This window comes from Schistocerca piceifrons, chromosome 3 (assembly GCF_021461385.2).
Source record: "Schistocerca piceifrons isolate TAMUIC-IGC-003096 chromosome 3, iqSchPice1.1, whole genome shotgun sequence".
NCBI lineage: Eukaryota > Metazoa > Arthropoda > Insecta > Orthoptera > Acrididae > Schistocerca > Schistocerca piceifrons.
The window spans coordinates 112,676,209-112,748,297 of record NC_060140.1 but is presented as its reverse complement, the minus strand read 5'-3'; the positions used below and the strand labels follow the sequence as shown (position 1 = coordinate 112,748,297).

The window sequence follows — 72,089 nt, the reverse complement described above, 5'->3', positions numbered from 1 at the left end:
CGACAGTGGAATAAAACTTCTGTATTTGTATTTGTAATGAGAGTGTCTTTTAATTGTGCCTGTCTGCAAATTGATGTGCCTTCTTTAGGTAAGTAGCAATCTGTCTTTATTGTGACATTGCTGCCTGGATGTTCCATTGTTTGATTGTCCAACTATGTTACAGCACCTGAATGATGGTGATGGTGATGATGATGATTATGATTATTTGTATTTAAGGACATTAAATGGCATGGTCATCAGTGCCCTTGCATTACATAAAAAAGAGACGAGTGAGACAAAAATCTATAAAGAAGGACAATAAATTTTAAAACCAAGATCTGCCAACAAACAAGAATTTAACATTTTGAGATTCATAAAAGTCTCATGATAAAATGCCAATAAAACACAGCAGAATAACAAGAGAAGATCAAGGATAACATACAAGTACAGATACATTTAAAATAGCCCAGAGTATTGTGGTTGGGTGATAATTTAGAAATAACGGGTGACCAAGCCGCACTGCAATACATTAAAATCTCACACACAATATTTTGGGGAGTCCTGATTACACACCTTGAAACGTTAACCACATTCACTTCATTATCAGTTAAAACAGAGGGCAGGCAGGCCCTGTGGGAGACCCAAGTCTGCTCTAAGGTCATCATATAACACGAACTGATTAAAATATGTCGTATCAACAGCTGCGTTCCACAGTGTTGACAAATTAGTGGCTCCTTCCAATGTAAGACAAAGCCACATATCAACAGGCAATGTCCCTCTCCAAGGCAAGTAAGGGCTACTCCTTCTGCTCATTATAGTTGGAAAGAGGTAAGCCATGGGCACACTGAAAGGTTCCACTGCCTGCAGTTTATTGCTTCTCACTTCCAACCACTTAGCCTTCTACCAATGCATGGTCTTCCAGGTCACATATGTGGTAGCAGCCTGAAGGGGGATGGAACATTGAGCAAGAGGTGTAAGGCAAGATGGCATATACTAGGGTAAGATGACAGTGAGTAAGTGACATGTGCTAGTTCGGCTCACAAATGTACCTGAATGCTAGTAAGCAATCAGGCTGTTCTATATACTCGAGATTTGAGTGTTGAGTGCCTATAGCACATAAAAATTCATTTTGAGTACATGTTATGTGAATCTGCTCTTAAAATGGAAAACCATCGAACAACATGCAGCACTGTCAAAAGCCAGGATATCGGGAATGCTGGGTTTGTACCAGCACTGGGAATTGCGTCCGCATCGCATGGCATGTCACTGCACTTGTTGAGGTCGGTGTTAGTGCTGCTCTACAGACACAGGACATGTTTGGGCTTGTTGTCCCGACTGTCACAGCAGCAGTGACAGGCAAAACACAACAAACTCTGGAGGTGAAAGTGAGCGAGATCTGTGCTCTGAACAAATTATTAAAAGAAACTGAGGATAGAGCATGATTGCTTGAAAAGAAATTGGTTCAGAAGTCTGACGGATGTGGAAAATATCAGAGATGCAATAATCTCAGACTATTTGGGATTCCAATAACAGAGAGAATACAGGTGAATTAGTGACCAATCTTGTCTGCAAGAGACTAGCCTGCAGGTGACACTGTATGACATTTACAGAAGTCATAGAGTAGGATATCACGATCTACAAAATCTAGACGAATAATAGTGAAGTTCGCGTCTTACAAGAAAAGATCTGAAATCTTCAGAGTGAAGAAGAAACTCGCGAAATTAGGTCTGACAATACAAGAGGGTCTCACTTCTGATGATGAGAACGGTGAAGACCAAAAATGAAAAAAGATAGTTTGCAATGCAAATTAACTCAAAAGCCTGTGCTTTAAGAACGAAGACAGGTCGACTTTTGCTGCCGCTACTTTGTTTGTTTATATTGTTATTGTAAATTATAGTTAAAATATGCGTAAGTGCTACAATGACCGTAGCATCTACATCTATTCAGACAGCCCTGAAATCATTGGCAGCTCCTGTAACAAGATCTAAGATTGTTGCAGATTGCCACAGGGCTCTGGTGGAGCTAGGGGGAAGCAATAGGGTGTACCTAGTGTGGGTCCCTGACCACTCAGGTATCTGTGGCAGTGAACAAGCCGATAGAATGGCTAGGATGGGGGCAACAACTCCATTTATTGGACCGGAACCTGTCTTGACAATCACCAAGGCTATGATCAAATTAGAACTATGGAACTGGCTTAGGAAACAGCATGTAGGATATTGGACCAAGGTCCATAAACAAAAACATGGTACGGTAATGATGCCCAAGCCGTGTTTTAAAAGAAGCTCTGTAATCCTGGGATTGAACAGGAAAGAGATCAAACTCATGACTGGAATGATGACTGGCCATGGGAACTTCAAAAAACACCTACAAACAATGGGTATAATGGAAGAGGACCCTAAATGTAGGATCTGTGATGAGAATGAAGAAACTGCATCACACCTAATCTTTGAATGCATGGCATTGGAGAGTAAAAGATACAGAATCTTCTGGACAACTAGACCTGAAGAAATTGTGTCTAACAGAAAACTGGTAGAGGGACTCCTTGCACTATTTAAGGGCACTGGTTGGCTTTACTAGATATACAGGGAGCAACACCGCACAATAAATATAGTTTCGGTGCGGGCAGTGGGGGGTTAGACCTAAGCCGTTTTAGCTGTCCTGTTAAAATCAATCAACCAACCATATCTTAACTAATGTGTTAATTGTTAATTTTACTTCATTACCAATTCCCATTTTTATTGTTTCTTATTTACTTTGTCAATTACTGTACCAACTAAAGTCTTACTTCCATTTCTATTTGGCAATTTATTTTCATATTATCATTGTTACTCATAATTAGAACCATCAACAGTACAACGTTTTTATTCTGTTTATCTTGCTTTCAATACTATTGTACATAGCTCTTTCTAGAAAGTTATTTTCCTGTCACCAGCTGGCTGTTTAAGGAGTGCCACAAACCCTGCTGACCTCGGCCACACTATCTCCCTCATCCCAGAAGACACCTGCCGCTTTCACTTACAGGAACCTGCACTCCCCCACCACAGCACATTTTGTTATGCTTCGCTTCCCCGTCAGTGCTGACCAAGAGTTGCAAGTATCCGTCAGTGGCCACAAGCTATGCACCTGAATGCACCAAGCTCCATATAGCACATGCAAGTGTCCAGTATCTGCCAGCTCACCTTGATGAGTTCTGTCATATATTTCAAGGCACAGACATCCACGCTATACTTCTGTCAGAGATCTGACTCAAACAAAGTATTCCTACAAGTTCAGTAAATCTAGACAGCTACATCTTTTTAAAACAAGACAGATGTAACTGATGATGGGGTGGAGTAGGGATGTACATATGCTCTGACTTGTCACCTAGTGTGCTACCACACCCAACTGTAATGAAGATAAGTAAGTGGAATATATGTTGACAGATTTAAATCTTTTAAAAGAAAACGCCTAATATGTGTCCTCTACAAACCACCTACAGTAGGTGGGTTTGCCTGCTCCTTCAAGTCTCGAATCAACGAACGAGCATATAATTATAGCTGGTGGCACTAACATAAATTTTCTATACAACAGCCCTTCCAGCGTGAAGTCTAAGTGGACGCTTTCTTATTCAAACATGTCACTACTTCAGCTCACTCCAACTCATCACACAAACAATGGTCACACTCTCATAGACATTTTTTTCAGCAATATCCCCAAGTAGAGTAATTCATATCTCAGATATCTGCAACTGGCACGTGACATAGTCTTCATGATGGACTTGCTAGAAGGACTCAGAAAGAAATCACTACTCAGACATAAATGAAAATTTTCATGGATTTACTAACAAATTACTGAATTGTACGACAAATATGCTCTCCAAAAGACTGGAAAAGTAAGAAGGGAACCTGTCCCTTGGCTAATTGAAGAACCGAAACAGTTCATGAATAGCCAAGATGCTGCTCATCGGGCATACAAATTGTGCCCTATTCCTGAAAATCATATTGCTTATAAGCAAAACCAGAACAGTTAGTCAAGCTATGAGAAATCATACACTTAGGCGTGCCCATACATTAACCAACAACGTAAACAGACCAGCTGTCATATAGAAAAACCTGTGTTGTCTCGGTATAAGCAAAGTAAAAGCTGCAGCTGATCCCACTGCCCTGAAACAGTACTTCACATTCCCTACAACCAAAATTGAACTGCAAATGAAACAGAGACTCATTGATTACATCATGGGGCTAAACAACTGCAGCCATAAAAAATCTACCTGAATCATGTTACTTGCAATACTGCCAAAAAAGCCATCCATGCGTATCAGATCAGCATCTACAGGGCCAATTGTATCACAGTCCAAATGATGAAGCTTATTACTGACCCATTAATGCCCACAGATACCTTCAACCACTCCTTAACCACAACTGCTTTCCCTGAGACCTGGAAAGAGGGACTAGTTAAGTCACTACATAAAAATGACACTTCCACAGCACCCTTTGATTATCAACCTATTCACATTCTTCCTGTACCATCCAAGGCCTTAGAATATATAGCCACGACCACCTAGCAAACTACCTGATTACAAACAACTTCCTCCACATATACCAATCATGTTTCTGTAGACATTGCAGCATATCTGCCTTAATAAATGTAACACATGACCTGAAGCTTAGCACAGATGCACAAGAGGTGACTATCATGTGCTTCTTAGACTTCAGCAAAACCTTTGATACTGTCGACTTCAACATTTTACTTTCCAAACTTACTGACCTAAGCCTCACAAAATGCAGTGTAATGGTTCCGCTCATACCCAATGTCTTGTCAGCAATGCGTCCTGTGCGGCAATATAAAATTACAATGGAGGCAGGCAGTATAAGGTGTCCCCCAGGGTCAGTATTAGGTCCTATACTATTTTCATGGTATGCCCATAATGTGTCATACATTTTGTCCTACTGCAAATTCCACATGTACACTGATGACCTCCAGTTGTATCTAAGTGCAAAATCAATAAACCTGTAAGACAGCTATCGAGACTCTCAGTGATGACGAGTGGGCATTATCAAAATAGGCACAGGATGTAGGATTAAAGCCCAACCCATTCAAAAAACCCAAGGGTCAACTACACTCATTAATCCAAAATATCAGGGATCCCTTACCACCTTTAACCATAAATGGAACAAATATCACCTTCTCTTCTTCAGCAAAGAGTTCAGGAGTAATAATAGATGACAATCTAAATTTGACTGAGCATGTAATGTGCAAGTAAGCATCAGCACCTCTCCATGCCATTCAAAAATATAAAAAGCTCTTCCCTATTGACCTGAAAAAGAAACTTATTCAAACACTTATACTTCCCATTATTGATTACAGCAATGTTATCCTGCAAGACATTTCGCAGGAAAGCTCACGATACCTGTAATTGATTATGAATGCCTGTGTTCATTATATCTGTGATGTTCAATTCTTTGATCATATTTCACCAACACATGCACAGCTTACATGGCTGCATACAGATATGTGCAGAGACTTAGATACCCTCTGTCTTCTCTACTGTCTAATCAATGTACACTGTCCCTCATATCTCTCCTAGACCTTAACGCCATTGCTTGAACAACATAGCACAAACGTTCATTCCCATCAGAGCAAAATCCTTTCTGTCACACTTCATCATTCAGCCACTCTCTCAAAGTCCTTCTCAATAGCAGGAACCCAACTGGAATAACCTCCCACATTATATTAGAGAAATAAATTAACATCTCCACCTTCAAAAGACAGTAAATGACATATCTGATACAGCAACAATAACGATTACCATTGTCTCTATAAGAACTCGTTACCCCTGTACATCCTCCTTTCCAACCAGATCTACATTTTCCAGTATTCTTAGTTGGTGTAGTCTCCTTAAATTTCATTTTCCCAGAGCTTGCAATATTAGAAAACATCTAATTTGTACACCTATAGATCTTTTTATATCAGCCACTATTATTGCTATTCATTCATTTATTTCATATAGGCCATCTTTGGACCATGTTATTTTAACTGTCTTGCTTTACGTGTTCTGATGTTTGCCCAGTGCTCCCACATTTGTTCTCGGTGTTGCTCCTTCCTTTCCTGGGCCCAAGCCTTTCCTGGTTTTAGTTTTGACTTTTCCTGGAAACCCTGACAGGTCTCAGTTTCTCCTGAGTGGGATATGCTCCAAGATGTCATTATGGGTGATCCCCACTTCCTTAAGATATTTCTCCACATCTGTGAACGAGGCCCATTTTGTTTTCTTCTCCTGAAAGTAGGTGATCATGCGACTGATGAGTCTTCCCCAGCTCATTCAGGTCATATGTCCATAAAATATAATCCTTCTTTTATGGATGGTATCTGTTATCTTCTCTATGTGGGAATACAGTTCATGATTATGGCATCATCTACATTCCCCATTCTCTTTGATGGGACTAAGCTCTTTCTCAAAATCTTCCTTTCCTTGGCCTCCAGTTTTTCGATTAGGCATTTTCTGTTCATAACTAGGCATTCAGAAGCGTACAAGACCTCCGGCCAGATAACACTGCAGTAATGGCTTAACTTTACATTGAATGATACTGATCTTTTGTTATAGATGTTTTTGGTTAAATGGAATGCCATTTCCATTTGGTTCATGTGTGATATGGTTGCTGTTATCCATTCTCTGAGATATTTAAACTTTTCAACTCGCTTAATTTTGCCTTGACCCACTACAAGCTCCCTTCGTTATAAACTCTGTTTTCTCAAATGAAATTTGGAGACCAGTCTCCTGTCCTTGCACGTTAAGCTCATTAATCTGTCTCTCAGCTGTTTCCATGGAATCAGAAAAAACTGCAAGATAATCTGCAAAAGTGAGACAATCGACTGCAAGATCTTGTTTCTTGTAACCCAGCCTGACACCATATTTAATTCCTTGGTTTTCCAGTTCTTTGCGCCACTCATGAATCACCTTCTCGAGGGCACAGTTGAAGAGCAGAGGTGAGAGCCCATCTCCTTGCCTCACTCCAGTCTTTATTTCAAAAGCTTCTGATGTTTCTCCTCTAAATTTCACTTTTGAGGTTGTGTTGGTTAGTGTTTGCTGGATTATCGCTTCGGTCTTCTTGTCTAGGCCAAGTTCTTCTAGAATTCTGATCAGGGTTTTACGATCAATCGAGTTGTATGCCTTTTTGAAATCCACAAAGGTCACAACAAAATTTTTATTCCTGAGCTTCAGGTACGAAAGGATGGATTTGAGGTTCATTATCTGTTCGACACATGATCGCCCCTTCCTGAAATCTCCTTGATACTCAACCAGCTGTGGGTCTAGCTGTTCTTCTGTCCTAGTTTGCAGAACTTTCAACAGAATCTTATAGGTTGTTGATACGAGAGAGATACCACAATAGTTATTTACATCTGTTTTGTCTCCTTTCTTATGAAGAGGATGAATTAGAGCAGAATTCCAGCCAAGTGGGAGTCTTTCAGTTTCCCAAATCTGGCTAATTTCTGTTTATCTACTGCCTTATCCCTGCATACTTCGAAAGGTCAGCAGCTATAGAATCTTCCCCTGGTGCTTTGTTGTTTTTAAGCGAGTGAATAATTAGCTTGATTTTCTCTTTCGTGGGTGGTGATGAATTTGGGTGTGCTTCTACATAGTCAGTAAGGGGAAATGTGGAGTTTGGAGGTTCACAATTCAGAAGAGCTGTTAAGTAATTCGCTAATATCTGGCAGTTGTCTTTATCACTGTGAGCTAGTGTCCTGTTTGGAGCTTTGAAGTGTAGGCTTGGAGGATTGTCCTTGGTGAGATTATCACTGTTCCACCAAGCATGCTTCTTCGGTTTCAGAAGCGGAACAGTTTCCTTTGCTGTTCTGACCAGGGCTTGTTGCAATTCTTCCCAGCACTCTGGATCTAAGGATTCAAGTTTATGAGTAAATTCTCGATTGGACATCAGCTTTTCCGTGTCAAATCTATCTTCTTTGCCTGTGTTAAGATAGTGATCTGAATCCAGATTGGCATTCCTCAGAACTTTAACATTCTGGATCTCTTGTTGTGTTTTTCGAGTGATGGCAATGTAATTAATTTGATATTCTCCAAGATTCAGACTTGGGAATGACCAAGTTTTATGTTTCCATGAAATAATATTGTCATTATTACTACTGCTACCATTATTAGTGGATACAGCAGCAGTACCAGTACCAGTAGAAGTAATGCCAGTATTAACTATATTCATTCAGTCAGTATTATTTACTCACATTGACCATAAAGACATTCAAATGACACTATTTTTCACATTAAAATTGTTATTTCTTAGATAACTATGATTCAGAAAGTTAAGTGTGAAATCCTGGTCTGATGTAAGAGAGGGCCAGTTGGCCCTAATCAGATCAGGTTACATAAATAAATAAATGAGGAAGCCTCCTTGGCAGCCACATCAGTTGAGTTCATTTCCCCGGGTTCCTATGTGCCCAAAGGAAACCAGCAGAAAAGTATTTCCTTTTCCTGTTTTAGTAAGAGAAGGAAAGCACAGTGGACTTTTGCACCAGCTGACCACTGGCAAGAAGGGCACTTTGGAAGCAGGACAGATGGGGAAATTTCTTGGCACTATGGCATATCATCTGCCCCAATGCCCTTAGGGTCCTCACATGGATCCCAAATGGCCTCGCTGCCTGAGATGGTTATGGAACAGACGCTTCAGTGGCACCTGGGCGACAGAGATGGATGCTGAGAATTTTGGAATGGAATAGACAGAGACCGATACGCTTGATGTGCCACGAGGAGATGATGTCAAATAGACAGTGGAACCTCACCAGCCTCTGCACACAAGCTAGAAACTGGACTTGTGTGACAAGACCGTTGGCAGCCTAATCCCATCGTGGTGCACTGCATCCAGTATTTTGATGTATGAGGTACGGAATCTGTATTCAAGCTGGGGCAGCACAAAGGCTTTATAAACTGGAGCAGATGTGACATATGCTTCCCAAAATCTTGATTTAGCCTTGGGGCATCATAATTACAGGTCCTTAAGGTCTGGCGGCCACATTAACCTCAAAACTGAGACCCAGATATTTCACCTTTTCCTTAAAAATGAGAATTGTATCTCTCAGTTTTAAAACAGATAAATTGAAAGGAGAGCAGGAGCAATTAAAATAAATGTAAAGTTTTGTCCATTGAAAATTTGAAGCCTATGACATCTGCCTATATCCCTGCAAATAACTGATCATCAAATGCAATTGCCGCACAGCTGCTGTGTCACCGGACGATGCACACAAGATGGAGAAGTCATCAACTTACTAGTGACAGACTTTCGAAAATCTACACTATAGTTGAGACAGTGTAAGATGATCCCTTACAGTTCGTAGTGCTATTGCCAAATTTCAATTGTGAGGCACTAATGGCTGCAGGTGCAAATAGTAGTCATCTACAAAGCTGTGACAACAATGACGGATTGCCAAACAGACATTTCCAAAATCTCTTTATGTTTTTGGTTGGTTTCTGTGTCCAACCCATGGCAACTGTCAAGGATCAACTTACACTGACTCAATTATAGGTGCTGGTTGAACATATGCAACAGTGCCCTCCCTAAGCAGCTAGTGAGGCTACTGGAGTTAGCATGATCCTCTGCTGGTTTTGAAACTGGAATTAAAATAGCTTTCTTCCATGAGTTGGGAAATATTTTTGTCAACCAATTTTCTTTAAAAGACCAGAGGAGGACCTTTTTTGACTGCTGGTTCAACTGCTTTAACATGGAGTGCATTATCAGGCCAGGTCATGAGCTACAGAGAATGCAGAATAAAAGTCCCAAAGAAAGAAAGGAAGGCCAGTTGCATTCCACCATGATGGGTGAGCAGAAATCAAAATTTGTGCTCTCCTGTGTCCCCTAAAAAGAACGGAAAGCTGGATCTTGGTCAGATTCAACTGTGATGTCTGTGTAAGATTCAGCCAGTGTCTCAGTGATGTCTCCCAGCAACATTAAGAAGCACCCTTGATCTCATACAGCTGTAAATGGTGGTCATAAGCTCTGCCCGGAAATTCTCTTAATCGCTTCCTGCATCTGACTTGCTGGTGCGAAGAGTTTAGGAAACAGAAATCTTGCCAAGACCTCTTCTTACTTTCAAATTATTCTCCTTGCCACCTGAGAAGTTGCAAGATTCTCATCTGTAGGATGATGACAACACTCATCATTCCACTGAGGGAAAGGCTGTCCCCGAGTGTTCCTGATGACTTGCGGATGGACATGCAAGTGGGATGGTGAATCATGGTTGTCATGTGTCCTGGTCACATTCACTTTGCTGAAAAACAGCTAACTGGCTGTACAGCATCCAAGCAGTCTCTCTCAAAAGCCAGCTCGGATACCTCCTTTTGTGATCTGATCCTTCTGACAGATGGTGTAGCGGTTGCTGCCATGATCGTCATCGGCTTCCCACTGGGCAGTGTCCGTAACAGCAGATGAGCAGTGGGTGAGATCAACAGGTGCAGATGAACCTGTAGGGGTGCTGAAATGAGTTACTTGATCCATGTTCATAAGTGCTAAGCCCCTGGGACAAGTAGTGTTGGATCCCCATTATGCATTAAAATCTCCTAGAATGGGGCAATTAAGCAATAACTTCTTCGAGTATCTCACTCTCAACAGGCTCATAGAGCATTCCACGACATTAATAACTCTTAGTGTTGAAGTTAAGTGCACAAGTGAGGATTGGAATGTGTCCTTGACAAACACTGCTACCATAGCGTGTCAACAGTGAGGTCATCTTTCTGTTGAAGTGGTAGCTTCCAAGTACAGGTGAATTCAGTAGCTTTAAAACAGGTCTCTTGGGGAGATAGGCAGACAGCTCTGTACTGTACTAAGAGTCTCAGTTCTTACAAATGGACCCAGTATCCATTCATATTCCATTTCGGTGTTGTCGTTTTAATTTTCTTCTATCTTTGCGACAGGGGTGAGATACTTGTTAAATGAGGAGGGTGGAGGGTTGTCTGGATCTTGTGTTGCGACATTTAACTCCATGATGTCTCCTTCATCAGTCAAGAATGATACTTCATGATACATGGCACCAGGCACAAGTTTTGAGCCAAATCCTGCAATGCTTTCTCTGCCCATTTTCTCTTAAAGATTCATGCAGAAACAGGAAGTTGATAGGCACTCAGCTCTTGCAGTGCCTCCTCTATGCTCACTGTTATAAGTGTTTCCTTCTCCTTGTGTCACAGCTGCCTGCACTGCTATATCTTTCCTCTGTTTGGCTTAGCAGGTACATGAGCAAGTACAAGTGCTGGTGTTGGGTAATGGTTCACTGCACCCATCTTGTGTCAAAGCATCTACTTTGGGGACAGGTTTCTTCACCCAGAAAGCTGTTTACTGAATTTTACTCTTCAGTGAATATGTGGCAGTTTTGGCTCCAGAGTGTATGTCTGCCAGAGGAAGTAATGAGTACTGCTGGAGACAGACAGTCAGTACCAGATTTACGAGGTGCTTTTCCACGTTTCCTGGAAACTGCTTCACCAGGGTGTATACGTGGACAAGGAAAAAAATTCCCGGATTTTTCCAGTTAAAAATACACTTTCTCCCGGGTGAAAATACACTTTTCCGTGTTAAGTGACAGTATACTCTTCCTCGGAACTGTAAAACTCATCAATCCTTTGAATGTTTATGGTTTTATATACCAACGTAGAATTTCCCGGCACTTTAGAAAATGAAACTCAGGGCGAAAAACACATTTTGAAAGACCTTTGATGTGCAGCAACATGTACGCTGCATATTTTCGTATTACGAAGGTATAAATTTGAATTCCACCAAAGCATTGAAATCAAGATTGTGATACGCATTTGTAAACGGCATAGCTCATTCATGTGATCTCGCTAGCTGATGACAGCAATAGGACACGTGACGTAGTCAGCCAATAGCAAGATCACTAGTAAGTATCGCGAATACACAAATAAGAAAAGTTAATGGTTTAAATTAATACACATAGCATTCATATATAATATTGGTCTTGAAGATTAATAAGTTGGAAGAGAAGCTAAGCTTCCACATATAATGAGTTGATTTTTAAATGAGAGTCAAACACTTTGTGATGTAAGAAATTCATCGTACATTCTCACACATAGTTCATCTTGTCTGCAGCTCGTGGTAGCGTTCTCGCTTCCCGAGCACAGGGTCCTGGGTTTGATTCCCGGCGGGGTCATGGATTTTTCCTGCCTCGAGATGACTGGGTGTTGTTGTGTCGTCCTCAACATCATCATTCATCCCCATTACGGTCGGAGGAAGGCAATGGCAAACCATCTCCACTAGGACCTTGCCTAGTAAGGCGGTGAGGGGTCTCCTGCGTCGCTCCCCTACGCTCTGTTAAGAAGTATGGGACTCATCATCATCATCATCATCAGTTCATCTTGCGTAAAAGGAAATCTGCTTTGAATCTAACGCTTTTCAAACCACCATTTGCAATATTTTTCCGCGACCTGTTAGAAATAGGTTCGTTTCAGCAGTTGCAAGAAAGCGCCAGATATCTGGCGTCACCGTGCTTGTGCAGCTACGACGACGCAGGAAGCCTGTATGTTCATACGCGTAAAACATTACAAGATCTTACATTATGTCATAAAAGAAACAAGATATCAAAGGATACTTAAAGAGCGGCGGGATTTTGCGAACCATACTAAAATGCATAATTCGGCTTAAAATGCACATCCGTATGTAAATTTTCTTGGAGTACCAGTACTCATGTTGAAACTAGCCAATAGTGTGAAATTAAACACTTTGTTTCAAATAAATTGGCTGCCTCAGTAGAAAGGATTAATAAAAGCCAAATCTCTTTAGCAAACAGGCAAAAATAACTTCATTGCTCTGTAAGGTGATTACTGCTTGACTGTCAAAGGTGGAAATAAAATCTGAAACTATTAACATATTTTAGCCTGCCGTAATTATGCGAACGTACTTTAATTCATTTGATAGCGCCCAGCCACAAAAATCCGTTTTGTTATCATTTAACGTGAGAGAAATAAATGAAGAGGAAACAACAAAATCACTGAACGTAAACACAGGTCACGTGGAGACGACCCACCTCCCCACCACAACTTGGACAGCTCTGTCCGTGAGCCCCGGATCTACGATATTTCCGAAGAGGGGCAATATTAAGTAGTGGTGCCCAGCCACACTTCCGCAACCACAAGTGGGAGGAGGTACTACTCATACGCGACTCAACTGCGCATGCGGAAGAGCCCGCCCGCAACTGCTCAAACGAATCTAATTTAAACAGTTGTCACATCACGCTCATCGGAGGAAATTTGTTGTTATAAAGAATTGCACAGTTTTCCTAAAGCCTTTGACACACTTTACTGTTGGCAGACGCTTGTATGAGCACTGTTTTGTTGTTTTATACGGCGCATTTCCTTTGCAACTTAAGTTTTATTTTCGTTTTTTTTTTCTCCCGTTCATCTTTTGTTGTTTTCAATATTATTCTGCAGTAGCGGGATACAATAATATCCTTTGTTATAGTTGGTTTTTACCAGTCAAAATCATAAAAATTTAACTGAAAACTAAAACAATGAAAAAATCCCAGAATTCTAAACAATTCCTGGGTTTTTCCCAGTTTTCTCCCGGATGAAAAAATTCCCGGATCTCCCAGTCATCCCGGGTCATATACACCCTGTTCACCTCCAGAACTCAGTATTGTGCAGCCAAATCACTGGCATTAGCAACATCTCATAGGCTTGGGTATGTAAGGTCTAATAGTAGATGGAGGAACCCTAACACAGTGTACTCAGGTAGCTGTGGAGAATTAAAAGCCATAATGAGGTGGCAGTCTTCCCTATCTCTCTCTCTCTCCATCATTCCTGCATGTTCTTTTTACATCGACTATGCCCTGCAATACCCATTCTTGTTTCAGTTCTGAAACATTCATGTAAATAACATCGGGGCACATGACCACATCTTTGCTTGAGTTGGGCATCTCAACGTGTGTATCAGTCACCCAATTATTTGGGCTTTCTTAGAAGTTCCACTTGCTTTGACCTTTTAGTTTCAGCCAGCAAAAAATGATTTCCCAATCTTTTAACAGATTTTGAGATACCAGCAAGCCCTTCTAAACTTTTGTGTGTACAGAAAAGGGACACTTTTTCAAATGTCCTCTCCTTCTTCTTGATCACTAGGAAAATATTCCGATTTATACTTCTTTAGCCCTGTTACAAAATACAATCTGATTTTCAGGAGCAGTAGCCTCTCTCACTCCTTTGATAAGTGGGTGCGATATCTCCCAGATGGTACATCCATCCAGGAGGTATCTAGTTGATTCGTCATGGTGTTCCCACAAGCAGCTAGGGAAATAAAGGCCCACCTAGGACAACTGCACATCTCAACAGTGTGCAACCTCTTGAGACTTACTTTTTAACACAGGGTTTTAAGATTGAGGGCTTTTTTTAAGTACGGGTTTTACCATCCTTGCTATTCAGGCAGTTAACCAAATATCTACATTCCACTGCTGCACTGCATGGTGGTCACTAAAGCGTACTCAGCGTGTACAGTTATAGAAGACTGATGACACTTACCAGTCCCCTCAGTAAAACTGAGTTCCATAAAGCACCCACCATTTGGCATCACTGGGAGAGGGAGATGGGGAGGGGAGGTGGGGTGGGAGGCACGTATGGCTTATAGAATGCTGTGAATGCAGGCAGCATGGCTCCCCACAGCGTCTGGAAGAAACAGCAACTTCATTAAGCTGAACACGGTGGTAGGATTGACAAAAATGGTGTTACTAATGAACTCACAGATAAAGATTAGACTGTGACTGATGGTGTCTCGGCAACACTTTCATGACTTCTTTCGTTGGTTTGTCAGATAAATTTTGGAGACTTATCAGTGCAGTGTATCTCTAGTCATGGAAGATGTTTACAATTGCACACAACGCAATTTCCAGATATGACTATATACATTTTGCAAGCATAGACAGTATTTCGTATCTGTTTCAGAACTGAAGATTACTTCAAGAGTAAGAATAAAATTGTATGACAGACAGCAGATGGCTTAACACATTAATTCAAAACTACAGTCATTAATCAAAGGTATGAGTTTTACTATGCTGTACTGTGGCAGTTATGATGTGAATTAGTATTGTATTCTCTGTTTTCAGCTAAAGAAGCCATCTCATTTTTACCTAGGTGGACAGAAAATCTATACATTGTATTATTGCACAAACTGTTCTATCATAAACTGAGTGAGTTTCTGATTAATAAGAATACTTGCAAAAGGTGATTAAGTGAGAATCTCGGTGGAACAAATTGGAAACTTTTGGGTAAGAGTTAATTAGTGGCTGACATGAACACAAATGTCAATAAGCCATATAGTGATAATTTACTGTAAATGCAGTGTACAGATTATATTTCTATGATTTATTTCCCAGCAACAAACTTATTCATAATGAAAAATCATTACTAATTAGTATGTAATTAATCAGATCATGGATTTACAAATAAAATGTGATTTTTTCCTTCGCATTGTGACTTAATTTTCAATATCAAATTAATTAGAAAGAGTAATTACATATCAGCACAAAAATCAAAAGCAAGAGAATGGAGTTTGATCAATTGCTGAAACAGTTTATTTAGGGATGTACTAGACACAGCACAAGGTATATTATTCACTTTGTTTTTATTGCATCCCCAATCTACACAAAGAATACTTAAATGAGGTACATACAATACTGCAACTTCTTATATTTGGGGGCTGTGCATCTGCAAATTAATAAAAGTAGTAATACATACACACAAAATCTGCTTGTTTTTATGTTTTTTTTCAGTAGTATAAAGTGAAACAATCTAGAAAAATATCTGTGTAAAGCTGTTTAAGGCACTAAACTTCTTGCTTTAGAAAATTCAGTTCATAAAACAAAACATTAGGCTACAAATTCAAGATTTTTTTATCACTTAACTGAAGCATCAATTGTCTTATCTATCATTAGTTATCTTGTTTTCCACAAAGAGATTCATTCTGGGATACAAAACATTACAAATTTAAGAATTTTTTCAGCATTTAACAGAAGGTTCAATTAGCTGAATTTCAACAAGACATTTTACGTAAATAAAGAGATTCATTCTGTAAAACAAAATGTTACAAATTCCAGAATTGTTCAGCACATAACTGAAGCATAAATTATCTGACATTCAACTATATATTTTATTCTCACAACATTTAAAGGTATGGACTTATCTTCAATTACAACAAATAATTCTGATTCTGAATATGCAACAACAGAATTGTTGCAGTTCAAATCTTCACTAGTTAGATCTCTTGCAATTTGCAAGGCGTGATCCTTTGTTATTGGCATATTTTCACTGGAATTTGTATATTCCCAAGGTATAACTAGATCTCTGAGCACAGGAGACTGGGCTCTCTCTGATTTAATACTATCAACCTTATGGCAAGTAACAAGACAGGCCTCTTTTAACATGCTGAAGACTTCTCCTACTAAGTTTACTGCTTTTAGTGCAACTGAACAGAAGTATTCAAATCTCACCCCCGATATTTTATATTTTTGGTCAAATTCAACCTGAGAAAAATTTGGTCCCAATAAATGTTTTTCCTCCTGTAGCTGCTCTAGATACAAATTTTCCATATCTTTCACTACTTCCTTCACAAACATGTAAATCATGTTTAGAACTTCACAAATACTTCTGCCAAGTGGGTATTTCAGATCACTAAAAATCTTCACTCCAAGATCAAGTAGAAGAGGTATGTTAAATTCACCAAGTCCTCGTAAAAGTGTTAATATTTGCCCTCGAAGGTTGAAACCAGCATCTGCAACAGGAACTTGTGGCTTTCCAGATGCTGCTGTCAAGTTCTCATAATGGTTTCCAAACCCAATTTGTGGAAAGCTGTTAGACATGTGTGTTACAAAGTTCCTTGTGGCATTCAAAATGAGGTCTCTGAAGTACGCAACACACTCCCTGATTCCAGACTCATCAATGATGTATGAAGCTCTGTTACAACCTGATTTGAACACAACTACATTATTTAAAAATGACTCCCCAAATTCTTCAATGTATTTTACTGAGCGGATTACCTTGCCGCTTTCAGAAAGTTCAGATTTCTTGCCAACAATTTTTCCAGCAAGATCTGAAAACACTTTTCTGTACTTAGTACTTCTCACACTTGTCACAAATTTCTCCAATCTTCCTTGACGGGCTTCTCTAATTAGATTAAATGCAGTTTTCGTAGTTAGAACTGAATGACCAAAAAATATAACTGATGAGATTAACTGTGCTACATCACTTGGCCGGATGTCATTTTTCTTTCTTTTCTCATCCAAATTTAATATTTCATTGGCTACATTAATTCCACTAACAGTGCAAGAAGTAACACTTAGTGCAGCAACACACACTCTTCCTTCCATATTCAATGCATTCCCACTTTGTGCAATTTTTGGGATTATTCTCGAAGCCCCACATGATAAAATACCAACAGCATTCCCCACAATAGACAGCCAACAGTTTCGTGATGCACTGTTGGTTAACCCTATAGTTTCTTTGTGTTTCTTCCTATCAATGATCTCCTTTGTGCTTCTACCAATTCCATATGCACTACAAACAGCATTAGTGAGAACTGATGTTACTAAAATAGGTGCACTTACTGGGAAAGACATTGCTGCACAGGCTAACCCAAAGTTGCCAGCTGCCACAAATGTAGTTGCAAGATCAAGACCGTTGCATATTTTTGATGATAGTTTCCTTGCAGGAGTCTTTCCAAATTCTACCTCTACCTGGTGGTTTACATTTAAGTGGTATACGCCACCCTTAGGATAGCAATATGAACAGCTTGGAAGCTTGTTATTTTGTAAATAATCTTTCCAACTTTCATAAATACGACCATTGCGGTCAATGAAATGAACTGTAATATCATTGTCATTACAGTATCTAGGCACTCTGAAAACTGGCTCTGTTACCACTTCAGTGTGGTTTCCGGTCTTCTCCACAGCCAAACAGACAAAAATTATAGACATCCAAGTTTCAGAGTTTTCCTCTAAGAAATTGTGATTGTCTTGTTCAATGAGTATTTTGCAAATCTCTTTTATTTTTTCAAGTTTACACGAATCATATTCCCCAGAATTGTCCCCTGATGGTGGTCCAAAAAGAGCATAACCTACTTTCTGACGCATGTAATAGCGCTCTGTAATTTTGTATGACTCCCAGTCTGAATCTCCCAGGGTTTCGCAGAATGTCTGCTGCAGTGAGATAGCAACTTCCTCCCATGTTTCTGCAACACTTCTGTTGGGTTCACGGGCCATATCCACAGCGCACCTCTTGTGATTCATTGTGTACGTTCTGAAAACAAGAAGAAATTTTATTTTGTAAGCATTCTAAGCCAAAAACTTCAGTTATAAAATTAATCTTGACTGTTTGCTTAAAATGTTCCTCTCTTTATCAGACACCTAAACTAATTTTCATTTTCATCATCTTAATACCAACTACTTTTCAATTACTGCCTGTTGAAATTAGTTGCTTCAGTAATGAAACAGCTATTGAAAATACCACAAAAAAGCATGCTGTATCATGCAACCCATATTTTCTAACAAAGATGGAAAGAAGTATCTTTATTTACCATGACACAAGAGACAACAGCAGAAACATAATATGACAAGTAAAGGGTGAAACAAACGAATGGAAAATTTTGGAATGTGATATGGCAACACTGCGAGGTAGTTGGTGCCAAATGACACATGGAATGCTGCTCACATTGTCTTGCCACTTAGTAAATAGTAAACATGGGGCAATGGAATGATATGCACTGTGCCTTTGCAGTAAAAGCCTATTAAGAAAAAAGAGTGGAAGGCTTTCATCAAGAAATTTGGTATCAATTCAACATCGGATGGCACGATCATGTTCCCTGAGAGCATGCGATCAACACCTGGGTCCGAAATTTTGAAGCAATGGGTTCTGCAATGAAGAAGCAATCCACAAAGAGACTTCGAACCAATCATATGGGAAAAATTATCAAGACTGTGCGAACTATTTTCATAAGAAACCAATAGTGCTACGTTCAACATCACACAGAGTCTCTACAGTTGCATTGTTTGAGTGTTCAATGATTATTGAAAGTGGATTTAAAGTACCATGCAGATTGTTCAGCAACTTCAACCTAACAATCTACTAACCGAACGAAAGCGCTGGCAGGTCGATAGACACACAAACAAACACAAACATACACACAAAATTCAAGCTTTCGCAACAAACTGTTGCCTCGTCAGGAAAGAGGGAAGGAGAGGGGAAGCTTGAATTTTGTGTGTATGTTTGTGTTTGTTTGTGTGTCTATCGACCTGCCAGCGCTTTCGTTCGGTAAGTCACCTCATCCTTGTTTATATATAATTTTTCCCACGTGGAATGTTTCCCTCTATTATATTAACAATCTACTAATATATATAAAAACAAAGATGAGGTGACTTACCGAACGAAAGCGCTGGCAGGTCGATAGACACACAAACAAACAAACACAAACATACACACAAAATTCTAGCTTTCGCAACCAACGGTTGCATCATCTTTCCTGATGAGGCAACCGTTGGTTGCGAAAGCTAGAATTTTGTGTGTATGTTTGTGTGTCTATCGACCTGCCAGCGCTTTCGTTCGGTAAGTCACCTCATCTTTGTTTTTATATATATTTTTTCCCACGTGGAATGTTTCCCTCTATTATATAACAATCTACTAATGTGTAGATGAAACGCTAAATGCATGTTAGCAAAAGTGCACAATGACAATGATGTCATTAACAACTGTAGATGCTGGACAAAGCTCACTTCCAACTTCGTGACTTTATCAACAGACATAATTTTCACTACCAGTCTCAGCAAAATCCACATCAGCTACACGAGTGTCCACTGTACAACAGCAAGGTTACTGTACAGTGCACCATGTCATAAAGTGGTGTTATAGGCCCCTACTTTTTTTGAAGATGATAATGGGAGCTCAATCACTGTAGCATCTGTTTGGTATGTTGCCATAATGGTAAGTTTTGTTGCACATTAACTGTCCCATTTTCCTGCCAACAGTTGGTTTCAACATGGAGGAGAATGGCACATACAACACAGATATCAATGGGAGCTGTGTGACGACTGTTTGGCAACTGTGTAATTTCAAGGCATGGTGACACTGAGTGAACCCCAAGATTGCCTGACCTGGCAGTGTGTGATCTCTCATCCCACAGCAACCTCACCACAGATGCAATAAAAGAAATAACAGATATGCTCAGACTGACAACTGAACAAAACTACTTTCAGTTTGAGAAAGAATATTATCTACGAAGTGATGGACTGCCCATGGGATCCCCAATATCAGGAACACTAGCAAATATTTTCATCAGTCACCTAGAAAATCAGATATTTGGAAAGATAACCACTAATGAAAGTTTCAAAATAATGTACTGGTACAGATATGTGGTTGACATTACTTGTCTGGTAGATGAGCCAAGTGAAAAAATAGATGAACTCCATTCAGAAATAAACAAAGCTCATCAGAACATAAAATTCACACTTGAAAAAGAAAATCAAATAAATTTTCTTGACATTACAATAAAAAAAGAAACTGGCAAACATACATTTAACATCTTTAGAAAACCAACAGCCACAGACACAATAATACATTCCACATCCAACCACCCCCACAGCCAGAAACTTGCAGCACTAAGACACTTTTTACATAGATTATACAGAATCCCACTCAGCAAGAGAAACTACGAACAAGAAATGAGTACAATCATACAAATAGCTAGGAACAACGGGTATGACACACATGTGGTACACAGGCTCAACCAAAAAATAAGAACACAAATACAAAACAAACACAACATTTCAAGAATACAAAAGAACTCACAAGCTGAAAACTTACAAACACACTCAACAAACACACACAATGACAACAACACACAGAAAAGAACCAGATGGTACACCATGTCCTACACACATAAACTAACATGTAGAGTTGCAAACATCCTAAAGAGACAGGGCTTCAAAATAGCATATAAGCCTGGGCAAACCCTCCAATCACACCTAAGCCAGCCAGTTACCAAGAGGGACAAATTCCAACAATCAGGAATACATAAACTTGAATGTCAAAGTTGTGATGCAGTATACATAGGCATGACATGCAGGAATTTTGAAACAAGATACAAAGAACATATCAGATGTTGAAAGTATGAAACAAACCATTCCACATTTGCAAAGCATTTAAAACACCATAACCATCATCCTAAAAACATGGAACAAGAAATGAAAATAATGAGAATAAGCAACCATGACAAACATCTTATACAAACGCAAAAAAACTTCCACATCCAGAAAGCCATAGCAGAAAACAAACATGTGATAAATGAACAAACACACATCAGCACAGGCTCCCTACTACACTTAATAAAGGGAATGATAACATAAAACAAAAAACTCTTCCCCACACCATCTGGACACACACACACACACACACACACACACACACACACGCACACACACACACACACCACAAAAAATAAATAAAAAAATAAATTTATACCACTCCAAACCACACACACACACACACACACACACACAAATGCACACACGAACAGACCTCAGATACTTCAATAATTACACTCGAAAGTTTGGCAATAACATTCGATCTTTGGCAAAAACATTTGACAGTTGGCAACAGAAACCAAAACATTGCATTGAAACAAGCGTTCACTTCATAGTGTTGTGGAATGTGGGAAAAAAACACAAATTGGCATTGATAGGAAGAACAACAACATCAAAAATGCAACAGGAGCGTAATATGTAAGAAATTGTCCACACAACCTGTAAGTACAGTTCAAAACATTACTACTTAATAGGAAATACCAACCACCAGAACTGTTTATAACCTATAGGCACAGTGACAAAAATGTAAATTAATGAGCCAACATATGTACATATTCCAGGCCACTGATGATGCCTTGCAGAAAATAAAGGCGAAACACGTATGGTACTAAAATTGTGTTTTATTCAGTTGCTGTCAGACGGTCCATAAGTAAAAATTATCAATATACCGTAATATTACACGCAATTGAGGCAGACAGGACTACAAAAGTTGAAAACATCAGCTGTTTCCGATTTTTCTACGATGAAACTGACAAGTTGCTTCTCAATTCATTCCAATTTTTCATCGTTCCTACCTCTTACACTAATCCATATTAATATTGAAAATGCAAATGACTAAACTGCTGAACCAATCCTGATGAAATTTGGTTAGGCGATAGCTTGAACCCTGAGGAAGAACATAGGCTAATTTGAAAAATTGTATTGTTTTTAGTATTATTAACATTTTTAAATGTACTATAATTAAGCGTGATGCAGACACATGCTGGTGCGACTTAGTGTTTATAGATTATTCTCCAATGTTGTGTGCACGGTTTATGATAATGACTTGCTATGCCCCCCTGGCAGAGCTGGAGAGTTTTTGTGGAGATACAACAAAATCCAACAGTAAGACTCAGAACCATGTTTAAAACTATTACATTATGCTTCAAAAATGTAGCACACAGAGCAAAGAGAGCTTGAGCTGCGATGGTTACTAAAACACAACAGAAGTCGGAGCAATCTCACATCCGTGTACACCTTCCGGGTTACAGGACTGGAGTAGGTGGAGGTGGTGGTGGGAGGGTGCATTGGACAGGTTTTACACCGGGGGCGGTTACAAGGGTAGGAGCCAGAGGGTAGGGAAGGTGGTTTGGGGATTTCATAGGGATGAACCAAGAGATTACGAAGGTTAGGTGGACGACGGAAAGACACACTTAGTGGAGTGGGGAGGATTTCATGAAGGATTGATCTCATTTCGGCGCAGGATTTGAGGAAGTCATATCCCTGCTGGAGAGCCACATTCAGAGTCTGAGCCAGTCCCGGGACTGGCAGAGCCACGTGTGAAAGCACCCACGTGATTTACCAACTGACCTGCCTACACTGTGACACTTTCTATGTGGGAATGACCAGCAACAAACTGTCCATTCGCATGAATGGACACAGGCAGACAGTGTTTGTTGGTAATGAGGATCACCCTGTGGCTAAACATGCCTTGGTGCACGGCCAACACATCTTGGCACAGTGTTACACCGTCCGGGTTATCTGGATACTTCCCACTAACACTTACCTATCCGAACTCCGGAGATGGGAACTTGCCCTTCAATATATCCTCTCTTCCCGTTATCTGCCAGCCCTCAATCTCCACTACTTTCAAGTTGCCGCCACTCATACCTCACCTGTCATTCAACATCATCTTTGCCTCTGCACTTCCGCCTCGACTGACATCTCTGCCCAAACTCTTTGCCTTTAAACATGTCTGCTTGTGTCTGTATATGTGTGGATGGATATGTGTGTGTGTGTGCGAGTGTATACCTGTCCTTTTTTCCCCCTATGGTAAGTCTTTCCGCTCCCGGGATTGGAATGACTCCTTACCCTCTCCCTTAAAACCCACATCCTTTCATCTTTCCCTCTCCTTCCCTCTTTCCTGACGAAGCAACTGTGGGTTGCGAAAGCTTGAAATTTTGTGTGTTTATTTTATTGTGCCTGTCTACCAGCGCTTTCCCGTTTGGTAAGTCATGGAATCTTTGTTTTTAATATATTTTTCCCATGTGGAATGTTTCTTTCTATTTTATTTATATCATTACATATCCAGATATTTACAAATTACTACCATACTTCCTCACCCTCACTCAGCATAACAAAACTACCGATATGCGAGTGCAGCCACAAGTTTCAGCTAGTCATAATATCCATTGTTCTTGACATATTCCTTACCATTCTAACTTTAAGAAATGAGTAAATGTATTAATAGTTATGATGACATATTTTTAATTCCATGCCAAATCAAAAATCTTCAATTAACATTAAGAGATTCTTAAGAGTGTAGTTTTCCTAATAAAAAAAATTAAAAAATATTTACTGAGACAGTAATATTTTAAGATCTGCTTAATTGTAATTGATGTTGGTCAGTTCAGCTGTGAACTAAGTAAGACAGTGGCGATGTTTCATCGTTTGTCTTGCAGTGTTGACAACTCACAGGCATGTGTAACTCAATCTGATCAGCTGCTGTGGTATAAATTTTGACACGGAAGTAACTTGGAGTCATGAATACGCATTACAAAGACAGGCATCTTGAAATGCAATACTTATTTGTAGCAAGGAATATTAAAATAATTCAGGCTGTTGTAATACAATGAAGTGAGTTGAAGAAATCTGGCTTTTTAAATCATTTAGCAAACTTTTGTGATGGTTTCACATATCCACTATGCATTTAAACATTAAGTACAAGTACTATTCTTATTCAAACTCATTCACAGACATAGTAAAACCAACAACACTTCACCATGCAACTATACTGTCGCAATTAGAAGATCTCCCACTCAAACGAGGCACCACAAACATGCATAGTAATTCCACTGAAATGTAATTTGTGACGTTTGATGTGGCACCACTGCATCTTGCAAAATCGTTTGGCACAACAGTGTGTTTCCACACATTGCTGTGGCTTGAGCTCAGTGTTCACTGTTTCGTGACAATGGACAATGTACTGCTATCCTGTCAAAGAGCACGTGTTTCTTATGAAACAATACTGGATTACTGGTTCCATTAAGATGTGTCAGTGAATGTTTGTTGAGCAGTTTGGTGACCAGTATGTTGCATACAAAAGTTAGTGAACAAGATCAAAAGCAGTGGAATGGTGTCGTATTTTCACGGCAAGGGACAGCCACCAATATTGGAAGAAAAAGTGACTGACGTGAAACGATGATTGTTGGCCTCTCCTGCAGTCTGTTTGACGCTTATCTCAGGAACGTGGAATGTCACGGGGCACATGTCACAGAGCTGCGAAGAAAGCTGGCACCTATTCAGACATCTTCACAGTTGTTCAGGAACAGAATGTCAATGACGAAGATTCTGCCATTGGTTTAAGCAATTTATTGCTCAAAGGCCAGGAATATTACAGTACACATTGTTCAGTGACGAGGTGTGGTTCCACCTCTCTGGCTACGCAAATCCTCAGAATACAATGTAACGAAAATCCACATTCACTGGTTGAGCAGCACAAGCATTCACAAAAGAATGGCGTGTTTTGAGCACCATGTCATCGGACCAATATTTTTCAAGGCTACTGTGACAAGTGCAGTTTTTATCGAAATGTTTCAGGAATTTGTGAACGATGAAGAACTTACCCTCAGCTGGTAACAACAGGATGGTGCCTTGAGTGACCATGGCTGAGGTTGAATCATTTTTCCCTGGCAGAGAGATTTCAAAAAGACTGTGGCTGTGATTTAACACCACCTGACTTTTTCCTATAGGGTGGCCTAAAAGGCAAGGTCTACAGGAACAAACCACACAATTTGGAAGATTTACAAGAAAATCCAGGTAGTGACGTCAGAGGTTCTGGCAGCAACATACGAGAATCCACAGTGTAGTGTTCAGCTGTGTTTACAAGTCAAGGGCTGTCACTTCCAGAACCTTTTGTTATTCACCTTTATTTCCCCATGAACATGAAACATTTTCTGGTTTTAATGCAAAGCCTTTAATTGTAATTTAAGCAAATGTTTATTTGTGGGGCCTCTTTTGAGTGGGACACCATGTATTATGTTAGTTTGCTGAAGTTGGCAGCAATCTGAAACAGAACAGTTTGCACGAAGTGTTCTAAATTGTGCCCCATCAGTACTCAGGGACCGGCAGCCAACTTATCCCCATACTATGGGAGAAATTATTGTCACCTGAATTTTACTGGGACGTGACATCAAAATGACCCTTCTTCAATAAAACTCACCATGAGCACAAAACCCAATAGCAGTCAACAAACGAAAATCTTTGGTCACGCAAAATTGGACTTTTGTTTTCATATCACAACTTACGTGCTATGACAGAATGCTGTTTCAAGCCAATGATGACTTATCCCAAACACGTCACCCTTGGTATGATTTGCTATAATTAAATGTCACTTAATGACACATCAGTGGTAAAAGCCTTAAGAAGATTGTAAGATGAATGATAGAAGTTGTACGAGTTCAGCATAGTACAATGGATAGAGGCATGGAGTACAGTGGCAGAAAAAATATGTTCACGCCCAGCTATATTTTAATATTTCTTCATATTTGTAAAAGATTCTGGGACTTTCTTATTAATTTACTAAAAGTACATTCTGCAATATTCAATGTTATTTACATGTAAGAGCACACTCACTCGGGAGTGAGTTTGTTTGATTTGGTGACTTCAGTCTGATAAAATATGAAAGATTAAATTGCTGTGAGTGAAATGAGCAGCAATAAAATTTGTATTCTTGCCTGTTACAAATATCTGACTGCTTTTTTCTAAATAAGTTGTGATTTCCTAGGGTCGACTCAAGCACCATACTTCTGTAAAACTGGTATGACCATGAAACTTGATAGCAATCAAAAAATGAGGTGGTCAAGTACACATCATTTTGATGTGAAACTCATTTCTCCTCTTACTACTGCTGGTCTGTTGGCGACTCACAATATAGCAATTTATGTAGGTTGCCAAAAATAAGATTGTTTCATATGGGACCAAAGTGCCATCCCATAATGTTAGTACAGGCTCTTGATCGAAAAAGTCTTACTACCACAGCATTAGTGGTTTTGTACGGCAAAGCATCATAGTCATCAAGGAAGCGACTGTTTATGATATTACTCTATCAGATCATTATTACTGTGATCCAAAGCAATGACTTTTCTGCTTAATTTTTGCAGGATACGATATGTTTGACAACTTCTTAAGCTGTACGACACTGAGTGCTTTGTGACAGGAGTAGCACACAATTCAAAGATGTAGCCAAAGGGTGTGATGGGACCAGACCCCTCGTATAACCTAACTGAAATTACACACGACCTAATTGCCATATAGTGAAACTGAAAGATATTTTGATTTTCAGTCATATGACGAAAATGGGAACACACTATCACAAGTCACCAATGCTGAAGATAGAATTAAACTATTTATACATCCAGAGCAAAATCAGCTATCATCAATCCCTACTTTAGTCAAGACCAATTGTTAGCCTTGCTTGAGTTCAGTAGTTGTTTTGTCAATCAGTTCATTTTTTACTTGCAGTTGAATTTAATGTAGTGCTACCATTTATTGCTTCTGTGCTGAGTGGTATTTTGATAGTTTCTAATTCTGGATAAGTTTGTAACAAGAAACAAGTCAAAAACTGATTCTGATTTGCCCACTAGCATTACAATAAGTTACAAAAATGTAAATGCTATTATAATAGCCTAATTACCTATCTATAGTAGTCTCATGTTAGCTCTGGACTCATTATTTGGAGGGTGGTAGAACTTTGGAACTGTAATATTTCTGTATTTCACAAGGTAACGGTGCAATAAATATCATTACAAACAACATTAAATTAAAATCAGTGCATAAAAATACACTTTGACTTGTCTGTGTTGCACAAAAATCATGTTGATCAACAAAAATATTGACCAAATGGTGATTGTTAACATTTCTTTAAAAAATTTGCTCAATATTCTATTATTAAGAGCACATATCGCAAAATGTCGTCCAATCTGGTCACCAGGACAGTGCTCAATTATAAAAAGCATTTCCGATATGAAATGATAGGGAGGGGTTTGTGGAGAGTGAAAGGAGTATGTGATGACAGCATACTCTATGGTTCGTTCATTTTTAAAAGATTTTTTCAGCAGGTTGCTTGAATACATCCAAAATCTGTTTACGGTCTTTTAATACTATAATCACTGAAGCCAGCAATTCTGCACACAATTAAATCATAGAATATGCATGCATTCATGCACTACCAAAGGACCAAACATTCACAATAAAAGGAAAAAACATTCTCTGTCAGAATTCAGTCTTTTGTTGTGATGTATTTTATTTTAAAACAAAGTATAACAACCTATTTTTCAAAATTCTCCACTGACTTGGGGAGCCGAGCTAGCAATCCCTGGACTTGGGAGGTGAGGTGGTTTGAATCGACCCACCAGTGACCTTGAAAATGGTTTTTAGTGGTTTCCCATCTTAAATTTAGGCAAATGCCAGTGTTCGCTCTTACTATAGGTCACAGCCAATTCCTTCCAAATACCTTTCTTTCCCAACAGATACCAATTTCCTTAAAGATGCAGCCCCTTGCTTAAAGGAAAAGAGCTACATCAAAGGTGAGCTAAGCACCTCTTCTGAGACTCGTGGTACTAAAAACTGTTATGATAAATAAATAATAACCCAGACTCTTCATTTATGCTCATGTACCTGGCTGCTAGGACAGTCTTTAATGCAGAAAATGATCTTTCTCACATTGCACGAAGTAACAGATGCACACTTAAGGGGAGTTGGAATGCCGGAAAATGGAAAAAATTCACATTTTCAGTTTTTAACCTTATAACTTAATTTGAAATTTTCTGCTTAAAATGGTGCAAAATTTGTTAAGAAATTCCAATTGGAAGTATTTTTATTTAATTTTTCAAAATTACATGTGCGCCCAGCAAAGTTACCCATCTTGTGATTTGTACACATTTAAATCTTCGCATTTCCGAAAACATTACATATAGAAGGCTGTGGATTTCACTCTTCAGTTGTAGAATCTTTGATCCTTCCATAGGTACCATTGTTTTTACGACTAGCTGTGTTTATTGTTCAGTTTTTGATCTGTGAGTGTTTGTTTTGAGCCTCGAGTTTAGTTTGTCGCTCATTTGGAGTTTGTTATCTGTCTTGTTTTGACTTTCAGTGGTGAGTGCGTAGTTTCTACGATGCCTAGGAGTGCATCATTATTTAAAAAGCGAAAGTTTCGCGGTAATAGATTTACAAATAACGTTTGTTCAAGTGATTCTGCTTCAGCACCTGTTGATGCTGGTGAAAGTTCTGACGTTTGTACAGCTGAGATGTGTGAAGGAGACACGCCCACCAGTGCATCAAAAAAGAAGTTATCAAACTGTGCAAGTGAAATTACAGATGAAGCTTCTAATGAACAATATGTTTTAGTCGACTTTCCTGTTTTTACTGAGTTTATGAAGAAATGTTTGTGTTGTAATCTTTGTGGAGGTTCTTTTGATATGAACATAACAAAATCTATAGGACTTTCCTGCAAAATTGCTATAGTTTGTGCCAGTTGTGAAAATGAGACCTGTTTTTGGAGCTCTAAAACATGCAGTAGCAATTTGTTTGAGAGTAATATCAGGCTAATGTATGCAATGAGAGCAATTGGTAAAGGACATACTGCTGCTCAAACATTTTGTGCCATAATGAATCTTCCACCTCCACCTGCTAAAATTGACAATTACACTGAAGTGATAGGAGATGCTGTTCAGTCTGTAGCAGATTTATCAATGAAAGCTGCTGCCAGTGAAGCAAAATATATAAATGAAGGAAACCCAGATATCCCTGTTGCTTTTGATGGAACCTGGCAGAAAAGGGGTCACACATCCAAAAATGCTGTTGCTACTGTTACTAGTGTGGACAGCGGTAAAGTTTTGGACTATGAAGTGCTCACTAAACATTGTTACCATTGTGCATCTGGTAAGATAGAAGCAGCTCACATATGTAGCAAGAATTATGAAGGTACGAGTGGAGGCATGGAGGCTGCCGCTGCTGTGAAAATGTTTAGCAGATCAGAAAAAGAACGGGGAGTATTTTACACAAAATTCCTTGGAGATGGGGACTCCAAGGCATACAAAAGTGTTACAGAATCCATGCCATATGTCAATAAGACAATAACTAAACTAGAATGTGTCGGTCATGTTCAGAAACGAATGGGCACTCGTCTAAGGAAACTGAAACAGAATCTGAAGGACAAAATTTTGTCAGATGGTAAAACCATTAGAGGTCGCCTGTCAGATAAAATTATAAATGAATTACAACAATACTATGGTATGGCAATAAGAAATAATGCAAATAATTTGCAGGAAATGAGACAAGCTGTATGGGCCACATATTTACATCGATCATCAACTGATGATAATCCTCAACATTTTGCTTGTCCAGATGGTCCTCAGTCATGGTGCAATTATAGAAAATCTCAAGCTACTGGGGATCCTTATCACCATAAAAATTATATTCCATTGGCTGTTATGGAAGTAATTAAACCAATATATAGAGACTTGGGGCATCCTGATCTTCTGCGAAAATGTCTTCATGGTTGTACCCAGAATCAAAACGAGTCGTTCAACAACCTCATTTGGACTCGTGTACCTAAGAATGTATTTGTTGGGATAAAAACATTGAAATGGGGAGTCAGTGATGCTGTTATTTCATTCAATGATGGTCATATGGGTAGGCTAAAGGTCATGGCAAGGCTCGGCATTGCTCCTGGTATCAACACCATCAGAGGTCTTCAGCTTCTGGACAGCGTGCGAGTAAGGAAGGCTCAGTATGCAGCTGAATTTAATACAAAAAAAGCAAGGGCAGCAAGGAGAAGAAAGCTTCTAGGTGAAGAAGAAGAACTAGAAGATGACCCTGATTACTCTGCTGGACACTTTTGATAATAGAATAAAAGGTATTTGTGAATTTTCATAATAAATTACTTTAATCGCATTTTCTGGCATTTGACATTTTTAGTGTTACATGTACCTTTATCTCATAAACCACTCAACCAACAACATTCAAATTTTCAGAAATGCTGCAAAACAGTTCAAAGAGGCCACTGAACTAGAATCATGACAAGAACTGGCTTATTCTCTGAACTAGGGAAGTTTATGTTATACTTTTTCCAATAAAAAATGGCTTAATGGTAAAAAATTCATAAATACTATACCAACAAAAAGAAAACATTGGTTCTAGTTCAGTGGGCTCACAATATATGCTGAAAACCTCTGCCAGAATTTCAAAGTTCTGAAGATAATAGTTCCAAAGAAAAAGGTACACAAAGTTAGCAAATTTAACATTGGCGAGATAGGGCATTCCAACTCCCCTTAAGAGAGGAAATGTTGGAAAGTGTAAGATGGATTTATTCCAGATACTTTGCATTTACGCCACCGAAAACTGTTCTAGCTTCTCTGTCAAACAAAGTAATTTACGTACATTTATTCCAAAAGCCCTCTCGATAATAATCATGGAGTCCCGAAAAATTGGCCATTCTTGATCACTTTCTTAACTCAAACACAGACTAAAAGAAGAGTGTAAAATGATCTTGCAAGGTGAAGGGGGATTGGAGCATGACTACTTCTTAGCGGTTTGCCAAAATACAGCAATTCCGCCGGCCGGGGTGGCCAAGCGGTTCTAGGCGCTACAGTCTGGAACCGCGCGACCGCTACGGTCGCAGGTTCGAATCCTGCCTCGGATATGGATGTTTGTGATGTCCATAGGTTAGTTAGGTTTAAGTAGTTCTAAGTTCTAGGGGACTGATGACTTCAGAAGTTAAGTCCCATAGTGCTCAGAGCCATTTGAACCATTTTTGAACAGCAATTCCAAGTAACGAGTTTATATCTCTGCTTGATGAAAACTTCTGAGATCATTATTGAATAAAATGTTTTTTCGTTCTTTATGGAAATTTTCAGGATAAATGAATAGCGTTACGTCTTTTTACGGTCCTTTTTAACAAATTGGACTCCGTCCTCCGCTGACAAAATCTTACCTATGTCCTTGCACAATTATCTGCAATATGTGCACCACATGAACAGTGTAACAACACAGCCTGCCTCATCCCATCTATTGGCTTATCAAAGGGTTTCATAAATTTCTTGTGTATTGATGATAGACGGCTGCCAGCATCTTAAACATGAGTAGACTTAATCATTCTGTGGTGGCAACCGATGTTTTGTACTTTTATGCATGTTACACAATCCAAAATATCCAACCTTTCCTTTTTGTCTACTAACACAATACGTGTGTTAAACATTCATAAATTTGTAATTTTCGTATAATGATACAATATGTCCTGTATCTGAAATTTTTCTTCCTCTTTCCTATAAAAAAAATATATTTTAGATGCCGTGCAGTTAGTGATTGTCAGTAATTCTGAAGCAAGGAACAACACACTAGGGCAAGTTTTGTGTCTTGTATTCATAATTGTTTCTTGGCACATTCCCTGTGTCAAGCAAACTCCTCATCTACAGTCAGATTATGAAATATGAGCCTTCCGTTACACTTCACAGTCCTATGAACAGGTCACACAGAGCTCAGTAACAACTTACAGAGGCTAACTGCCGTGTTCTTTAGTTTTAGTAAACAAATTGCAGTTCCTTGATTTTGTCTTCCTAACAAGTGTTTAAATACCAATTCTTTGTATAAAATTCACTTCATTTTGCTGGGATTAATTGTTTAGAAGACAAAATATATTCAATTATGATAGGCTTTTGTGTGAATAAGGCGATTTTCTTTCTTTGAGTGCATCAATTCCATCCTAAATCTGATGGACAAAAAACAGGAAACAATAGGAGTCTTTATTGACTTGTCAAAAGCTTTTGACATGGTGGACCATAAAATTCTGCTATCAAAGCTAGAAAGATATGGTATTCGAGGTCTGTCCAACAAGTGGATCAGTTCCTTCCTGACAAATCGTATGCAGGCACTGTGCGTCAAGCACACAAATATTGAACTAAAAACAGTATCTAATCACTTATCCGACTATTAACAAATTAAATGTGGTGTACCCCAAGGATCCGTATTGGGACCCCTTCTGTTTCTTCTGTACATAAATGATCTAAGCTTAAATACTGATGCACACAAAACAATCATATTTGCAGATGACACCACGATTCTACTAAAAGGAGACGACGATGAACAGTTACAGCAGACAGTAAACACGGTCACGAAACAACTTAGCAGCTGGGCACAGAGTAATCAGCTTGTAATAAACAGTAAGAAAACCATTGCTCTAAAATTCCACAATGTTCCTAACAAGGACATGTTTATCCCATCAGTCTCTATCAATGACGAACCAGTTGGTAACAGTACTGAAACCAAATTCTTAGAACTTTGGCTGCAGAGTAACATCAGATGGAATAAGCATATTGAATATCTCAATGCAGAACTGAGCAAAACATGTTATCTTCTTTGTTCATTAAAATCATGCTGTAGTGAGAAAACAGTATTGAATGCATATCATGCGTACTTTCATTCTCCTCTTAGATATGGTGTCACCTTCTGGGGAAACTCTAAAACAGCTAATATCACTTTTAAACTACAAAAAAGGGCCATTAGAATCTTGTTTGGGTACAAGCCTAGAGACTCTTGTAAACCCCTGTTTAAGAAATCTGCTATTCGTCCATTACCGTGTGTATACATTATGGAAACCCTTTTGTTCTTTAAATTAAATGTAATAGGCAAGGGCCGGAGACTACAAAAAACTGTGATATACATGAGCACTTTACCAGACAAAACAGAAACTTACATGTGACTCAAATCAGCACATCACTATGCCAAGAAGGTACGTTTCACATGGGAGTTAAGCTTCATAACAAACTTCCTGAAAACATAAAAGCTATCACTGAGGTCAATACATTTGGAAAATCTCTAAAGTCATATTTACAGCATCACTGCTTTTACTCCATTGAAGAATATTTAAATTTATGAAATGTGTTATATAAATACTTGCTTGTAAAGTGTATTATTGTAACCTTAAATATGTATGCCTTGAAATGACTTTCAGCCTGTATATTTATAACTTGACTTGTCCAATGTGTTATGCATAAGCTGCTATGTAGACAACAGGACCAATAAAATACAATCTACAATGCACATTACTAAATTTGCCAATGATGATCCTAATTCCGAATGAATTCTCTCCTGTACTGGCAGAGTTGTCACTGAAATGATGGATTCCCAATGGTGACACAAAATAAATAAATAAATAAAATAAAAAATAATAATAAATAAATAAATCTGGAACATTTCTTGATCAATGATCCCTGGCTTTTCGCCAAACCCATAAGGCAAATACCAATAAAACAATAAAGTTTGTCAATGACAATGAAAAATTCACTTATTCTTGCATATACATCTTTGTGTACGAACAAAAATAAATAAATAAAATAATAAATAAAAAAAATCACAACTGGTTTCTCTTACCATAAAAACCATTGAGTACTGTATCAGAATTTTCATGAAAGTGATTGTCATTGTGTGACATGTATATGGAACTTGAATCCTAAAACCCTTGTGTAAATATATGGAAATGACATTTTTCTCAATAACATATGTGACAGAAACATTATACTATCCTCAGAGTCATTACGTCACACAGATTTTCCAGCCTTAGAAGAAGTACCAATTACATCTGCTGAAGGAAGAATAGAGTGGTATGTTGTTCTTGCTGAACTGTATGGGTCAGGACTTATTTTGTCATCTACACAAGTCATCGCAATTCTTGACATAAAAAAAAAAAAAAAAATCAATTTAACTGTGTTACTACTTATAATTTCTTACTCTGTGTAAATATGATGTGTTACCTTTCTTCGCAGAACTGAAATACTCTCCATCTGTGAATAAAAGAATAATGTAGAGAACAGTACACTAAAACTACTACTGAAAAATAGCTGGAAACATTAAGATAAGTTGAAAACATCCACATGGGACCCCAAAAGCAAACAACCACAAATACTCCAACAAAACAGCCCAAACTTTGAAGGCTTGCTACGAGGGTCATTCAATAATTAGACAAATTGGTCTGGAGAAAACAGCATTTATTTTTACAAAACAATACTTTTTCTACTTTTCAACATAATCCTCTCGAACATGTATGCACTTTTTCCGATGAGCTACAAGCTTTTTTATTCCAGCTGCAAAGAACTCTTTTTCATGACATCTCTCTCTCATGGCTGGCTTCACCTCGTTTAAAAGCAAATCCAAGTAGTATTGGCTGTTAATTGGATGCTGCTCTTCGAGATAATCACAAAAAACTGAACCTAAAGCACCTCAAAACACCATCGACATGACTTTTCCTCCTGATGCTTGGGTTCTGAATTTTTTCTTGAGAGGTGAGCTCATTTGCTTCCACTCCATGCTTTGTCTTTTGGATTCTGGCTCATAATTGCGAACCCAAGTTTCATTACAAGTTAAAATTTTGTTGAGGAAGTGCTCACCTTCTCTTTCACAATGTTCCTTTCGCTCTGGGCACACTCTCAACCCTGTTTCCTTGCGTAGCCACGTCAACTCCTTAGGGACCCGTCTTGCACATTTTGTGGTACTTCAGCTGGTAACAGATAATGTTATGAACTGTACCAGTACTAACTTGAACCTTATCAACTATCATTTCCACAATCACACAGCGGTTGGCATGAATAATGTTATCACTTTGACTTTCAAGTCAGGGAGTTGAAATTGCAACTGGTCGGCCAGAACAGTGTTCATCAATCATCGAGTCACGACCGTTTCTAAAATGCTCTATTCACTTGTAAAAATTTGCACAATTCATACAACCTTCACCATAAACTTCAGACATTCTACAGAATATACTCACTGGTTTCTCACCTTCAGCGAGTAAAAAACAAATAACAGAACTTTGTTCAACTAATGTGGACGATTCAAGCAGACTCACCATAACGAAATGTATTTTTGAGGTTATAAACAAAACAATGTTGATACATCAGCTGATCAGGGCTCATCCCAGTGATGCCAACTTAAAGCCATAAAAGTACCAAACTCGCCCTACTAACAGTTTTCCCTCAGACCAATTTGTCTCTCTAATTATTGAATGACTCTCGTATATTCTGTCCAAAGTAACTTTAGCATCGACAGATACAAAGTGAGCAGTAGGGCAAGGCTTACATATGAGGCATGGCACACTTTCAGCCAACCTCTTGAAACCAGTGGCCATAGTAACAACCTATAGTTCCCAAAGTTTTGCCTCAACTATAACAACACTTTTCAGGCTAACATATGGTTTAGCAGTTTGTTTGGTGACACTGAAAACTGTCAGAAGCAAATTCATCAAATGTCAAAAAGAATAGAGAAGTTCAACATTACTCTCTTAGCCAGGGGATTCCTGTTTGAGGACAATCAAGAGAAACATTTTTACATCCCTACTTTGAAAAACAAAACCTTAATGGTGACCTGCCTCTCTCAATTAACAAGGTGACTAAAAGAGCTGCTGTGGCTTTGGAAGCAATTAAATGATTTCAGCATCCTTAATTACCCCAATAATCCTACCAGATAGAGGAGATCGACAGTTTAACGCGAAATTTGAACCACATGATTTGTAGGTGAATCTTCACATCACTGAAAGGTTCAACCTGGATTCGATGCTGACCTCTCCGTTTCCAGACATGCATTTTACTCAGACCACCAGATCTCTAATACCACAGATGTGAACAAGTGAAGACTATCAAAAATTGTTCTAGATAATGCTTCTAACTATCCTGTTATTGTTGACATGGCACCTACCATTGCAAAGCGAAAGGAGGTTTCAGTGCCATGATGCTGAAGTAAGTGATGATCTTAAGGGGAAGCTATGGGTCAACACTGAGGTCACAAAAGTCACGGGACGGAAATGTGTACATATAGAGATGACGGTAGTATTGCATACACAACATATAAAAGGGCAGCGCATTGTCAGAGCTGTCACTTGAACTCAGGTGATTCATCTGAAAAGGTTTCCATGATTATGGCCACATGACAGGAATTAACAGACTTTGAACACAGAATGGCAGTTGGAGCTAGACACACGGGACATCACATTTTGGAAATTGTTAGGAAAAGTCAATGTTCCATGAGCCATGGTCTCAAGAGTGTGCCGAGCATACAAAATTTTGGGCATTACCTCTCACTATGGACAACACAGAGGCCACGGCCTTCACTTAACAGCCATGACCAGCATGACCAGTGGCATTTGCTGGAAGTTGGCAGTGTTAGCAGACAACTACACCGCATGAAATAACCACAGAAATCTATGTGGGACACATGATGAAAGTATCCTTTTGGAGAGTGCAGCAAAATTCAGCATTAATAAACTACTGCAGCAGACAATGGGCCCAAGTGCCTTTGTTGACAGCACGACACCGTCTGCATTGTCTCTACTAGGATTCTGACTATATCAGTTGGACCCCAGACGACTGGAAAACAGTGGCCTGGTCAGACGAGTCCTGATTTCAGTTGGTAAGGACTGTTGCTAGTGGTGCAGACCAAATGAAGCCATGGACCCAAGTTGTCAACAAGGCACTGTGCAAGCTGGTGGTGGCCCCATAATGGTGTGAGCTATGTTTACATGGAATAGACTGGGCCCCCTGGCCGACTGAACCCATGATTGACTGGAAATGGTTACGTTTAGCTACTTGGAAACCATTTTCTGCCATTCATGAACTTCATGTTCCAAAACAACAATGGAATTTTTAAGAATGAGGATATCTCATGTCATCAGGCCACAATTGTTCACGAGTGGTTTGAAGAACACTGTAGACAATACGCGTGCCCAACATGAATCCCACTGAACATTTATGGGTCATAATCAAGAGGTCAGATCATACACAAAATACTACACCGTTAACACCTCTGCAATTACTGGGGGCTACAGAGACAGCATGGCCCAATATTGCTGCAGGGGCTTTCCAACAACTTGAGTCCACAGGCAAATGGAGGTCCGACACAATATCAGGAGGTATGCCATGACTTTTACCACTTTTGTGTAGAACCACGGTCTCCCAGGTGTGAAACCAACAAGCTGGTAGAAACATATGGGCATTCAGTCATTATTCTGTGACCTTATCTTACCAGTTCAACGCAACGGGGTTGACGTAGGCCAAAAGTAAAGGTTATGTTTCCAAAGGAGATCCACCTCTGTAGCCTAGAAGGAAGTCATCAATCATACACAGTGCCGACATGGAAAAAGAATGACAGAATAAAGCTATTTTGTACAGTTCAGTATAGTAAACGGTAATTTTATTAAATAACAGCAGTAACACATTAAGCTCATCCATGATAGCTACGTGCATCACCTTAGCAATATGTTTCCATTGTCACCACATAAATGATGCACGGGCAGTTTCAACTGAATGTTTGGAGAACACTGTTTAAAATGTTAAGAAGCTGCATGGTAAAATTACATTTTTGTACGTTTTGACATTTTAATAATAATATCAGCAAAAAACAATATTATTCATGAATTCAGATATTCCAAATGTATTTAATATGTTCAAAATAAGTACGTTAATCTGAGCACGTCCCAGCAGGTTAATTACAAATGAAGCCATCAGTTTCTCGCAGTAAAACTAATCAGGTGACTGCTAAGCTCTCAACATACAAACTAAGAATTATATGTCACATTTAACTCAAATTTTCTCATGTAAGAGTTCTGGTTTGGAGCATATGGGAATATGGTTTATTCTTAAGATTTTATTCATAATGTGTTCAGCTAAATTCAATAACAAAAGCGTTTCCTGGATGTTGAAATTGGGAAACATCAGGAATACATTTCTGTAAACATACCATATATTTTCTGAAATATTTGTTGCCATAAATAAACTGAAATGATAACATAGCACAGCTCTTTCAAATCACATATGTTTGAACAAGTTGAATGAAAAGTAAGATTACATGCGTGTGCCATGTGAGAGGGGGGGGGATGGGGAGGGGGAGAGGGGGGGATGGGGAGAGGGGGGGGGGGCACATGTCACGGAATGGATTTTCCTGTTGTGAAGACTTTGCACCATTTCACTTACAAAATCTCTGGTTTGAAAGATTTGGGAAGATGAGACAGATAGATCAAATGAATGCCTTCTTTCTCCCCCCCCCCCCCCCCCCCCCGGAAGTTTTTCATACATTTGGATACAAGAATCTTCTGAAATTATTGGATCAGAGTGTGCTTCTGAGAGATCAGAAATACAGAGAAGAAGACAACTCCAGAATGAGATTTTCACTCTGCAGCGGAGTGTGCGCTGATATGAAACTTCCTGGCAGATTAAAACTGTGTGCCCGACCGAGGCAAAGGTCCCGAGTTCGAGTCTCGGTCGGGCACACAGTTTTAATCTGCCAGGAAGTTTCAAGAAGACAACTGCTAAAAGCCTTCAAACATTCTTCTGATACATGAAATTAAATGTCCAAATTCATAATAGTGAATTGTGTGTAAAACTGGCTAATGTTTAATATATTTGCATGTTTCATTTTCTAAGAGGTGAAATTGTTAGAATCATACGTAATGTTTTGAATATCATAAATTAATTTATGAGAAGTTTTGACATCAAAAGCAGAAAAAATACGTTAAGAACAAATGTTCTCTCTCTCTCTCTCTCTCTCTCTCTCTCTCTCTCTCCTCCCCCCGCCCCAAAAAAAAAAAAAAAAACCACGCACTCTTTTTTTTGTAGATAGTAACTGAAACTGTCATTACTTACTGACAGAATATGAACGTTTAAGACACCAGGTGATCACACAGTTGCAGGTGGTGGTAACAGAGAGAAAACTTGTGATGTCATCAGTCAAGACATCTGCATGCTGCAGAATAAATATGCCATATCACCTTTACGTAAATCAGCATGCTAGGAAATATGTGTTAGTGCTACATCACACACACCACATGAATTACATTTAGTTAGTAAGGTGGTTTAAAGGCACTTCTTGCATGTTTAACAGTTTAGTGCACTAAGATTTCACAGAACTGTAAAAGGTGTGGTTCCAGAATACAAATCCTGTATTCACATAATGAAGCATGTCTCTAAGTCATCACAAACAAAATGTCACTAAAATATCAAGAGAGTATGTCTTTCACATAAGTTTAAGCCAAAAAAGATGAAAATAAAAGAATACACTTGACTGCCTATGCTCAGAAGAGATACATTAACACTAAGACAATAGGACTATTTGTATACCTAGAATTGTAGTAGTGGTGAAACTGAATGCAGTGACTGAGCTACAGATTTTTTCTACTTTAATAAGAGGTGTGTTTTTTAACTAAGTACCGTTTTGAAATTAAAAAAAGACTTGCTAAGATATCTCAATAATTTTATTTTTACATGAAAGCCTGTACCTTAATCTACGCACTGACGCCACTACAGTCTGATTCTTCCTTGTTTATGTTGTGTACTGAGTGTTTAAGATGCCACCGATAATCGTGAGTCCCGCCGACTGTGAAGTATGGGCTGTTATAAGATATCTTAGCCCTAAAGGCCTAAAAGCGATTGATATTCATTGTGAGATCTGTGCAGTTTACGGAGAAAGCATTATGAGTGATGGAATGGTAAGAAAGTGGGTGAAAGCTTTTGAAGATGGCCGCACAAATGTGCATGATCAACAACAGAGTGGGCGTCCTTCGGTCGTTAATCAAAGTTTGGTACTGGAAGCGGACAATAAGGTTAGAGAAAACAGATGCTTTACGATTTCCTCCTTGCGGGATGATTTTTCTAATGTTTCTCGCAGTGTTTTGTATGGTATTGTGACCGAGGACTTGACCGAGCAATTGTGCGCATGTTGGGTACCAGAAATGTTGACGGATGTGCACAAAACCAAACGTGTAGACAGTGCATTGACTTTCCCTGAGCGGTACCACAATGATGGTGATGATTTCTTACACCAAATTGTTATGGGCGATGAAACATGGGTGGCCTACATCACACCAGAATCAAAGCAAAAGACAATGGAAGTTAAGCAAGGGCGTCGTTTCGCTGCAAGACAATGCCCGTCGGCATGTGGCGAATCATCAGACCAAAGATCTCATCACATCTTTTCGATGGGAAACTCCAGATCATCCTCCATACAGCCCTGATCTCGTGCCCAGCAACTACCATCTGTTCCTGCACTTGAAGAAACACCTGGGTGGTCAGCGTCTTCAAGACAATGACGAAGTCAAAACAGTGGTGATGCAATGGTTAACAAGTCAGGTGGCAGACTTCTATGAGGAGGGTATTCAAAAACTGGAACAAAGTTATGACAAGTGCTTCAATATTGACGGAAATTTTATAGAAAAGTAAATTAAGGTACAGGCTTTCATGTAAAAATAAAATTATTGAGATATCCTAGCATGTCTTTTTTTAATTTCAAAATGGTACTTACTTAAAAAACACGCCTCGTACATTACTGATTAGAAAGAAAAACAACTTTGCATATAATAAAAAACACAAACCATACAGTACCTAGATTTGTAGTTATATTTTTCAATTTCAGCTGAATACATCATGGAATAAGAATACAACATCAAATAAATTTGTGGTTTTTTATAATCACCAGTGTTCTGTACTTAACAACATATTGCTTTGGTGTTACTTTTGTACACTGCCAGGGAAAAAGATGCAGCATCCTAAAGGACTGTGTTTAGTGGCACCAGGATACAACACACATGTACACAGAGGGACTGTAGTGTTAGTTATTCATTTGTCGTAATGATAAGATGGCACTCAGGAAGCTGACAGTAACTGTGCTGAGTCTATAGGTAAACACTGTGTGCAACATTCATTCTATGGTATAACCATGCCTCACCAATGAGTAGGCACCCCTGCTGAACAACTACAGACATTTGAACAGGGTCATATTGTGGGCCTGCAGCAAACTGGATGGATGCAATGTAGATGATTAATGGAAAATCTCATATAAAGATGTGAAACAAATACTAACAAAGAGATAGAGGGACTGGCCAGTACTTACCTCAGCTCAATACAGCCGATAGATACACAAAAAACAGAACCGAAAATTTACGTTCCTAGCTTTTGGAATAAATGTTCCTTCATCAGGGAGGGGAGAGGGGAAAGAAAGGGAAGAAGGGAAAGTGGATTTAGTTACTTACAACCCAGGTTATGAAGCAACAGGGAAAGGAAAACAGAGAGGGTAGCAAGGATGGAGGCATGGTTCCCTCTGACAACTGTGCCTCCATCCTTGCTACCCTCCCTGTTTTCCTTTCCCTGTTGCTTCATAACCTGGGTTGTGAGTAACTAAATCCACTTTCCCTTCTTCCCTTTCTTTCCCCTCTCCCCTCCCTGATGAAGGAACATTTACTCCGAAAGCTAGGAACGTAAATTTTCGGTTCTGTTTTTTGTGTATCTATCGGCTGTATTGAGCTGAGGTAAGTACTGGCCAGCCCCTGTATCTCTTTGTTAGTATTTGGATGCAATGTAGGACAGCTGCACACATTGTGCACAATGCATTGGTGGTGTGACCCCACTTTTTGCAGTGGTCTGTGGAACATTCTCACACCTCTACACCAGGTTCTGGATGACCACATAGAACAGACATATCAAGATAAATGCATTGTTTGACCAGCAGTGGTCCACTATGTATCATGCAGGAAAGAAATTCAGACACATTTTGTATATGCTGTGTCACCGAGGACCATCAGGAACCATCTGCTTGTACAAGGACTAAGACACCATGTGTCTCTGGCCAGGCAGCCACTGGCACTGCAACACTGCCAAGCATGGCTAGTGTTGTGAGGGAGTCAACTGGCATGAGGAATGGTGTGCTCTGCCGTCTTCAGTGATGAAAGTAGTTTCTGTCCGTACATTGATTTACATGTGCATGGTGTACACATGATGAAAAACTTTCATCAGTTCTGTGGCCTGCACATTCCTCTGACTTCCTCACGAATAGTGGAAATAGGGAGAGCATTTTGAACCTTGCAACGTCCTACAATTTAAAGGCTGAAGTAAAAGCAGCTACCCGAGTACCAGAAACTTGCCAAACAGCTCTTGATCAGTTTCTAGTCAAGAAGAGTTTACACAAAACCTCACTAAAAATTTTCAATGCAGGTTTTAGTGATCATCTTGCTCAAATATTAAGCATAAAAGTACAAGGCAGTATTATTAACAACATGTCTTTCAGAACAGCATATCAGCATAATGTAAACTACTTCAACAACTTATTACGGAAAGAAAAATGGCTAGGAGTGTACAAAATGAATGATATAAATGAAAAATTCAACACTTTCATTGATAAATTAACCCATTTCTTTGAACTTGCATTCCCAGTGAAAACATTAACCATACGGGGGAACTCTAGAACAAACATAACTGGATCACAAAGGGAATAAGGGTTTCATGCCAGAAGAAAAGACTACTTCATGAAATATGTAACTCAAAAAATTCCTCACCTGTAGTACGCACATACTACAAAAAATACTCCAAAATATTAAGAAAAGTAATAAAAACAGCAAAAAATAACGCATAATGATGAAATCATTTATAATTCAGCTAATAAATCAAAGGCTATGTGGAGTGTTATAAAAAAAGAATGTGGAGAATACAGACAACCTTGCAAAAATATAACACTATCACATAAAAATTAAAAGGTAACAAACCCCTTAGAAGTAGCCAACACATTTAACAACTTTTTCACAGGTGTTGCTGATAATATGTTACAATCAAATGTAAAGAGCGCCCAGGCAAATGAATATAAAATAAGTGCATGTAGAGGATCAATGTACATCAGTTCTGTTTCACAAGATGAAGGAGCTAAAGCAATAAAAGGACTAAAAAATTCCAAATCTGCAGGTATTGATGGTATACCTGCAACAATGTTAAAGAAGAGCGCATCAAACCTAATTGAAGTACTCACACACTTATGCGACTGCTCACTTCAGGCAGGCACTTTCCCTGGTGTGTTGAAAACATCAAAAGTTATTCCTGTATATAAAAAAGGGGATAAAGACAATGTAAATAACTACAGGCCCATCACAATTTCCTCCTGCATCTCTAAAGTACTGGAAAAAATTATGTATGAGAAACTTATGAAATTTATAAATAAAAACAGCATCCTATGTAATGAACAACATGGATTCAGAAATAAGAGGTCAATGACAACTGCTGTCTATGAGTGCATCAATTCCATCCTAAATCTGATGGACAAAAAACAGGAAACAATAGGAGTCTTTATTGACTTGTCAAAAGCTTTTGACATCGTGGACCATAAAATTCTGCTATCAAAGCTAGAAAGATACGGTATTCGAGGTCTGACCAACAAGTGGATCAGTTCCTTCCCGACTAATTGTATGCAGGCAGTGTGCATCAAGCACACAAATATTGAACTAAAAACTGTATCAAATCACTTATCTGACTATAAACAAATTAAATGTGGTGTAACCCAAGGATCAGTTGGGACCTCTTCTGTTTCTTCTGTACATAAATGATCTAAGCTTAAATGTTGATGCCCACAAAACAATCATATTTGCAGATAACACCACAATTCTACTAAAAGGAGACGATGATGAACAGTTACAGCAGACAGTAAACACGGTCACGAAACAAATTAGCAGCTGGGCACAGAGTAATCAGCTTGTAATAAACAGTAAGAAAACCATTGCTCTAAAATTCCACAATGTTCCTAACAAGGACATGTTTATCCCATCAGCCTCTATCAATGACAAACCATTTGGTAACAATACTGAAACCAAATTCTTAGGACTTTGGCTGCAGAGTAACATCAGATGGAATAAGCATATTGAATATCTCAATGCAGAACTGAGCAAAACATGTTATCTTCTTTGTTCATAAAATCATGCTGTAGTGAGAAAACAGTATTGAATGCATATCATGTGTACTTTCATTCTCGCTTTAGATATGGGGTCACCTTCTGGGGAAATTCTAAAACAGCTAATATCACTTTTAAACTACAAAAAAGGGCCATTAGAATCTTGTTTGGGTGCAAGCCTAGAGACTCTTGTAAACCCCTGTTTAAGAAATCTGCTATTCGTCCATTACCATGTGTATACATTATGGAAACTCTTTTGTTCTTTAAATTAAATGTAATAGGCAAGGACCGGAGACTGCAAAAAAACTGTGATATACATGAGCACTTTACCAGACAAAACAGAAACTTACATGTGACTCAAATCACAGCACTGTGCCAAAAAGGTACTTTTCACATGGGAGTTAAGCTTCATAACAAACTTCCTGAAAACATAAAAGCTATCACTGAGGTCAATACATTTGGAAAATCTCTAAAGTCATATTTACAGCATCACTGCTTTTACTCCATTGAAGAATATTTAAATATATGAAATGTGTTATATAAATACTTGCGTGTAAAGTGTATTATTGTAACCTAAAATATGTATGCCTTGAAATGACTTTCAGCCTGTATATTTATAACTTGACTTGTCCAATGTCTTATGAATAAGCTGCTATGTAGACAACAGGACGAATAAAAAATACAATACAATACAATACCCCAATCTTTTCAATTATTGTATGTGGGAAAACCTTAAACATGGGTCTACACAGTAAACCACCCACATGCAGAAATGTCATTGACGTATTATAGAAGTCTGCAAGACAATTTGAAGCTGTTCTATATGCAGTCTCCTTTACAGATGAACCACATTTTTCTAAAAGTCTCCCAATAAACCGAAGTTGACCATTTGCCATCCCTACCACAGTCCTCATATGCTCATTGCATTTCATATCACTTTGCAATGTTACACCTAGATATTTAAATGACATGACTGTGTCCGAACATTAAGAGATTGTTTTTCCTACTCATCCACATTAACTTAGATTTTCCGACATTTAAAGCTAGCTGCTACTCATCACATCCACTAGAAATTTTGTCCAAGCCAGCAAGTATATTCCTACACTCACTCAATTTCAACACCTTACTGTACACCACAGCATCATCGGCAAACAACAGCAGATTTCTGTCCACCCATCTACCAAATTGTTCAAGCATACAGAGAACAACAGTGGTCCTATCACACCCAACCCTGTGTCACGGGGCAGAGTATTAGCCTTGGTATGACAAATTAGAGAAAGTTGACAACTATATACTCTGTGATATCAAACAAATATGTGGCTTCTGATCACTGATGCTTTTACATATCATATCATTCAGGCAGTTCAAAGTCCTGTGTGATTTGCAGTGATGGCACACTTCCCTGCATGATTCATATAACCAACAATGTCACACATTAATAAATCTATATAAGAAACTCGGTAATTCCGGCACACAAAAGGACATATATGAGGAACTAAGCCTGCGGAGATCTGCAAAATGTGACATATATGATTAATCTGATTTCTTATTAATTGTTGGAATTTCAATTCAGAGGGTACTCCATGGTTAGTTTACAAAGACTTGTAAGCAGCTCACAAATTTCAGCAAACTAGGCAATTTCAACACCTTATTGTACACCACAGCATCATCGGCAAACAACAGCAGATTTCTGTCCACCCATCTACCAAATTGTTCAAGCATACAGAGAACAACAGTGGTCCTATCACACCCAACCCTGTGTCACGGGGCAGAGTTGGTGTCCATACCAACAAATAAATTTCGATACTGGAGCACAAAAGAAAAAATACCTTCTCATTTAGCAAATCATTTATCTTAAATTATGACAAGTGACACTGTAGCCACCTGAATTAGGAGACCAGTTTTACCATAAGATCTGTTTGTCAGAGCTGCTGGCAATGTTGTGCTCACCACATAAAAACTGGGGTTGGACTGTGTGCAGCTGAGGTTCTTTTCTTTTTGTATGACAGAGGAATTTTTCCTGGACTGCTGTTGTTAAGGACTTCCTTGTTGTTTTGGAACTGCCATAATTTCAAGACTTCTTTTACCATCTAGATAATAACAGTGCAATGGTGTAGTCCAAAACTGCACGTTTCCAAATGTTTTGTTGGCACACTGCTGATATGTATTCACAGCCGTAATACAGAGGTGTAGCATTCAGTTGTGGCACACCAGCTGGTCCATACTGGTTTCCACTCTTGCTTGAGACTTGCCAGATGTCCACTGTGTTACAGCTTGCTCAATTTCTTAATTAAAAAACAATGTGGAACTGATGATAAGTCTAGTGAATACCTTGTATCTAACAGGCTGGAAGCTGAAATGTCTGTACCTTTTACTGTGTTCTTTTGAAGTAGAAAAAGTACAACATTGTACAGTCATTTAGCAAAATTATTTTCAAGTTTTTTTTGTATTACACTGCCTGCAGCTTTAATCATTTCTACAAAAACACCATCGTTTCTAGGCAGCTTTCCCTTCTTCATACCTCAAATTACTTTTACAAACCTTGTTATTGTTGTGATCTTTAGTCTGAAGGCTTGTCTGACGTAGCTCTCCTCAGTAGCCTACCCCTGCAAACCTCTTCAGTTTTGCATAACAACCTACATCCATTTGCACTTCCTCATGAAATTAAGCCTTGATCTTCCTTTACAACTCCTAACCTAAACAGTTCTCTTCTTTATAAGACTGACAATTCCTTTGTGTCTCAGGATGTAGCCTATCAACCAACCCCTTCTTTTCATCGTATGGTGCCATAAATTTTTTTCTTCCTATTCTGATTCAGTACCTCTTCATTAATTACCCAATCTACCCATGTCATCTTCAGCATTCTTTTGCAGCATTACATTTCAATAGCTCCTATTCTCTTCTTGTCTGAACTGTTTTATCACCCACGTTTCACTTCTACAACAGGTTACTCTCCAAAAAAATACCTTCAGAATAAGTTTCCTGCCATTAAATTTTGTATTTGCTGTTAACAAATATATCTTTGTCATAAATGCTTTTCTCACTATTGTCTGTCGATATTTCTTTACTCATTTACAAAGATTTACAAAGGTCACAAAATTTGTGGGGCTACAACAAGAAGCAATCAAGGATCTGAAAATTACACTGGGACTATCACCTGATGAAAATAATTTACAACATGATGGCACTTAGTATTGTACAGTTTAGACACTATAATATGGTCATAGAGTAAAGTATTTATAAAAGATAACCCTTTTAAATATATAATTTGCACAGTACAAGGCAGTATTGCTTGTTAACTTGTTAAATATTGTCACAGGGGATACTACAGTGATCGGAGCAAAGGAAAAAGATGAAATACATAGTTCATTGTGTAGACAACTGGTAAGTAGACTCCTGAGAATGCGGAATATTGCCAGAGGATCTATTACCAGTTATCAGAGCAATGGAAATACATGAAATACATAGTTCATTCTGTAGACAAATACTGAGGAGATCCATGTGAATGTGCAACATGTTAGAAAAACAAAAATACATTATATATATAGGGTGTTTTAAATATACTTTAAGAAACATTGGGGACAGGTTCCTTACACCAAAACAAGAAAAAAACTTGATACAAATGTATGTCCAAAAATCCTTTGTTTTTGAGTTATTAATGAAAGTTTACAATTTGTGTTTGGAGCTCATCGACACATAAACTCAAAATAAATGCTCCAAATGTCCTCCTCTTGCATTCTAAACACGAATGAACTCACTGAGTCATGAACTTTCACACCCTTTCAAATATTCTCTGACAGTTTAGAATTTTCAACTGGGCTTGTGTAAAAGTGGAACCAACATATTCCACGATGGTGGATTGTATTAAGACGGCATAAGATGGACAGACATGCAAAAGAATAAACCAAACACCAATACTTGAGTTTCAAATGGACAATGTATCGGTACAAATGGAGGAGGTTGGTCTGATCTGCTCCTGAGGAAGCACTACTTAGGACATGTAGGACACTGAGGGACCGGGTACAGCATGGAGGACGAAGAAAGTTCTCTCTCAAGAATGAGCCCCAGGGATTTAGTAGTTTCAGAAAACAGAAGAGCAACAAGTCCAAGATGTAAAGACAGTGGAAGAAACCCACTGCACCACCAGAAATTCATAAAAATGGTTTTGTCAGTGGAAAAGTAAAAGCCACTGTCAATGCTCCAGTAAAGATGATTGAGGCAACGTGGAGTCACTGCTCATGGACAGAAGTCTATGGACAACTGCAATAGACTGCAAAGTCGTCAGCGAAAAGAGAGCCAGAGATTCCTGGCAGGAAACAGACCATAATAGAGTTAATAGCTTAGCAAAGAGGACGTCACTCAGGACAGAGCTTTGAGGCTGGATAAAAGTGTCCAACAAGGCAGAACCTACACAATTTGAAAACTTGGCCTTTTAAAAATTCCTGAAGGAAATGAGGTACGCGACCTGGAAAGCCCAACATTTACACAGAATGGAGGATACCAGTTCTCCAGATGACACAGGCTTCCTCGAACTCAAAAAACATGGCCACAGCCTAGTACTTCACAGAAAACAGTTCATGACATGGGTTGACCAAGTGGTGAGATGGTCAACTGGAGAACGGCGCACTCGAAATCCACGCTGTGCAGTGGTCAGTAGATTGCGAGACTCAAACCACCATGCCGGACAGTCATGATTCATATGTTCCATCACCTCGCAAATGCAGCTGGCGAGGGAAATGGGGCAGTGGCCAGAAGGAAGGTGTACGTCTTTACCGTACTTAGATATGGCTATGACAGTGACTTCACGCCAGCATCTGGGAAACGTGTCATCTAAACAAAAGCATTGTACATACAAAGGAGAAAGCGCTTGACCAAAAGAGAAAGGTGCTGCTGAACGTACACATCGTCTGCCCCTGGGGCAGATCAGGATGACGTGAGAGCATGGTCTAGCTCCTTCATAGTAAAGGCGGCATTGCAGCACTCACGATTCTGAGAGTAGAAGGGTATCACCCGAGCCTCCTCCACTCTTTTCCAAGGGAGGAAGGCACGATGATAGTGAGTGGAGCTCAAGGTGTTGGAGATAGAAATAGGATCCACAATGACATCATCTGCTACAGTCAGGCTGGGAATCAGGAATGGACCTTGGTCCCAGAGCTTATGGAGTTGTCCCACACAACAGAAGATGGAGTGAAACTGTTAAAAGAAAGAGTAAATGAAACCCAGCTAGCTTTTTTGCTATCCCGAAGAATGTGAAGACTCTGTGCACGTAACTGTTTATAATGAATACAGTTCACCACCATAGGGTGACGGCTAAAAATGCAAGACCACATCTTGACGCACAAAATGGGTTGTGGCATGCCTCAGTCCACCAGTGGACTGGGACATGGAGTGGTAAAGATGAAGTGTGAGGAATGGAATGTTCTGCAGGTATTCCACATGGTCATCACACCTGGGGAAAAGTTGTTCGTCGAAGGTCGAGGGGGAGGAGTAAATCCTCCAGTCGGCCTTAGAAAGCTGCCATATGTGTTTGCTCATAGGTAAGGTAGGTGTCAGCAAATGGATAGCACACAGGAGATGGTAACTGGAGTACATGCTGAGTGGAGCTCAAGGTGTTGGAGATAGAAATAGGATCCACAATGACATCAGAGTGAATGCACGATTTGACACAACAGGCAAAATGGGCAGTGCAGAACAAAAGGTCCAAATGGCAATAGGTGTGTGGAGTCTGAAAAGAACGTGGGTGTTCCAGTGCTAAGGCATACGATGTTGAGTTGACTGAGAATGTCTGTAAAGAGGGCACCTCACGGACAGGTCCTGGGAAAGCCTCCAAAGTGGACAGTGCGCATTTAAGTCAATGAGCAACAAAAAGGGGTGAGTGAGTTGTCCAATAAGCTGGAGGAAGTCTGCCCTGGTGACATTGAACGACAGAGGAATATAAATGGTACAAAGGGAAAAGGTGAAGTGAGGAAGGACAATGCAGACTGCAACAGGTTGCAGCAGGGTGTTCAGGGAAATAGTCTGACTATGAACGTCGTCCCAGATGAGCAGCATGACTCCCCCATAACATGGAAAGAAATGTGAGGTCAAAGCGGTCATGAGGATGCAATTTTGTTCCCTGGGAGCTGAGAACAAGTGGACGCTGCAATTCCAAGAGCAGCCATAATTCCTCCTTATTGGACCTAAAGCTATGAATGTTCAGAATGTACGGTCCGACTGTAATAACTTCACAGCCTGCTTTGATCTTTGATGGAAGCACTACTCTATTAAATGGGAGAAGAAAAGTGCCCGTGGGAACTAGCATCTATATTTTTCATCATCCATTGAACTGCAAAGACATCCTGAATAGTAAGTTTACATTTCTGTCTCAGACCATTGAGCAGCCGAGTGTAACTAACACCATGGGAAAAATTCAGTGTTCGTTGGGCCTCGACACAAACAAGATAGCCATGGAGGAACGAAGCTGCAAGCAGTTGTTGTGCTTGAGAATCACAAGTAGTCTCCAAAAGCAAAGTGCCATTGCGTAAACAAGAGCAGGATTTCACAGGGCCAGCAATTCCATCAACACCTTTCTTGAATAATAAACAGATTAACCGCAGCAAAGGACTGACCATCTAGAGTATGTGAAACCATGAGGAATCCACATGCAACTGGGAGGGTCTTCGAATCGTTAGTCTCATCCTGTTTACGTTTGGTAAAGCTAGACTGAGACGAAGATGTTTGGCTCATCGGGAAAAAATCCCCCATTATTGCCAGTGTCTCCAATGGCGCACTCCCTCCAACTGAGGGGCCCCTCTCAGAAGGGGGCTCACCCACCTTAGGTGACTGTTCACACCTCCAGAACACCTGACAGAGTGACCAACTGCCAATTTGGAAAGGTAACAGTTCAAATAGTCACCCCTTCCCGAGCCTGGCCTGTACCAGGGGATATGTGTGAATCCTACCTGTCAATCCAGGGCTGGGAATAATGTGTTACCCCGTCACCTGTTACGGATCAGACATGTGGGCCGGCCTTCAGGAGTTCACAGGGAGGAAGAAGAAAAAAAAGAACCTCAAACGCCAAAGTGAAGGAAGGATAGGAGAAGGGGAATGAAGAAAAAACAGAGGAGGGACTGTTCTGATTGCAGGCTACTGAAACAATACATTCCAAAAATAATGCAGACAAAAAGAATAGCATGAGGATAGATACCCAGCATGGAAGGGAAAAGATGTTGCAAAGGCTGGGGCCCCATAGTAGCCAAGCATGAACTCGTCAAAAAGTGGTGAGCCCCCTGAGAGGGGAGGGGAGGGGGGGGGGGGGCAATTGTCCTCTTGAGCGTCCCTACCTCAAGAAATACATTTGGCTGTGTTTTGACAGGACATGCGAATGTAGTTGTAATCCTGACACTGGTAGCAACCCATCAGGTTTGAAATGTACGGTCGGACTGTGATGACTTCATAGCCTTCCTTTTGGAATATGCTGATGCATTAGCTCCACGCTTAACAATCATATACAACCATTCGCTCGACGAAAGATCCGTACCCAAAATCAGGAAAATTGCACAGGTCAAACCAATATTCAAGAAAGGTAGTAGGAGTAATCCACTAAATTACAGGCCCTTATCGTTAACTTCGCTATGCAGCAGGATTTTGGAACATATATTGTGTTCGAACATTATGAATTACCTCGAAGAAAACAGTCTATTGACACACAGTCAACATGGGTTTAAAAAACATTGTTTCTGTGAAACACAACTAGCTCTTTATTCACATGAAGTATTGAGTGTGATTGACAAGGGATTTCAGATCAATTCCTTATTTATGTATTTCCGGAAGGCTTTTGACACTGTACCACACAAGCAACTCATAGTGAAATTGCGTGTTAACGGAATATTGTCTCAGTTATGTGACTGGATTTGTGATTTCCTATCAGAGAGGTCACAATTCATAGTAATTAACGGAAAGTCATCGAGTAAAGCAGAAGTGATTTCTGGCGTTCCCCAAGGTAGTGGAATAGGCGCTTTGCTATTTCTTATCTATATAACCGATTTGGGAGACAATCTGAGCAGCCGTCTTAGGTTGTTTGCAGACGACACTGTCGTTTATCAACTAGTAAAGTCATCATAACATCAAAACAATTTGCAGAACAATTTAGAAAAGATATCTGTATGGTGTGAAAATTGGTAATTGACCATAAATGATGAAAAGTGTAAGGTCATCCACATGAGTGCTAAGCACTCCGTCGTAAGGCCACAAGTGGCCTACCGGGACCATCCGACCGCCATGTCATCCTCTGTGGAAGATGCGGATACGAGGGGCGTGGGGTCAGCACATCGCTCTCCCGGTCGTTATGATGGTATTCTTGACCGAAGCCGCTACTATTCGGTCGAGTAGCTCCTCAATTGGCATCACGAGGCTGAGTGCACCCCGAAAAATGGCAACAGTGCATGGCGGCCTGGACGGTCACCCATCCAAGTGCCGACCACGCCCGACAGCGCTTTACTTCGGTGATCTCACGGGAACCGGTGTAACCACTGCGACAGGGCCGTTGCCTACATGAGTGCTAAAAGGAATCCGTTAAACCCCAGCTACACGATAAATTAGTCAAATCTAAAGACCATAAATTCAACTAAATAGGGGCAATTTAAATTGGAAGTAAGACGTAGAAAATGTTGTGGGGAAGGCTAACCAAAGACTGCACTTTATTGGCAGAAAACTTAGGAAATGTAACAGATCTACTAGGCGACTGCCTACGCTACACTTGTCCGGCGGTGTGGGATTCTTACCAGACAGGATTGATGGAGCACATTGAAAAAGTTCAAGGGTAGAATGTTCTGTATTATAGCGAAATAGGGGAGAGAGTGTCACTGACATGATACAGGTTTCAGGGTGGGCATCATTAAAACAAAGGTGATTTTCGTTGAGGCGGAATCTTCTCCGAAATTTCAATCTCCAACTTTCTCCTTCGAATGCAAAAATATTTTCTTGATGCCGACCTACATAGGGTAATACGATCACCATGATAAAATAAGGGAAATCAGAGCTCACGCAGAAAGATATGTGTGTTCTTTTTTCCGCAAGCTATACGAGATTGTAATAATAGAGGATTGTAAAGGTGGTTCGATGAACCCTCTGCCAAGCACTTAAATGTGATTTGCAGAGTATCCACGTAGATGCAGAATTACTACTCAATCTAATGTGAGAAAAAGAATGCATGTAGGCACTAAGGTTGCATCAACCTTTTTCACTAATCGATGGTTAACTGTGAGGCCCTGATCAGAGAGCTAAGTTTGGATTTCTCCCTCTGTCAGATCATCAAGTAGCTGAATGTAAATAACATAATTTGAGTTATTCATGTTCGATGGGCGTCGACATGAACGGGACAGCTGTGGAGGAACAAAGCTGTAAGCACTTGATGGGCTTGAAAATTACAATTGGTCTCCAGAAGGAAATTCCCATTACATAAGCGAGAGCTGGATTTCACTTGGCCTGCAACTGCATCAACACCTTTCTGAATAATAAACAGTTTAACCATAGCAAAGGATTGAACTTCTGCGGTACACGATACCATGTGGAACCGAGGTGCTGCTGGGAGAGTCTCTGAACCTTTGGCCTCATTCCATTTATGTTGAGTAGATGTAGACATATTGTGATTGGCTCATTGTGAAAAAATCCCCAATGACTGCCAGTGTCTCCTCCAACAGCATGCTCCTTCCAACTGGGGCCCCCCTCAGAAGAGGGTTCACCCATCCTAACTGATTGTTTACATCTCCCAAACTCCTGACAAAGGAACCAATTGGCAATTGGAAAGGTAACAGCTTAGGCAGTCACCCCTCACTGGGCCTGGCCTGTACCAGGGCGTACATGCAAACCCTAACTGTCGACCTGGGACTTGGAATTACATGTTACACATTCACCTGGTTACACATCAAACACATAGGCCATCCTTCTGGAGCACAAATGGAGGAAGAAGAAACAATGAGACATCTCAAGTGCCAAAGCAGAGGAGATGAAGAATGAAGAAAGAAAGAAGAACAGATAAGGGACTGCCCAATGCCGGACTACTGAAACTGCAGAATGCATTCCCGAAAATATCCTAGATGTGTTCCCCAAGGAATGGGAAAAAGAAATAAACACATGCAGCATGCAAAGGGAAGAGGTACTGGAAAGGCTTGGGCCCTGTGGTAGCCAAGCATGAACTCACCACAAAGAATGGTGAGCCCCCAGGCAGGGGTGGGAACTGGTCATTTACTTATCCATCCACCATCGTAGGTACCAGCCAGTGCATCTCAAACACAGAGATAGAAATGTGTTAGAGCTCCTTCATGCACAAAACTGTGTGTGTGTTTTGTTGTTGTTGTTGTTGTTGTTTTTCAGGAGCACATCATCTAGCAGGCTTGGAGGGTGTTCCAAACAAAGTCCCTGTAGAAGTCACCTTTACAACAAGCTGGAGGAACGTATGGCCCCACCAGACAGTCACCTACAAGTTCAGCGCATAACCTCATCTACATCTACATCCACACTCCGCAAGCCACCTGACGGTGTGTGGCGGAGGGTACCTTGAGTACCTCTATTGGTTCTCCCCTCTATTTCAGTCTCTTATTGTTCGTGGAAAGGATTGTCAGTATGCTTCTGTGTCGGTTCTAATCTCTCTGATTTTATCCTCATGGTCTCTTCGCGAGATATACGTAGGAGGGAGCAATATACTCCTTGACTCTTCGGTGAAGGTATGTTCTCGAAACTTTAACAAAAGCCCGTACCGAGCTACTGAGCGTCTCTCCTGCAGAGTCTTCCACTGGAGTTTATCTATCATCTCCGTAATGCTTTCACGATTACTAAATGATCCTGTAACGAAGCGCGCTGCTCTCCGTTGAATCTTCTCTATCTCTTCTATCAACGTTATCTGGTATGGATCCCACACTGCTGAGCAGTATTCAAGCAGTGGGCAAACAAGCGTACTGTAACCTACTTCTTTTGTTTCCAGATTGCGTTTCCTTAGGATTCTTCCAATGAATCTCAGTCTGGCATCTGCTTTACCGACGATCAACTTTATATCATTCCATTTTAAATCACTCCTAATGCGTACTCCCAGATAATTTATGGAATTAACTGCTTCCAGTTGCTGACCTGCTATACTGTAGCTAAATGATAAGGGATATTTCTTTCTATGTATTCGCAGCACATTACACTTGTCTACATTGAGATTCAATTGCCATTCCCTGCACCATGCGTCAATTTGCTGCAGATTCTCCTGCATTTCAGTACAATTTTCCAATGTTACAACCTCTCGATATACCACAGCATCATCCGCAAAAAGCCTCAGTGAACTTCCGATGTCATCCACAAGGTCATTTATGTATATTGTGAATAGCAACGGTCCTACAACACTCTCCTGCGGCACACCTGAAATCACTCTTACTTCGGAAGACTTCTCTCCATTGAGAATGACATGCTGCGTTCTGTTATCTAGGAACTCTTCAATCCAATCACACAATTGGTCTGATAGTCCATATCCTCTTACTTTGTTTATGAAACGACTGTGGGGAACTGTATCAAACGCCTTGTGGAAGTCAAGAAACACGGCATCTACCTGTGAACCCGTGTCTATGGCCCTCTGAGTCTCGTGGACGAATAGCGCAAGCTGGGTTTCTCACGACCGTCTTTTTCGAAACCCATGCTGATTCCCACAGAGCAGATTTCTAGACTCCAGAAAAGTCATTATACTCGAATATAATACGTGTTCCAAAATTCTACAACTGATCGACGTTAGAGATATAGGTCTATAGTTCTGCACATCTGTTCGACGTCCCTTCTTGAAAACGGGGATGACCTGTGCCCTTTTCCAATCCTTTGGAACGCTACGCTCTTCTAGAGACCTACGGTACACAGCTGCAAGAAGGGGGGCAAGTTTCTTCATGTACTCTGTGTAAAATCGAACTGGTATCCCATCAGGTCCAGCGGCCTTGCCTCTTTTGAGCGATTTTAATTGTTTCTCTATCCCTCTGTCGTCTATTTTGATATCTACCATTTTGTCATCTGTGCGACAATCTAGAGAAGGAACTACAGTGCAGCCTTCCTCTGTGAAACAGCTTTGGAAAAACACATTTAGTATTTCGGCCTTTAGTCTGTCATCCTCTGTTTCAGTACCATTTTGGTCACAGAGTGTCTGGACATTTTGTCATGGCCTTGAATACACTGAAAATGATACAGTTACATAAGGTACTCATAAAGTATCCTTCATGCTGAACAATGAATGTACCACATGCTGGTGTCTTGCCTGTACTATAGCATGAGGATTGTGATCAGCCTATATGTGTTGGTTGCAGAAATTTGTTATTTCATCTCTTCCACATGTTGCCTTGTCTTTAAAGAAAACTGAAGAGACAAACCATCAGCAAAAGTTGCTCTCATGGTGCGAGATCAGCAGGCGTATGGCCTTGAACACAATGAAAATGATACAGATACGTGAGGTACTCATAAATATCCTTCATGCTGAACAATTAATGTACCACATGTCTTGTGCTGATAACTGACTATTGTTCCAGAGCCTGCAGAGTATGATGTTCCTGGTCAGATGTAAGAGCAATGCATGATCTTCCTCGGACCCTGCCTCGGCGATGTGATGATATACAGCAGCAAAGGCTAGATGATTTGGCTGTCTTCAACCTGGAAACAGCCTTCAGGAACAGCCGTGCAGCCTTGTGTCCACCATCATTCATGTAGCCGTATACCTACCTGCTCACAAACTGAATATATTGCCATGCTTGAACGGAGCACTTACAGTTAACTCACTACCTGTAATACACATACACAATAGACACTTTGAAGACACATGAATGACAAATGTAAACAAGTGTCCCAGAGAACACAAAGCCATCTAGGATACAATGAGCCAAATAGGTGTACAAATAAGTTGGGTTGTACCTGGAAAGACACTGAACATCAACTTTCCTTAATAACACAAAAATGAAGATTTTTCGGACATTTGTATATGTGATACAGTTTACAAGACATTACTGCACTGCAGTTGTGCCAAAGATAGCTATCACAAAGTCAGGCTGAGAAGAGACACAGTAGTGAGGAAGATATCATTGTAGAAGGTGGGAAAGCATGGCAGAAATAAAAGTGAGTAGAAGAATAATAAAGGTAAAATGGGAAATCCAGGATTGAACAATGACAATATTATGAAAAGGATAGATTTGCTATATATTTGAGCCTTCGTTGGTCAAAAGGCCTTCTTCTAAAGTAGTAAGCAAATGTTCGAACTTATGGTGAGAGACAGTGGTCATATGTGTGTGAGTTGTGCTTGTGGGAATGTGTGTGTGTGTGTGTGTGTGTGTGTGTGTGTGTTTTCTGCTTCAGTAGAAGACCCTTGGCTAAAAGCTCAAATAGATAGCAGTATTTGTATCTGTGTTTGTTTAAGAATCATATTCTCAATCCAATTATTATTCCAAGTTCTGCTGTCAACAATTTCCACAGCACTTAATAATTGATAAGGTACTCGTTTTAAATAATGCAAGTGCAAATATACAGCACATCTGTTTTTGCATATCTTGCTCTCCAAATTCCTTCGTGAAGAAAAGCCTTCAGTGATGTGGAACAAGTGAAGTTGTATGCCAACAGACACAAGCAGTCGTTGATGGCTATTTGCAAATAAACTAACAACCAATTACAGCAAGTGCTACCCTACTGACAATGTTAATTAAGAGAATTACTTCTAAATTAATGTATTATGAATCAGAATACTGTACGTACAGGGTGTCCTAAAATGATCTTCGCAATTCTCTTCAGGTATATATCACGAATGGGGACAGGTTGAAGGTTGCAGTTTGCGGCATAATGTTCACATAAACCTAATTTTTTTAAAAGTTTGTTAATGACGAAAATGGTCACTCCCTCCCCACCTGAACAGATGGAAGAGCATGTGGAATGGTTGACAAGAGAACAACTCTGACACCCAGGTCCAGCAGAACTTCCAGACATGTTACAAAAGCAAACGACCATCACATCTGACCATCAGACAGTGTTATACAAGGTTCAAGGAACCCAGAAGTGTCACAAAGAGGACAAGTTCTGTGCGTCCAAGCACAAGTGATGCAGATGTGGAAGGGGTGCAACAGGCATTTATTTGCAGCCCAGCCAAATCAATCTCTCAAGCATCTAGATAGTTGCAGCTACCATCAACCACAGTGCTACACAAGTGACTGGTGGTTCATGCCCACAACATGCAGTTGCTGCATGTGCTTCAACCTGATGACATGCCCAAGTGGAAAACATTTGCAACTGAGAGAGATTCTGAGTCACAATGAACAATGACCCTTATTACCTGAAAAAGGTGACATTCACGGGTGCAGCTTGCTTTCGTGTGACCAGGAAAGCAGACTGACACAATGTGAGGATCTGAGACTCTGAGAACCACCAATTCAGCAACGAAATCGTGTGCGACAGTCCAAAGGCAAATGTGTGGGGTGGCCTGCTTCATAACTGCACAGTGGGACCGTTTTTCTCAGCAGAGGCGTCAATAAACTTGACTGTTTGTCTGAAAACAGTTTGTGTTTCTACACGTTAAAGAACTGCAACCTGACATCATCCTGCAGCAGGATGGTGCATGCCCCCCCCCTCCCCCACTGGGTCTCAGTCATTAAGAACGCTCTTTACCACATTTGCAGACTGCTGGATTGGCAGAGGTGGAGAAATTTCCTGATCCCCAAAATCTCTTCACGGCTTTGTCAAGGATGCTTTCTACCAGACCCCACTGCACAGCTTGTGTGCTCACACCAGAACAGCAACCCAGCAACTGCATGTATGTTAATAAAGACATGCTAGGCCGAATGTGGGAAGTACTGAAATATCACTTAGATATCCTGTATGCCGTAGGTGGCACACACACTGAACTCCGTTAAATGGCTACTAAAATTTTAGGTGTGCGTGATCATCATCCTGCAAACTGTATGTTGCTACTTATACCCACTTCTGAAAAATATGTTATTAAAGTTGTAAAGATCTTTTTGGAACATCCTGTATTAATAGAAAAGCAACTACTTTGAAAGATACCACTACCTGACTCCAACATTACTCAGTTTCTGTTTCCATCTACAACTTTGTATTAAGCTTTAATAATTTCAGAAAAAGCTATCAAACTATACGAGGTCTATTCAAAACTTTCTGGAAACCTGTCCACAAAATTTTTCTTCACTTACATTTTATTAACTGTGCTCTGTCTCCTTCGAAATACTCTCCTCTACAAGTGATACACTGCTCCCAACACCATTTCCACTTCCAGAAGCAGTCTTGGTACGCTTCTTGATGGAATGCGAAAGTGCCATCTGCGAATTTTCTTTTATCTTGTCTATCACTGCAAATCTTTGTCCTTTCAAAGGGGTTGTCAACTTTGGCAAAAAAAAAACAGGGGTCTGGAAGTATGGAGGATGAGATCGCATCAACAAGGATGAATGTGTGGGTGCATCATTGCAATGCAAGAGCCATGAATTTTCTTGCCACATTTCATGCCATTTCCTTCTCACATTTTCCCGCATGTGGCAACACGTCCCAATAGTACCATCAATTAATAATTTGTCCCTGTGGCATGAATTCATGATGAACTAATACCTCAAAAGTCAAAGAAACTTATCAGCATGGCTTTGACGTTTGACCTGAGCTGATGAGGTTTTTTTGGTCTTGGAGAACCTTCCCCAATCCATTGTGAAGACTGACCCTTGGTCTCAACATCATAACCGTATATACACGTCTCATCACCAGTTATGATTCTCTTAAGGAACATCTCGTTCTCATTTGCGCGATCCAAAAGTTCTTCACAGATTGGAAGGCGAAGGTCTTTCTGGTCTTGACTCATTGAGCCATGGGACGAACTTGTCGACAACACAATGCATTCCAAGATGCTGTGTCAGGATTTCATGACATTATCCAACTGAAATGTTACATTCTTCTGCAATCTGTCGGACAGTCTTTGATTGGCATGCACAATTTCATTGATGTTCCTGATACGTGTGTCGGTGGTAGATGTCACAGAGTGTCCTGAACAAGGGTCATCTTTAACTTCCGTCCGGCCACTTTTAAACCATGTGAATCATTCCTAACACCGATTACAGCTTAAGCACTCATCACAGTAGGTTTCCTGCATCATTTGGCGTGTGTGTGTAAAGGTTTTCGTGAGTTTCACACAAAATTTAATGCAGACACGTTGCTCCTCTAACTCCGCCATCTCAAAATTCGCAAACTGTGTGACACATTGTTCTACTCAATACAGTATTGAACAATAACTAACAGACATACAACCATGAAACTTCTAGCAGTTACACATTAAACGAAGGTCTGTGCACAGATGCCAACTGCATTTTCCTTCAACACTCTATAGGTGCCAAATTACGAATGTTCCGGAATTTTTTGAACAGACTTCGTATACAGTTTGGATAAGCTAAAACCTATTTCGTATAAACATTATTCTTAACCTTGAGTCAAAATATTCTAACAAATTGAAGGCACGGCTACACTGATATCTGGGGATTTCCTTGCCAGCAAACATTGTGCCAGAATATAAAACTCTATTCTGAATCCTAGATAAAGGCACAAACTCTGTACGAATATATTCTTTATACTGGTACTATTTTAGCAAATTTCACAGTTCATCCTAAATTCACTCTTAATTCATTATCTAGAACTTCCATTATGGAGTGAATGCTTTGGGAGTTCAGTGTATGAATCTGAAAATCCCTGTAAAACAAATACTTTTTTGACCTTACCTTCACTGTCCTGACTGACTGAAAGTAGCAATCCCATTCTGCAGAATAGCACAATAAGAGATAAAATTCCTATGTGTAAAGCACAAAGAACAAAGTTTTTTAGTTAATTTCTAGATGTGCTCTTGCTACCAATTCAATTTGTTTTATATCTATATAACTAAAAATTTCATAAATACTATAATTTTCTATGTAACCATTAACCTATAATGCACATACTTATTATTAATTTTCATTTGTCTAGGAGTGCATAATATGACTTTCTGTATGACTAAAATTTAAGCTGTTAGCTGTGAAACAGCTATAAACCTATTCCATGGATGTCTTTGCATTGTTCATCAGAATATTTGTCTCATCAGCAAACATCGCTGTCTTTGAAATGCCATCCAATTGTAGATTGTCAGTTAAATATTATAAAAACTCTTACAATTCTGCATTCACGTCATGGTTAAGAAATTTAGCTAACATCTCATTCTCTCCCATACTCAAGTTCAGAAACTTTTTTAAGGGGGCTGGAATTAAAAAATATATAAAAATGACCACAACAGCAGTCATCACCACAGCTTATTAACTAGGATCTGCAAATGATGATACTAAATAAATCTGCAGGAACTTGGTTGATATAGACCTCCCACAGAACTTTCTTCACAGGAGAATACAATATCCGAAGAATGTGTCGACAATGTAATACTGTGCTGCCTCCCAAATACAATGTTTGTGGCTCCAAAAGCAGTTCCTATGATGTAGTATTACTTACCCAATATGGCTACACAACATCTCAGAAGTGGTGCCGTGAGGAGATGTAAGGTTGCATTTGAATTGCAACTTTTAAACTAAAATTTTGGAGCAGAGTGGTTAGCATTTTTCACGTACAGTGTACCATCTCTCAGCTCCTACAGAAGACGGGAGAATTACTTTTTCTGCAGTGTTTAGACATATGTTGTGTGTGTACTTAATATGTGATACTTTGAACATCTGATTAGTAAAAAAATTTACAGATGATACTATTTTGAAATTTTCTGGAGAAGTGTGTTGACACAGAAATAGACTGCTCTATTCAGTATAAATAAAGTTTATAAAATATTATGGTTTTAGTGTTGCCAGAATAACTTACAGCATAACAACAAAAATAAAGACTTAGCGTTGCGACAGTAGCACAATTAGAATAAATGTAGGTCCTCCCTTACAGCACGTACAATTTAACACTGTGGACATGCAAATTCCACTTCCCCGTTTTATGTTCTGATACATTATACATCATGTAATTAAGCCATATAGACAACTGGGACATTGTGAAACAAAAATAGCACTAGAGGTGTAAAGATCGCTGTACCATCGCTGGCTATTAATGAGCAAGTGTGTTGATAATTTTATTACAAAGATTATAATGTTCGAACACCAGAGAAATGCATCATCTCTACATACATGTATTATTCAGTATTCATTCAAATATTTATTTTGTATTTTGTTATTTGTTTAAGGTACTCCTCAGGCAGTGTGCGGTGGTTGGAGTTTATCAGCAGATGTCCCTACATCACCAGGTGCTGCATGGCACTACCAATATCACATGGAGTGCCAAGGACCTCAGAATAATACATTACAACAGTCGTCAATGAAGACTGCAGACGATAATGTTAATATTGTTTATGCTAAAACACATGTAAATTCTGGAGCTTAGTATATGGTAAATATACACGTCTGTATACAAGCATATAATGAATGTTCTTGTTATACATATTCATCGAAAATCACCTTGGAAATGATTTATACAAGACGATTATCAACTGATTTAAATCTGATGAAGAAATCCATATCAATAAAATCTTTTTGCCACTCAAACCTTTCACATTGCCCTGTGAATATAATCCACAATGTTCACACCTTCTTTTCCACTAGGCACAAGATCTGGATAGCTAGAACAGTGTTGAGGGAAACAAGAGTAGTAACTAAGTAAGTAAGCAAGTAAAAAATGTCATGTGACACCACAAACACAGCTAGTTTACTGGGTACATAATCTGATGGAAAAAAAAACCCTTTTACATGTGCTCCAGGGACTCTGCTACCATGAGCTATAGTAATACTACAAAAATAAAACTTTAAAACACAACCTTTGCATCTGCATCTTAAGCAGCCAGGCTGACTATGAACTCCATCACTGGTTAAGAACTGCAATTTGCCCCACATCATATGTTCGTGTGTTGTGTTTTATGCAAGTGCCAAATTGCCATAACACAAAGAAAAATCGATGAAATCAGTACTACGACTGACTGAAGAATCGCACTGAGTGTTAGCTATACTTGACTGTGAATCACTGAAACATCACAAGATGCTGCTGGGTTACAAGAAGTTGGACGGAGGTGGTGTTACAGGAAGCTATGATAACTTCTTTCCCTATTGGAAAATACACTATGAACAGAAGTTACAAAGGTATTGCTTGTCAATACAACATACACCCACAAGACCAGGACTGAAAAACAAGACATTTGCAGCAGTGTAATAATAATACAAAACAGACAACACTACCAAAAAATATTTCAATAGTTTCTGTCTGTACATATCTTCAAGTCATAATTTCTTCAGATACTACTTCTTCATAACCTATTTCATGCATCGTTTTCTTATAAAGTTAGGGTGAAGTCAATATTTACATTTTCAGTTATCAGTGACTGTAATGCTAAAGCACTTTTATTTAGCTATGTACTTCACTATCCCACAAGCTAACTGTCAGCATACATCACCCTACTATTCTCTCTGTTGTGACAGTGCCACGACATTTAACAGTGCCGCCACGACAGTACGCGCAAACGTCGATAGAGGCGCTCCACTTGGCTGAGCGTGGGAGCGCCACCTAGCTACGAACGGCGCCGGCCGCATGTCACGGCACGGCAGTCGAATAAGAGATACTGAGTTGTTATCATGTAACGAGCTATTGTTTCTAAGTGAGTGTGTTTGAATATCCACGCAATTATTGGTGATTAAAGGTTATAATACTCTCCAACCATGTATACTTCCGGGTCATTCAATAAGAAGTGGTCCAGTGATGGTTGCTTGACCATTTTTAAATATTTTAATTTTTTTATATGTTATTGTCCTATATTTGAAAAGTTCAGAATAGATTTTGAAAGTTATTTATCTTGGACCTTTACTGGATGGTGGCCATTTTTATTTGTAGGTGCGTGACGATTTTTCAGTCTGGAGACATTAGCGAAAATTTGTCTATTACACACAATACATTAAATTAAAAAATAACCAGTCAAAATGACCTCCAATGTATGGTACCCAAATTTTCAAAAATCCTCTTTTTAGGCCCAAAAACAACAAACAAGGAGTGATTTATGAAAGTCTATTTTTTCCTATAGTTAGATATCATACACTATTAGCCACATATAGAGCAAGAACACTTACAAATGTTTCCTTAATTTTTTATGATTTTTTGAAATTTGAAAATTTTCATTTTTGTAAAGTTATCCCAGGGGGGACTGAATATAAAAATATGATTTTTGCACAGTTTGTACATCTATATGATAGCAGCATACTGTAAAATGTTTTAACATTGATATCTGACTGTGAACAAAGATATGAACTTTTGCATATGAGGAAATAACTCACATTACTCTACAACTGATCTTATGGCAGTTACTATTTAAATGGTTTATTGTTTCACTGTAATAAAATTTAATAGTGACATATATTTAGTTAACATAATCACCCAATATTCATTTAGTTTATTTATTTTTAACAATGAAATATTAAACAATAGGAGCTTGCACTTTTGTTCTATGGCAATAAATATGCCCATTTATGTTTAGGTTTATTGTCAGTAAAGATGTGCATTATTGCTGTGTGTGGCATTGTTGTAGTCAGTCTTTTCTGAATCCTCTGTTTGAGTGGATGTACATACTTCGAGAGTGTAGAATGTGTTACGTGCTTTGCTCTATGTGTAATTTGTAATTAATTTTTAGAGATTAACTCGAATGCAATAACATGGATGAACAGTGCTCTGTTGTACAGATAGCAAGTGAAGCGTGTCACAAAACAGTTTACGGTTCAGTTTCAAAAAACTTGAAAAATGTCAATGAATTGATGAGGTTAGACAAACTTTGTTTAAATTTCGGGTAAGTTCTTCTGTAACATCAGTGTGAGTATCATGAAAAGAAATATATTCTGAAGAACAGTGACATTTTTGGAAGAAAGTGCTGTGATCCACTTAAAGTTCATAAAAAGCCTATTACTAAAGGTTTGAGGGAAATAAAACTTGAACATCTGTCCTTGTTATGTGAGAGTGAAACAGCTTCCCAAGTGAAACGTAATGTGATTCCTGGAAATTTCCTGTGCCCAAATTGTTAATCAAAAATATATGTTGTGAATCCAGAACCAGAATCATGTGACCTTGTTAATGACATTTATATTCCTAATGAGGAAGCTGTTAGCATATTGGATTTTTCTTGTTCTAAGTTAGACATATCTCCTGCCTCAAAAATAACAAAATTAAGTAGCAGAAAAAGAAAAGCAGCTATTGAAAATAAGGTACAACAAATTTCAGACAAAATTAGAGACTTGGAATCATGCTTTACTAATACGGATACCAACATTATTTCTAAAGAAGAAGAAAACCTACCACCAGCATCATCTGACACTGAATATTTGAGCTTAATAGAGAAATTAAAAATTAAATGTTCAGAGATATCTAAAGAGGAAAAAGGTAAAATTTTAAGTTTGCTCCCTGACTCATGGTCAAGAGGGAAAAAAAGTTCACGAATTCAATGTTTCTCGTTTTAGGAAAGAAGAAAGGAGTAGGTATAAGTGAAGAAACAATTAAAAAGATCCAGCAGTTTTTTGATAGAATGTGGCCAAGTTGCGAAGATAGCAAAAGAGTTGTTATAAATGGAGTAACAAAGCAGAAACAACTCGAGCTGTCATATTTAATTGAACTTTATGTAGATTTCAAAAATTCTCATCCTGAATGCAGAATTGGAAGGTCACAATTTTGTGACCTCTGCCCTAAGTGGTGTACTTTGGCTGGATCCTCAGGGACGCACTCCATATGTATTTGTTTATATCATCAAAATACCAAACTGATGATTGCGGGTGCAAAACTCAGTTATATTAACTACAAAGAGTCACTAGATTTCATGGTCTGTGTCACTAAAGTTATGACTGCATGATGAGTTTGTGTAATAAATGCCCTGGTAAGGGAACCGCTATTGAATTGTTTCACGAATATGATGAGGAAATGCCAGACAGTATTACCTTCAAACAGTGGGTCACAACTGACAGGGTAGAAATGATAACAGTGGTAAAATCTCAGGAAGAGTACTTGGAATCTTTAATTGATAACTTACAAACACTCAAAAGTCACCACTATGTTTCTAAAATCCAAAGTAAGTTTTTGAAAGAAAAAAAAGGGGGGGGGCACAAATTCATGAAACTGAATGCATAGTGTGCTAGCTGATTTAGCAGAAAATTTTACATTTGTGATTCAGGATGCAATACAAGGGTACCACTGGGTCAACGAGCAGGCAACAGTGCATCCATTTATTCTCTACTTTAAAAATAAGATGAAGTTTGCAGCTCTTCCATTTGCATTCTAAGTGGCTACTTGGAGCACAAAACTTTGGCTGTACATGTGTTTCAAAAGTATGTAATAAATTACATAAAAGAAAAGCTTCCCAAGGCACACTTGAATAGGCAACAGCTATAAGATCAGTTGTAGAGTAATGTGAATTATCTCCTCATTTTCAAAAATTCATATCTTTGTTCACAGTCAGATACCAGTGTTGAAATTTTTACAGTACGTTGCTATCATATAGGTGTACAAACTGTGCAAAAATCATACTTTTATATTAGGCTAGTAGTGTATGATATCTAACTATAGGAAAGAGCAGACTCTCATAAATCACTCGTTTGTTATTTTTGGGCCTAAAAAGTGGATTTTTGAAAATTTGGATACCAAACTTTGAGGGTCATTTTGATGGGTTATTTTTGAATTTAGGGTAGTATGTGCAATAGACAATGTTGTAGAGGACACTTTTCTAAAAATGATCATGTCAATTGCAATGTTGCAACTTAACCCAGTGCAGAGATATTCATATTTTTGCTAACGTCTCTAAACCAAAACAGCATTGTGTGCTTACAAACGAAAATGGTCATCATTCCATAAACGTGAAAGGTACAATTCTTTTAAAAGCTGTTTTGAACTTCTCGACTATAGGGTAATCACATATAAAAAATTTAAAATATTTAGAAATGATCAAGCAACCAACTTCATTCTTATTGGACCACTTCCTGCGATAACCACAGCTTTATCTTCATCACTTAAATCTCCATTTTTTAAAATTTTATTTATTTTGACAATGTCCTGTATCAGTTATAATACAAGTATTTCTAAAATACTACAAAAAGATTAGCTTTTTGAAGTCCATGTCCATACAAGCTGTAACACTTGCACATTTCCAATACTGAAATTGTTTTGTCCTCCTTCGATCCCCCACCACAACAACTGGTTATCACAGCATCCGTCATATTGTGTATATACACAGTAATTCTCTCAGTGAGTATCTGTCAGAGCACAAATCAAAAGGTCTGTGGTTCAATACCAAGGATTTTTTTTCTGGTACTTCAACTCCTTTCACCCCTGTCAACCACCTCTACTGTAACAAATGCCTATTAATGTGCTGTGATGCTCAAATGCAGATATAGGCTAATGGTAGCTTTCCCTTGTGTTACATTCTTCTGTGAAGACTTCAGTCAATAACACCTACACCTCTAGCTGCATTTCCTCCTAAGGATTGTACAAGTAAAACATATGTGGGTGTTTCGAAGATTTCAGATAGTTAATTGTGAAATGAACTACACAGCAATTGAGAACTATAACAATAAGGGAAGACACACAAATCAGCCCCACTGTTCACGCAACTGATCCAATGCAGTGACAGTTTTAGACTAATGATGGAGCCACTCGTCCATTGCCTCAGGCACGACTTGATCACAGATTAAGCACTGATCTTCAGGTCCTTTTTAAGGAACCAAACACATATGAGTCACCACAAGTTAGACTATTCTGTAAGGAAGGCAATCCAGTACTTTCCTATGGAAAAATGCAGTGTCTTGCATTACACTTGACAATGTGCAGCCCTGCATTATCATTACGCAAAACTATTCCTAATCATAATTTTCATGACCAGTTACTCTTAATAACTTTTTGAATGATCTGTAAAGTGGCACAATCATGTTAAATGTTCATTGCAGTCTAGACAGTCATCCATTCCAATGTCAACAACCCCTGAATATCGAAGAACAGGCGCACTGTAACTTCCCACCTATGGTAGACAACTGGGCCTTTTTGGAGGTGGGTGCCATTGAAGGTCTCAAATCTCAATTCTTCTTTTTTCAGGGGTCCAAGTGACCAGCTATTCTTCTCTTTCCCTATCTTTCCCTCATTTTTCTCTGATGAAGGAACTATTACTTTCAAAAGTTAGGACAATGTATGTACTTCTGAGTGTGTGTCTATTGACAGTCCCTGATATTAATTCTGACAGTAAGACCTGGCTACAAATTCTGCCTCACAATTTCATAGTTTTCTCAAGGAAATTTTTCTTTTGATATGCAAATATAAAAGTCCACAGAAAGATAAATGTTTTATAAATACCATAAGCAGAGATCACTGGGCACACAAGGAATGAGGCTAAATATGTGAAGTTCAAAGGTTTTCAGATGGACTACATTTTGAATAGGCACCAGCTTGCTGATGTTAACCAAAAGAAACTGTTCTGGCTGCTTTGGAAGTAGGGACTTTTCCCCACTGTGCTGATCTGCAGATGAGACTGTTAGCATACTTTGCAAAAAATCACTTGATGCCATTATTCATATAATTGTCTGGGGGGAGGGGGGGGGGCATGCTGTAAAAATATCTCAGAAAATCCTCTTCAGGGATATGGGAATACTAAGCTTAGGAGCCAAAGCCATATACTACCTCGTGGTATTTGCAGTTAATATCAGTGAATTTAGGATGAAATGTAAAATTAAAAATAACAGACAGACACATAATTTCAATTGGTGCAAATATCTATGACAGGTTGCCATTTGACATCAGACAGCAAAAGTGAAAATCCCAAAACATTCAAAAACAAAGCAAACAGGGTCTTGCGAGCCATTCTTACAATTTACCACAATATTTGTCATAGATAATGTAATTTTTGATTAGTTCTAAAACCCATATTAAGCACATTTTTAACCTTCACAGTATATAGATAGCTGGAGTGATCTCTGAGGAAGTGGGGCAACTGCACCTACCGATACCAGATGATGGCTTTATCCCATAAAGTAACAGTAATGTTGCATGCAACATTATACGTGAGCAAACATAGAGACCAGAGCTCTGACAATATTTCTTTTTGCATCGGCATTAGTTTTTGGAATGAAGGTTGTGGTGACAGACCGATGTGTAGCACAGCCACAGGTTAAGAATCTGCTAGTTTGGTTGGTTGTGAGTTGGCAGAGCAATACTGAAAACTTCAAGTAATCCAGTAAAGCTACATAAACGATTACCATGAAGATGTAGATAAAACACAGCAGTCATGTCATGTAAAAGGAGGAGCAGACCTTCCAGTCCGTCACCTTCACCAACGCCCCTGAAGTGCCAGACTTTCTCTTAATATTCGACAACAGATATTATATAATGTGTTGCCTACAGCAAAAACGAGCAAATTGGTACTTGTGAAAATTTCTTATAAAAGCTTAGAAATACTCATTTTATTTCTGTATTTAACTTAAGTTATCAAACACACACAAACTATTAGGCTCAAAATGAATGTAATGATTTTTAGGAACTCTTTAGATTTCTAGCCTATAACGTTTCTGGTCGAATGGAAAGAAAATTTAGACGTGGTGACCCACCAACAACAGGGCCTTTGTAACGGAGCACAGTATTGTATTTGAGACTGAAGGAGGAAAGGGCAGAATGGGTGACAGGCATTACATATGTCCTTTCCAAATGAACCATTCATCATTAGAACTTACACAGGTTTACCTAGATTTCTGAATGGAGGACTGAATGCAGGTCTTCCAAAATTTATATCTTTAGCTAACTAAACTCTCGTAAAACTTACGCTTACAGTTATAAAACAGATTTTTTTGTAATGAGTTAGATATATAAAATAATAGTTGACATCAAATTATTACTACGAACTAATGCTTAACCTCTCACCATTGAATTAAGTGTACGGTACGATGGTTTAGCAGCAATGTAACATCCCCACCCTTTAGTGTACTCGAGTTAAAGTCAATAAACAGGGCGCACATATAAGTAATAAAACATCCAAAACACGATAAAATGTACAATCGTAAACAATATAATTACAATCTGTACTGTGTATCTGAATAATATCAATTAGTGTGACACCTTTAATTTCTACTTCTGTGGGGGCAAAATATTTTATTCTGTAGGTGTATTGGTTAAGTGCGTTAATGCAATCTGCTTGACCACAAAACGCGAGTGCTTTAAGAAATGAATCAAACTTCACAATTACCTCTTAGTTACTCCAAACATAAGCGCGAACGAAAATGGAAACAACAACTCGGCAGCACGCTCCGAAGTACTCTCGCCGACAAAACCTGAGAGATCAAAACCAACATATTGTTGAAGCATTAGTCGTCGTAAATAACCGTATGAATAACTGGAAATAAAACAAAAATACCTGCACCACACTACAATTTCAAGTAACTACATCACGAACAATGACAGCATCTTTGCATATTATTTATAAGTCGTTTAAATTGTGTATAGCAATCGTCTACAATGCACTTCTCTCACCTCTGCGGCCAACGCCCAACTTTATCAATAACTTTACGACGAAACTCTGGGAATCACATAATCTGCGATTATAAACAACTTACACTAATTGGGAACGGAATGAAACAGTTTTATAATCATTTTATTTGACAAGTGGCACGATAAATATCATACAGCCAAATGAGAAATACATTACGTTACAAACAATCTACAGAGCATTGCCTACAAAATCAACAAATACAAAAACACCAACCACCACAAACGCGTCGATGCAAGGTCGATAAATACTGTACACCTCGCAACTCGATCACAGACAGTAACACAATGAACTGGATGTCAAAACATTCCGCATTGAAGTTATGAAGTTTAAGCTATTTTCGCCGCGCTCATTCTTGTTATAAAACTGGATTTTAAGCTATTGCGTCTTCTTAAGCATTATTCCATTGCTTGCTTTGTTTACAAAACACCTTCCGAAGGTTGCTAATGGATTGAATATTTTTCCTATTGTCTAAATCGTATTCCACTTGCAAATATTTAGCCTCTTTTGGCTAAATATCAGCAAGTGGAATTCGATTTAGATTTTAAAATACATGGACAAAGAAAAAGTCTAAGTTGTACATAAATATGATAATAAATAGATGAAAAAGTTTTCATTAAAAAGCTTCTTTTGCAGTGAAACGGCAGCGCTCTTACAGGAAAATGTGCACGTGTTTTCAACGCTATTTAATGCTCAAAAAGACAACGAAAAACAATGAATAATTTAAAAAGGATGACTATTTCCTTTTAAATATTATTTGAAATGTTTGTATGCTTATGCGTTATCGAGCTAATAAGTGGAGGTATCTTGATATATTTAGACAAGAGTTCTTTCACACCTCAGTAGTGTGAAAACCGTAATATCGATTCATCCTTGACTGAATGGAACGTCGGAACATCCGATATCAATTCGAGACGTTTACGCAGGCAGTCAGCGGAAAGCGACGGAGTGGACTAGGACCTCAACGTCAGTGTTTCCATTAAAGCTATGATGAAAGCGGCGTGTGTGTTGGTAGATAGCAGGGGGTGAGGTGAAATGGTGGATGATTGCGTCATCTGCTAACTCTGATAACATCATAAGTTGACCTATTCCTGTCTCGCTCACTAACATGATAGTAGTGGATTTTGTGCATTATATGTATTCGTAGGGTTTATTTTATTCATTTCTTTATTTTCGTGACACATTAGAAATACTCCTTGTGTATTTTTTCACGAGTGTTTCTCCACAAAAAAAAGTGGAAGGAAAAAAATTTACGTTTTACAGTACATGGCCATATGTATATTTCTGTTTGCTTGCC

General features: G+C 39.1%; 1 protein-coding gene across 5 annotated transcripts; it reads right to left on the bottom strand.

Moving 5' to 3' along the window:
- Window positions 1-15,499: 15,499 nt before the first annotated feature.
- Window positions 15,500-70,998, bottom strand: LOC124787756. 5 transcript variants are annotated; one of them, XM_047254629.1, is made up of 4 exons: window positions 70,777-70,998; window positions 70,493-70,577; window positions 39,177-39,276; window positions 15,500-18,241 (listed from the first exon to the last, which is right to left on the bottom strand). In XM_047254629.1, the coding sequence occupies exon 4, from the start codon at window positions 18,229-18,231 to the stop codon at window positions 16,051-16,053; it is 2,181 nt and encodes a 726-aa protein (XP_047110585.1). In that variant the 5' UTR covers window positions 18,232-18,241; window positions 39,177-39,276; window positions 70,493-70,577; window positions 70,777-70,998; the 3' UTR covers window positions 15,500-16,050. The 5 variants fall into 5 exon arrangements, with proteins under 5 accessions (XP_047110585.1, XP_047110582.1, XP_047110583.1 ...); XM_047254626.1 differs by lacking the exon at window positions 39,177-39,276; XM_047254627.1 differs by lacking the exon at window positions 39,177-39,276 and having other exon boundaries at window positions 70,661-70,794.
- Between the last annotated feature and the right edge of the window lie 1,091 nt (window positions 70,999-72,089).

What these genes read in the sequence shown, in the direction of transcription:
- LOC124787756 (XM_047254626.1), bottom strand. Translation starts at nt 70,512, where the DNA reads ATGTTTGGAGTAACTAAGAG. An exon ending in ATGTTTGGAGTAACTAAGAG is followed by an intron (nt 18,242 to 70,492) that starts GTAATTGTGAAG and finishes TCTTGTTTTCAG; the next exon opens with AACGTACACAATGAATCACA.